Below are 69,125 nucleotides of genomic sequence, written 5' to 3'. Positions count from 1 at the left end.
ATAGATGATTTACACAAAGAGCTTGTGTCTTCGTGAACACATTTAGCCTGTGTCCACAGAGATTCGTGCAAACAGTGCAATACATATCCACCCGCCCACATCTCTAAACCCACAGATGGGCTTCGGGAGAGCTCTCAAACACTCACTTGTACCCACACTCACACACACACTTCAAATGAAAAGGCACATTAAGTATATCCTTTATAAGCTGGGATAACTTAGCTGAAATGTTGATTCACTGGAGGAAGCAGAGGGCAGAATAGAAAAGCATCCCGGAATCAGCTGGGTTTCCCGGTGAGGAAGAGGACCCTTTCTCATTTTCCTTCAATACACTTAAGTGATTCCATCTTTTTCTCCTACATCAGGAGCTTCACTTCTGGCTTGTTTGTTTGGTTTTCTCTAAACTTTATCCTGGGCTTCTCCCCATCCTTGAAGTGGGGAGATCGAGGTGTGGCAAAATGCTGTGGGGTGAGCGTTTCAAGGAGAGGTTGCAGAGCCGGGCTTGTAGAGCGCGAATCGCCTCCGAAATGAGATGTAATTACTATGTTTCCAGTGATGCGTATTCTCCTGGAGTGTTTAATTTGATTTTACTTGTATCTCAGCGAGATGCACATTTTTTCCCGGGGTACTGGAAAAAGCGACCCCACGCTTAAAGTTAATTAACCAGCAAGGTTTTACTTTCCACGATCCGCACACAGGCTCTTCTATGCGCCTCCTTCCGTGATCCCTGTGGGCAGAAGAGAGCAGGCACGAAAGGTCTTGGGGAATCAAGCTAAAGGGGGTGTGAAGATCTCGTATTCTGAACTCAGACTTTCCCCCTCATGGCCTCCCACTCCCCTACCCCGCGTTGCTTTGGGAGCCTACATCTTTCAGCTGGTCCTTTGCAAGAAAGAGACTTTATTTCCCACTATCTTCTTCCCGCTAAATTTTGGCAGAATACTGCCCCTAATAAATGGAATTGTAAAGTTGCCGGGTTAATCAAATCTATATCTCATTGCAATAGGAATAGTTAATGTCCTTATATAAACCTGAGAAAGAATATAGCATTAATTTTATTTATTGCGGGGCCTCTTTACACCTAGATCCATCCTTCTCACAGTTCTGGCCTCTACTCTCAAGGGCTGGGGGAAGTGCCATTGAGTATCAGACCGCGCCTGCCCGCCCGCTTGCCCGCCTGCCCGGCCACCGCCCCGTATTTAGGCCTCACTAGGAAGGGAGCCTTTGGAATGGGAAAGGCTCTCCAGGCCCTTTGTTTCTTCTAGCGGCCCCTCAGCTTGGCCTACTTCCCCCATTCTCAATAGGGGCGCAACACTTCACAAGAGGAGGAACAATCTCTTCGACCCACTGCTAAGAAAAACCACAGCCCTCCTAGCCACACAGTTCTCTCAGCCAGCCCTAGGCAAGGGGGCCAAGTTCACAGGACCCAGTCTAGGCTTGGCCAGACCTTGTTTGTTCTCCTTGGGTTTTGTTTGTTTGTTTTGTTTCGGGTTTTTTTTTTTTTTTTTTTTTTACCTTGACCTTGGACTCCAGCAGCAGGGTAGCCAGTCTCCCAGCCCAGAGGACTCTGAGAGTCCCCTCGGCTTACTCTCCCTGATGAGAGTAAGAGTAAGCCCTCAAACACTGATAAGCTGGCCTGCCTAGGTTTCAAGCTTCTTTCTTGCGTGTTTTTCTTCTTTGCCATCCCAGTACACAGCCTGCTTGCAGAACTCTGAGGAGACACTTCTGGAGGAAGACCATGCTGATAAAAATTCCACTTCTTCTCCTGACTCACCAATGCCTGGGGCTCTCAACCCTCAGAGACCACCTTCCTCATTCAGGTTTCTTGAGACAGACTCCAACATTTGCCTCCGGTTGAAGGGTCTCTAAGACTGATCTTGTCGGGTGTTCATGGCTGATTGCCTGTGCGAACACTCAGCATTTAAAACTTGTGGTAGAGGCAAGAAGGAGGGAGACACCCGTAGCCCCTCTCTCTCCCTCTTTATTATTTTTTCCTGCTCTCTCGCTCTTTATTACGTCTTGTCCTCAGGGAGGGGTATGTGTGAAAGGAGCTTGGCACAATTCCATGGAGATGCCCCCTCTGCAAAGGGGTGACTCTACGGAGGCCCTAACCAGTGGGGTAGGGGAAAGGAGAAAGAAAGAAAGTGAGTGTTATAAAAATCAGTAAGTTGGTGCTAATTTGTTCTTGAAATGGAAGACAGTTTGGGATCTAAATACCCTGCCTGAACAAGAGTGATCCTGAAAGGAAACCGTGGGAACAAGAATAAGGCAGCTTAAACTTAAGCCCTGACTGGCTCCTTAGTGCTTACCACCCCATCAGCCCTAGCCATCGAGTGTGGAGGGGCCTTGTGCTTGTATAGGGTGTTCAGGAGTTGCACCTGTCAGAAGTCCCTTTAAAGAGCAGCAGCTTCCTTCATTTCCTTGTTTACACCCAAAGAGACTCTTGCAAGCATCCTGGGCTTTCCCTCTGCTCAGTCAGAATTCGCTTCTGTTTCTTTGAGAGGTGGGGGACTCTCCAGTATTCCTTTTGCATGCTGAAATGGCAATCTGTCCTTCTGCCCCCTCCATTATCCTCTGCTTCTCGCTGAGCAGATTTCATCATTTCTCTCTCCACTTCGGGATGAAGTCTGCATTTGGGAAATCCTAACTCCCAATCCTGTCCGATAACAGGAAGAGCTCTTTTCCAGACAAACTGGGGCTTTGGGGAAAGCTATTGAGGTAGGAGTTTGAGATTCTGGTTTCGGAATCAAGGGCTGACTGAGAGATTCAGTGAGGTTCTTGCCCACCGTGAGCCGAAGCACAGCCTGCCACAGCTGGAGCCTTCCTGGCTAGGCCATTATTTTTATTATTATTATTATTATTATTATTATTATTATTATTATTATTATTATTATTATTATTATTACTAAAACTCCAGGATTGCCTCCATTCTCAGCTCCAAGCCCCAATTTAAGAGTCAAAACCATCTGCTTGAGAACCAGAGCCTCTCAGAAACGTCTCTCAGTCCAGAGTCTAGGAGGAGGAGCCATCCTCTTCTCCCTAGGTCCCTTTGCGTCGGCCAAATTAAGCCTCTCTGCCCCCCTCCCCTAACAAGGCTTGCCTAGGGGGCGTTGCCCCGTCCCTTTAAATCTCCCAACTCTCTCCTCCTTTTCCTTTCCAGAGAGCCAATCAACAAAGTCTGTATTTCTTTCCGCCCCGCCCCGTCTCCCGGGGAGGGAACCCCAGGAGACCCAGGCCTAGCATCACGTGCCGCGGCTCTGGTCACGTGGGAACCAGGGGCGTGCTGTGGAGAGGTGGGCGGGAGCCGCCGGATTTCTTAATGAAGTGTGTCCGCATGCGTAGTGGGAATGCGGCTAGGGAGGGGGAAGCACCGGGAGGGGGGAGGAGGAGGGGAGGGGTGGAGAGAGAAGGGAGGAGGAATGGGGGAGGGAAAAAGGGATCGAGGTGTCTCCCTAGCTCGCTGCCTCTGGCAAGTGGAGTTTTTAAAAAGCTGGAGCAGATCATGTCATGACGACTTCGCTGCTCCTGCACCCGCGCTGGCCGGAGAGCCTTATGTACGTCTATGAGGACAGCGCGGCGGAGAGCGGCAGCGGCGGCGGCGGCGGGGGAGGCGGCAGCGCGGGCGGCGCGGGGGGCGGCTGCAGCGGAGCGAGCCCCGGCAAAGCTCCGAGCATGGACGGGCTGGGCGGCAGCTGCCCGGCCAGCCACTGCCGCGACCTGCTCCCGCACCCCGTATTGGCCCGCCCGCCGGCTCCGCTGGGTGCTCCTCAGGGCGCCGTCTATACGGACATCCCAGCTCCGGAGGCGGCGCGCCAATGCGCCCCACCGCCGGCGCCCCCCACCTCGTCCAGCGCCACCCTGGGCTACGGTTACCCATTTGGGGGCAGCTACTACGGCTGCCGCCTGTCGCACAACGTGAACCTGCAGCAGAAGCCTTGCGCCTACCATCCGGGAGACAAGTACCCGGAGCCGTCGGGCGCCCTGCCTGGTGACGATCTGTCCTCCAGGGCTAAGGAGTTCGCCTTCTACCCCAGCTTCGCCAGCTCCTATCAGGCAATGCCCGGCTACCTGGACGTGTCGGTGGTGCCCGGGATCAGCGGGCACCCTGAGCCGCGTCACGACGCGCTCATCCCTGTTGAAGGCTACCAGCACTGGGCTCTTTCCAATGGCTGGGACAGTCAGGTGTACTGCTCCAAGGAGCAGTCACAGTCCGCCCACCTCTGGAAGTCTCCCTTCCCAGGTAAGGAAGGGGCTTGAGCGGCGCCGCCACCGCCGCCTCCAGGGACCCCTCCCCGCCCTGCCTGCCCCGCGGCTCCGCGCCTCAGCCACCCCCGCCGTCTGGCCCCGGCGCGCCGGCTCGGCTAGGCTGTCGATGGAGCCGGCCGGGCGAGCTGTGCTGAGGAATGCGCTGGGGAAGAAATCTGCTCCGACACGTTCCCCGGAGCTGCCGGGTCCAGAGTGAAGCAATCAGAGGCGCCCGAGCGCCGGCTCGGATCGGCTCCGGTTAGGAGCTCGCCTCCTCCTCCCTCAGCCCCTGCGAATTAGTTCAAAACCCTCAACCCAGTGGATAGTTGGGGTTTAGGGAGAGGATAAGAACCTTTACCTTGCCCGAGTTTTCAGGATCTGTCAACCACCAGATACTATAACATTAAAATGGGAATCTAATTCTCCAGAGCCTATAGAATTGCACAATATTTTTCTTTTCTTTTTAAATTTAGCCATGGATGTTTTATAAGAGCACAGAAGAGCTAAAAAGTCTTTGTAGAGGGAATGTGTGAGATTTGAATCCTCTCCTGGGATGCAAATTTTTCTTTCCTGCTCTGGTACAGTTTTAATCCTGTGAATTCTACTGCTAAGTCCTATAAGTCAGAATTAGTTACTGGCATTCCAGACAGAGAAAGGGGTTTCTAAAATGAGAGGTGGGAGAGGAAGGCCTGTGCTGTGGTCGGGGGTCCAGACCACTCTTGTCTGGCTGTGTATACAAGAAGAGAACACCCCTGTGTTGTTCCTCTGTGGATGTGAATAGGAAAGGATTCCATACAACCCCTCCCCTCCCCAGAGGAGAAAGACCAGCTCAGATTTCCCAAAACTGCATCAGGAGCTTTGTGTTCCACTCTGATCTGAGAAATAAGGATTTGTGGGTCTAGAGAAGCCAGCATTTGGGTCTACTCTCCCTGTACAGATCGCGGTGGGAGACAGCCCTCTCTGTCTTTGGGAGCCCAAAGAAACCTGAGATAGCTTTCTACTGTGCCCAGAAAGAGCCCCCTAACCTCCATGCCAGGCCTGGGCTATTTCATTGGAAAGGATCAACCCAAAGACCTCTTTAGAGTGGGCCTGAAATTCTTCCGCATCCGGGCTCATGTGGAGAGGTAGATGGAGAAGAATCACTGAATGATGTTACAGAATGTAGGGGGGGAGAAAGAAAGAAAGAAAAGAAAAAAGAAAAAAACCATTCTGATAACCAGCACAAGGTCCCTTGATATAACACACGTCAGTACCTGAGCTACACCCACATAAGGTGTCCCATTTCTCACTGCCAGAACCTAGGACATGGTTGTGGGACAATGGTGTCATACACCACCTTCTCTGCATCGTCTATAAGATTTTTTATACAATTTTATTTATGTGAAGCACAGACTGATGCATTTCTATAAGATAGGCTGTTCATATGTTGGCATTCTACAATGCACTTATAGAAGATAGGCTGCCCTTCACTTCTCTAGCTCATAAAACAGAAGGCTTCTTGAATGAAGGACCAGCAGAAATCCTTGTGGTAGTGGATCACTGAAAGAGGGCCGGTGGACTGGGAATCTGGTGCCCACCCTGCTTGCCGTAGGTAAGAACTCAGGCCTAGAGCAAAGAGCAACGTCTTTGGAATGAAGACTTTACCTAAAAGAGCTGCTATGGCTTTCCTGTATAGGCATGTGGGTTGTGTGGTGGGTTGGAGGGAAGCTCAGAATTATCTTTGAGCAAATAAACATCTTAAAGATTCCCAGAAACAACAACAACAACAACAACAACAACACACACACACACACACACATGCTCTGATAAAAATAAACACTTTTATGTCACAGCCTCCTAGAGAAAGATATCTTTGAAACAAAAGAAAACATACAACCCAATTGAGATTTAATACACTTGCAAATTACAATAGGAAAGTGGATATAAAAACCCAGTGTGCCTCCACTGCTCTGAGCTTATGCTCTCCGTGTAGAAATAGATTCCGGCTGGTGTATCTCAGTGCCTGAAAAGGTCCAGGAGGGAGGCAGATGAAAAAGAAATTATCTTCAGACACCCTCCATCTTTCTACCCACACAGGTCTTTTAGAAGTAGTGAGATTTTTCAGATAACTCTGTGTATGCAATTGTGGTTTGTTCGGCAACATCTAGCCATAAACACCACTGTCTCTCTTCACTGCCTCTGGCTCTGAGAAACCTCACCTAGGATAGTCTGGGCTGGTGTGGGAGATGGAGGCAATTGTTCAGAAAGATCTAGATAATTAGAGCCGTGAGGAGCTGTGGCTTCTTTCTCCCAATTATACAGACCCCTGCTTCACAGTTCTCTCCCCCCTTTCTCTCTGTCTCTCTCTCTCTGTCACACACACACACACACACACACACACACACACTGATGAGTATAGACACTTTTCTTTTTTCACCAAGATGGGCAGAAATCCCAGGAAAGAATTAGATGGAGGAAGAAACAGAAGACAGTTTTGAGATAGATAGATACATACATAGATACATAGATAGACAGATAGTTGATTGGTTGGATGATAGAACAAACCAAACAAAAACAGTGGGGTTTTGGATCCCATACTAAAAGCCTATATTGACAATCTTTGAATTTGGATTGGAAAGAGTCACTAGCTGAAGAGGATAGCCCTTAAGTTCCAGAGCCTACTAATGAGGTGGAAAGGCTTTGAAGCTCCCTGAACAGCCTCTACCCCAAAACAAAGACCTGAAGAGATTGTTTTCATTCTTAATTGCTTCTCATAGACAGTGATTAGATTCCCAGGTACAAATTGGTTAGTGTAGGTGATATGGGTGAGGGGGGAACTAGGGAAGGGAACATTGGGATACTACGGATACTAATAGCTAAGTCCACACCCTAGGCAGTGTAGATGCTGCTCAAAGTTTAAGCTACCAGCTGCTCTCACATCTGTGAAGACCACTTCCTTTCTGGCCAAAACAGCAGACAATGGAAGGTGCTTCTTTGAGAAAGAAGGATAGGAGCTGTTTCTCCAGGAGGTCAAAACAACCTGCTGTTCAGTTTGACTCAAGAAGACCTTGATGGAGTCAATCCTTAACATCCAATAGAGGGAGAGGAAGGAGAGAGAGAGAGAGAGAGAGAGAGAGAGAGAGAGAGAGAGAGAGAGAGAGAGACCAGTTTAAAGTAGTTATCTAACCAGATTTTTTTTTAGGGTTGTGTTGATTGAACTTCATTAGAAATTTAGAGTTTATGTTTAAGTAGCTACAGAAATGCATTCATACCTTCACTTTGCCTTTCAGCAACAGGGATGTACTAGGAGGTCCATTTCTCTTTTGACCCTTACTCTGACTTTATGTGAAGAGCCAGAGAGTCTGGGTTCCAGCTCTGTCATTTAAGCCACTTCCCTACTATGAGCCTCTGATTTCTAATCTTGTAAAATGTGTTTAATAAAATACATCTGAAGAAGTGTTCTGGGGAAGGGGGAAGTTTATGATATCACAGTTTATTCTCTTAATTTTTAATCTTGCCCCAGAATCATCAGTTTCTTAAATATAGTTCCATCTATAAGAGTAAAACAAATTGAAGATGAGTTATTTAAAACTTGGTCTTGGACCAAAAAAATTTTTTTAACTTGACAGATTATATATATTAAATTGAAGTGGCTGGCCTCCCGCCCCCCGGATTACAAATCTTGGGTGTCAGAGAAACATTGACAAGTTGGATAGATAATTTTTCTGCCTGAGAAATTGTCACCATGAAGGCAGCCTGAGCCACTGGAACCCTCTCCATTTTCTTTCTGGGTACTTTGTTTCTCTCTGCATTTTGCAATCTCCCTCCCACACCCCCTCCCTGTTTGGTGGACCATGAGTCTGGGGGGCGTGGAGGGAGAGCTTACTAGGCTCACTGGGAATGGCATTGTAGGGAAGATGCTTATAGGGTGGGGTGTAAAGAAACACTTCCGCAAATTCTCTGCTTTCATGCTGGGGCCATGTCTAATACTTCCAAAGGAAAATAAAAATGAGGAAGAAAACTCGGACACTCAATCCTTATTAGAATCTACGTGAAGTCCAGCAATGGCATAGAAAGCAATGAAGGCTGAGCTATTCACATAATCTCCCTCATCCTGTCACTTTGGCCTTTCACTGCCAAGAGTGCAGGTGAGGATTGCCATACTATTTTGAATTCCTTCGAAATGCTCTAAGTCTGAAGAAGCTGAACAAGTGGTAGCTGAAATTGCAAGGGCAGAGTTTAGGGTATCTGGGGGTATAGTCTTTCAGCTTTTGAAGAACAGAAATAGAATGTTGGAACAGAAGCTTTTTCCTTTTGGTGGAACGTAGGTATGAATCTCCTCTTATGGGAATTTGATTTCCTTACATTGAGCCAGAACCTTGGGTGGTGATAGATGATTCACAACACTGGGGCCCCTTTTGTAAGTGACTGATTTCCCCACCTCCAGGCAGTCTGGCTTCATCTGATAGTTTCTTCTCTATGTTGGTGAATCTGACCCATAGTGCAAGGCTAGACCCATTCATGTGCTTAGGCACCTTCAGGCTGAAGGACCCACTTCAGGGTCCATGCCACTGTAGCTGACACCCCATTGCCATGCACTCCTCAAACTTACCATGTAAGTCCTTCCCCTGACAAAGGGGAGATTGTAGGGTGTAGGAGCCCTGTTGTACTAACTGCAGAATGAAGGAGTTTTTCTAAATACCGGCACTCCAGCAAGCAGGAGGAGGACTAGGTCCAATGTTCCTAATAAAGGGTGTTGTGCAGAGCCATAGTGCACACTGAGGTAAAAGGGGGGGGGGAGCAATAATAGAGATCATCTGTTTAGTTTTTTTAATGATATTTTATCATGGATTTTCCCATTGTTTTGATTTTTTAAAAAAACAAGTGTCTTAAAATATTATCTTGATTACTGTGGTTTTTTAGCTCCTTCCCTTAAAGTTTGTACCCAAAAGGAAGCTGGCACCCCAATGGCCTCACCTTCTCTGTGGACTTAAAGGCTTACAGCAGGGAAGGGGGGTAGGGGGTGAGGTGGGGGTGGGGTGAGGAGGTAGGGGTGGGGGGTACTTAGAATCAGGGCACTCATCTAACAGTATAGTCTGGCGGCCCAGTTGAGACCCTACAGGACCTGCTGCCTCGCATCTCGCCTCACATCCCGCCTCGCATCCCGCCTCGCATGCATCCCGGTATCCCTTAGCCACCCAGCTCACTTGCTCCTGCACGTTTTCTCTCTCTCGCTGTAGATGTGGTTCCTCTACAGCCCGAAGTGAGCAGCTACCGGCGCGGGCGCAAGAAGCGCGTGCCCTACACCAAGGTGCAGCTGAAGGAGCTAGAGAAGGAGTACGCAGCCAGCAAATTCATCACCAAAGAGAAGCGCCGCCGCATATCAGCCACCACGAACCTCTCGGAGCGCCAGGTCACCATCTGGTTCCAGAACCGGCGAGTGAAAGAGAAGAAGGTGGTCAGCAAATCGAAAGCGCCTCATCTCCACTCCACCTGACCTTCCTTTCGCCCGCCTGCCCGCTCACCCGACTATTTATGTCACTGCTTTGTACAATAACGGAATCCACCCGAAGGACGCTGCACCGGCGCAGACCACTATTTAATCTTACCAAGAAAGAGGAATAGCTCTGCCTTACCCTAGCCCCATTCCACCCCTAATTTCCCCACGACCCCCTTCAGTTGGCCGCAGCTGTAGAGGTGGGTGCCAGAGGAAGACTGTCTGTCTCTACCCCCCTGGCCTTTGTGGCTAGAAAGCCAGAAGAGCCCAGTCATTCCTACCAAAGCAGGACTGGGGGATTCCAAGTCACTCAGTTCTTGCCTCTTTCTGTGCCTCCTGCCTCAGCTTGTAGAAAATCTTCCTTCTGGGGTGCATGGGCACAGAATGTGGGGAGCTCTTTCTTTTTTTCCTGTTCCCCCTTTTTACTCTCATTCCTGAACTCCGTAAACAAGGTTTTCCCAGTTAACGATTTTTCTGTGCATCTTTTAAAAGTCGTGTTGATATTGATGCTAATCCTTAGGGCCTGGCAGCGTAATGTAGTTCAAACTGATCCATTCTTGGAGCTTGTAGATTTTATTTTATTTTCTCTTTTTCTTCCTTCCTTCCTTCCTTCCTTCCTTTATTTCTTTCTTTCTTTCTTTCTTTCTTTCTTTCTTTCTTTCTTTCTTTCTTTCTTTTTCTTTCTCTGTCTGTCTCAACAAAAGCTGGAGTTGGTGCAGCCCCTAGCCACATTCTAACACAGAATAATTCCTGGGAGGTACCATCGGTTCCACTGCCTCCTCCGCTTTGCACTCTTAGTCCTGTGGAAAATCCAAGAAGGACAAAAAAAAAAAAAAAAAAAAAAAAAAAAAAAGAAAGAAAGAAAGAAAGAAAAAAGAAAAAGAAAAAGAAAAAAGAAAAGAAAAGAAAAGAAAAGAAACTTAAAACTTCAACCACAATGCTAAGTGTGGCTTCTGTCTCTTTTTCTCTCATGGTGAGGTTGGGAATTAGGCCAGGCTTAAAATCAGAACTTTTTATAATGTTATTTAAAGGAGACAGTGGGTGGGTTACTCAGAAGAACTTCAGTCATATCTCCACATAAGCAACAGCAAATAGTGGAGAGGACAGACCACACACTTTCAATGATTTCCTAACGGTAGCCTGAGGAGTTGATCAAGGAGGGGTGAAATCATTGGTCCTGGATAAACCAGCTAAATGTAGATGCTGCCTAATTTGTCCTGCCTCAAAAGCCAACTTGGTGCTGTGGGGGCCCCCCTCACCTCTTCCCTTCCCACTGGTTCATTACAAAACAGTGTTCTTTTGAAATGCCCGTCCGAAATAGGCTCTCTCTCTTTTTTTTTAATGTTGTGTATCTGTATATAGTATTGTGACGTCTGAATGACAATGTATTGAATGCAAAGAAGAAGAAAAAAACCCACAAACTCGTTTTTAAAATAAAATATCCTTTTTGTTTTTGCCCTTGATTTTATTGCTTGGGTTCCTTCTGAAGCCTTTTATTCCAGGCTCTTTGGGGCAGGCTACTATGGCCCAATCCAGTCAGACAGGGCCGGGGAAGAATACAAACATCACCTGCAACAGTAGGTTTGCAACTTCTATTTCTCTCCAGTAAAGTTTGGAGCCATTTGTGTTGTCTGTTCTATTTAGATGAATTCTCATCTTAATACCCAACTTAGATGAATTTAGTGTTGGGGAGGGAAAGGTGTGAACTGCTGAAAGAGCCGGACTGACGAACATGGGTAAGTGAGAAAAGTCCACTGCTTAGTGATTTGTAAGTAGGTTGGTGGCAGAGCTCTTATGTAGCATGTTCAAGAACCTCATTTGCTCTCTAACAATGGGGTGGGGGAGATCTGGTTCTAGGCATCAGGATGTAGCATCTTGGCTGAGAGATGACAGAACAATGACAGCAACAGTAGCTCACCTTAGGCTCCTGCAGTCCTACTTCCTCAGGGGTGCACAGCCTGTTCAGGCCTAGGGTTGGGGTTGGGTTGGTCTTAGTTCAGTTTGACAGAGGCGGCTTAGAGTTCATCTTTTCCAGGCTATACCCATTTCTCCATCCCATCAACAAAAACAGAGAGGTCTGAATGCCAGGATCCCTTGAGCCTCCAATCTGTCAGGCCAGTTTCATTTTTAATTCTCTAGAATTCCTAAGAACCCTTGTCTTCTAGGAGGTCTGGAGTCTGTGTAGATGGTGCCACTAATTTGTTTTCACTGTCGTTTCCGTGCCTATCTCCCTATCTGGTGGAGTTAATGAGATCGTTAAGTTGTCAGGTTAAGAGACTTTTAAAAAGCAATATAGCCTAAAACAATGTTATCTCGAATTAAATCTTTACTGCAGCAATTTTTATTTATATATGATTTTTTTCCCTTCTCCCGAGACACAGAAAGATTGGAGGCATCAGGTTGGAAATCGGAGTTTGTGTCTTTCTGGCTCCCTTTGCCTGATGGGTTCTGAAGCTTTTAAATTTAAATGTTAATAAACACACACACACACACACACACATACACACACACACACACACACACACACACACACACACACACACACGAGTCTGAGAGACAAAGAACCTGAAGAATTCACCCTCCATGGAGTCTATGCTATTGAAGCAACTGCTGGTCTCATTCTATACTAAACTCTGGGCTGACTATAAAGAACCACATACCCAGGCAAGGGAAATTTGAAAGGAAATAGGTGAACCCTTAGAAACAAGAGTACTATTAATTTTATCTTCCTTTCCTTCCCCACCAACAGACCTAATCTCTTTTAAAAGCCTCTAGACTCTCCTAAGGGGGAAATGTTGTTTAGCTAGAGAAAGGAAGCACATGGAGAAGGAACGTGGGAGTTTCCTAGTAGGTCTTCAGATCTCTTAGTCATTGCAGTTATTCTGGTCCTTCTATAACAAACACTTTGTAGACACAGTGAAAGCTACAGACTTCATGGGTAAAGATAACTTCATGTTCCAGAGAGCCCTTCCTCCACATGTGTACACAAACCTCCACTTAATCAAAGGGTCAAGTCTTAGCTTCTGAGGTGGCACACCTGAAGTTCAGTTCTACTATAACCCTGCCACTGATTGATTGATTGATTGATTGATTGACTGATAGAAGTTTAGGGTCCAGCTAGGCAACATAACCAGAGGACCCTTTCACTTGGGAAAATAGAGTCTTCCTAAAAGGAAGGAACCATCCTAAGCTCCTAGACAGGGATTTAAAGGAAAACAAAAACAAAAAACCCTTGTGCAGGCTCCTGAGGACACACTAGGGCACTGAGAAGACAAGCAAGAATTGCAGGCATTCTGTGTGTCTATGTGGCCAGTGTGCCTCAATGTGCCCAGAGTTCTTTGTATTTTCAAACATTCAACCAACTATATCAGATTGATTTTTGAGGATTATCACACCTAGGATATGCACCTCTAATCGGAGTAAATAAATATTGTATAACACTGTGTGGTCTTGTGTTCTAGGGAAGCAGCAGAAGAAAATGTATCCCCCCCCCATTGGCTCTTTCCTTCTTTAAAGAGATAACATGCCCTTGAGCAGTGGAGACTGTCCTCCTGCTGTGTGTGTGTGTGTGTGTGTGTGTGTGTGTGTGTGTGTTGTTAACTGTAGAAGCTGTAGAGTAATTTTGTCTTTATTTAGACCTAGTAAAGCAAAACTTCCTCTTCAAGGACAGTCTCCTAAGATTTTGGTTGGAGTAAGTTGGTATAGGCAAACATAAGGGCACCAGAGCGTGGTAGCAAAGGGCCATGAACACAGAAGTTTCCTCCTTGGGAAAAGAAGTTCCAGTCTTACAATTTCATGGTACTGTCAGCTTCTCCAAGCCCCAAGCACCTACTGAGGTTTCATAGTACTCTCCTTTGAGGGTCACTTTGTTGTGGTGCCAGGTACACTTGGGTTGAGTCTTTTGTTGTTAAAGGAGAAAGACTTCTGCCTTCATTAGTCCCATCTAGGGCTAGAACAATGGTTCTTTCCCTGCAAAAGTTTCAAGAGTCAGGAACCCACCTTAGAGAACAAGGCCAGCAACTCTCTCAGCAGATCCATCTATGACTGCTTGGAAGACCATCTTCTGAGTTTGATCCACTTGGGTAAGTCATCAGTGGGAACGGAGTGATGGGCTAAAACCCCCGTGTAGATGCTCTGTAAAAAGATCCTTTTATTGGATCTGGGATCCTTGTAGCAGCCCTTCTGCGCATCCATCACGTTCAAATGAGAATTCTCCCACTCAGAGCTCGCCTGAGCCCTGACATGGTATTAGAGCCCACCTTCAAGAAAACTCCAAGAGCAGATGTGTATTTATCAGACGCACGATAGTGTGGAGTCGAGGGGCCCTGGGGACCGAAGAGCTTCTGGGAGGGGGAGGAGAAAGAGGAGGGGGCCAGAGCTTTTTCACAACCAACCAGACTCTACCTCTTTTAGCCTTGACCGTGACTAGGTCTTTCTGACCTTGACATCACAGGATTACCGGGAAAGGGGGGAGGGTGGAAAAGGCCTTGATCTTCCGGTGGCCAGAAAAAGGGAGGGCCGCTTGCTCCCTAGACACGCCATCCCTCTTCCCGCCGGAGCCCTCCGCCTCTGTTTACACACAGAGGAGGTGTCGTCTCCAGTCTAGACAGGGGCGCTAATAACGCCCATAAAAGGCGGCCTCTCCAGAGAGGCTCTGGTAACTCAGCTCCTGCTCGCCTGCCGCTGACTTGCTCCCTCCGCCTCTTGCGCCCCGCCCCTCAGATACCTTGGCGGAGCCCCTGGGAAGCCTTGAGGTGGGGGGGGGCATTCAGAAGGTTTCTAGAAGCTGATAACCTCTACCCCTCGCCCTTCTGAGCCTCTTCAGTCTCCAAAGGTAAGTGGATCCCTGTGCACCCAACCCAGAGTGGGAGGTTGGGGGAGGCGGAACAACATTTTCTCACCCCCAACAATCTCCTGGGCTTACTGCTCCAAACTGAAACGTACCCCATTCTCGGAACTGGTACGCTGGGTTTTTGGAAACAGCTGCGTTTGGCAGAACCTAAGGATATCTCTGTCCTCTGCAGGCTGGGCCTAGCCAGTGGATACTATCATGGACAAAGGGCCAACCTAAGCAAAGAGGATACTCGGAGTAGTACTCCCACCCTCTCCCCAACCCAGCTTTGAGGTGTATGAAAGCAAGCCTGCGGTTCCCGCCTCCCCCCCCCCCCCCCGTGCTCTTACAGTAGCAGTGGGTGTGGCATTTATAAGCATTTTTTCCCCTAAACTGGTCCCTACACCTTTCCTGACACTCAGTAATTCACTAGGCGAGGAGATCCTCTGCTGGTGGAGGGGGAAAATGTCAGAGGTGGCAGTCTATTTAACTGTTAGCACTACAGGAAAACCTTGGAGAAAATAAGAGACTGTCTCTCTCATAGAGGTGCTTGCTCATGATGGCAAGTCTTCCAAATGTTCACTCTTGGGGACTTACCACCTCACTATTTTCTGAGTGAAAAGTGAGCTAGGACCTTTTTGCTGGAGAAACCTAAAAGCCTGTTTGAGCTTCTAGGGTTAGTTCAAGTCTCCACTTCCAAGCTGCTGACCCCTAGAAAGCAGCACAGAGCAGACAATCTCCCAACTTGATGCTTTGGTTTGGGGTACTTGCAGGAATGGTGGTGGTCAGATGGGGTCTGTCCCCTAGAGGAACCAGTAAAGAGTCCAATGAGGGGAGAAAGAACCCTCTCTCTACCCCATCCTGTAGCCTGGTCTGAATGTGAAAAGGGTCCAGGTTCGTCTCAAACCTGAATGGTCCCAAAAGGACCACACTTGGCGGGGGGCGAGGGGTGGACAGTACATGGAGAGAAACCCTCCACGCCATGGTTTTTCTTCCCCTTAGCAGAGCTGTGCTTACTGACAGCCCCGGCCCTGCCTCATTTGCATATGCAGTGAGCCCCTTTCTAAAAACTACTAGCCAGTGACCTTGAACGGGATCTCAAGGCCTCAGCTCACCAAATAGAAGGCAAAATCGAACCAAATAATTCTCAGTTTAGGATTAGCAGTGGAATCCAAATGCAGCCGCACCACAGCCACTTTGCCCGGGCCACTAGAGCCTGTGGAGATTTTATAATTAACTTAAGTCGGACCCTGCTGTTGTAGAGGCCGAAGACGATAGAGGAATGGAGGCACAGAGAAGGTGTGGGGAAGTAGAGGGACATCCTGCAGGTACTTGACCCTGAAGGAGGCTAGCTGAATTTCTTGGGTGTTCATAGGAAACCTTGGACTATATTCTTGCCTTCAGCTTTAATTAACCCCTGAGTTAATGAACATGGCTGAGTCTGCCCAGCTGTGGCAGAAGCCAGTGGCCTAGCAGATATACCACCCCTTCGAGCCTCATGATTTGATGAATGTGCGGGAGAGTTCCGAAGCATCACGTGTTCGCCGTCGGCCGATAATGATGATGATTTTTTTTTTTTTTTTTTTTTTTTTTTTTGCGATGATAGAGCGCCGGTGGATTGAACCAGACTAAAGGCAGCTATCTAAAGCTTTGGGCTGGCAGAATCCCCCTGGTTCCCTCACTCAGCCTGAACCGGCACTTGGGGTACAGCTCTTAATGAGCTGGATTTAAAGTCGAAGCTTTGCACCCTAGCCTCCCGCTGGTCCCGGGCATCCAGGTTGGGAGTGGAGGGTTTTTGGGGGTTTTTTTGTTTTGTTTTGTTTTGTTTTTTGTTTTTTGTTTTTGTTTTTTGTCCTGAAACCCAGCGGCTACTCTGCTTTGTGCTACCGGCTACCTAGAGGCATACAGAGCTATCGCAACGCTCCGGGGAAACTGGACCCTTAGGTTGCCCAAGTCCTCAGAGGATCTCTGAAAACCCCTAAATTTACAATGAGTCTTGGAGAGCAGGACTCTGGGGACAGGGATTTTGCTAAGGGTGGTGGGCGGTTCTCCTTGACAGAAATTAGCATGTGTTGTACAGAAGAAAGAGAGGGGTTTGTGCGTGGGTCTGTAAGCCAAGGCTGAAACCTAAAGATAATGGTTTTGTCAGCGTCAAAGCAAGCTGAGAAAAATCCACGTCTGAAGAAGGAAGCCCTCTCAAGCCATTCTCAGCAACACTACCGCCCCCCCAACCAACCCCCATCCCTACGACCCGGCGTTGCATCTGCCACCCTGTGGCCGCGGCTCAGCGGTCTGACCCAGGAGAGCAGGGAGAAAAAAGCCCAGGGCCCTGAGATTTTTGAGCTACAGAAAGATGGGGAGAAGCTAAGACCTTCCTCTTGGGGTCTCTTTTCATGGAGATTAGCATTGTAGGAAGGGAGATTAAAATGGGGAGAAGACTCTACTCAACAAAGGCCAGTGGCTGACGGCAAAGCCAGCTCGCATCCCTCACACCAACAATAGCGGCAGAGCGCCGAGGCCTGGAGAGCCTGGGCGTAGACCTCGCTGCCAAGCTTAGTGTGCTGATTGAAATCTGTAATATTGAGATCACATCGTCTTTATCTTTATGACCAAAATGACCCCCAAAAAATTTAACTAAATGTTTATGTGCAATCAATGAGTCCTGAAAAATGGGGAAATAAATGAAATACAGAGATGTTATGACATGCTATCACTAGCCGAGGGATAGATTCTCAGCAGCCTTACAGCCCCTTAATCAATTACGCACAAAGTGGGGAGGGGGGAACTGTAGACCCGGTCTTCTGGTTCTGAGTGAAGGTTGACTGCAGAGGCTGGCATCCCACTAGCAGGACCTCCGTCCGTTCCAGAGTGGGCCAGACGCTGGGCGGGCTCCTGGGGGCGGGTGGGGCCAAACACGCTGCCAGGAAGGCTCGGGCTGAGAAAGGAGAACCGGCCAAGCGGGGCAAGGGGCGGGCGCCAAGCTGCGGGCTGCTAGCTGCGCGGGGCAGGGCGGCGCCCGCGGGGACACATTTCTGTCGGAGTGAGCAGCTATGGTTTGGGATATGAAATCGCTCCGGGAGCGGTGGAATTCGAAGAATCTGCTTTTCTTTTCCGCCGCGTCCTGTAGAGGAGAGAGGGGCGGGAGAGAGAAGAGGGGAATGAGAATCTCCTGCGATTTTGTCTGCGTTTTGTAGCATCGGCTGTTTTCCAGAATTTGTTCATATTCTCTCTCTCTCTCTCTCTCTCTCTCTCTCTCTCTCTCTCTCTCTCTCTCTCTCTCTCTCCCTCCCTCCCTCCCTCTCCCTCTCCCTCTCTCTCTCTCTCTCTCTCTCTCTCTCTCTCTCTCTCTGTGTGTGTGTGTGTGTGGACGCGCGCGCGGCACACGATCTTTTAAACATGTATATAATGTCAAACTGATTATTCCAATTTGGGCAGCTAACGCTCAAAATAATCAGACGGTGAGTGTCTCTCTACTACAACCCTAATAAAATGTATTTGAGCTGGTTCTTCTCTTGAGCCGTTCCACCGGTGCCCCGTTAAGACCCCAATGTTGACTTGCAGATGTTCATTATAGTCAACAGCCAGCGCTAGATTCCCAGCCTTCTATGGAAGGAGCATCAATCAATAAAAATTTGAGTCTCAACAGAATACTTCTCCGGGTTTTTCCCTCATTCTTGTCCCACCTCAGAAGTCAACTCACCCTTGGACTCTGCGCTGCTCCACAATGGCCCCAAAAACCAGCCTGCAGATTGTGGGGTATCCCCTGTAGAATATATAATCTTTCAAGCCAGCCAGTTTCTACCGGGGCTGACAGCCTCCTGTCATAAAAACCAAGAGATTCTTAGAAGCTCTCAGTACCAGAAGCCACAGCAGAAAAGTAGTTGAAGCCACTCCTAGATTTTCTAGAGCAGGCAAACAGGTCTGCACTGAACCCAGCATCTTCATTTGCTCTTCTCTTTGCCTTTGGTTCTTCTACCGATGAGTGGAGGCCAAGGTGTTAGGGGTACAGAAGAGATAGAATTATCAATCCCCCCTAAACCTTTCTTCAGTGAAAGGACCTCAAGCATCTTTTCATATCCCAAGAAGAAAATGCAATGGAGACAACGCAGCGGCACTGGCAGTGCTGAGAGATAGCTGCAGGGAAACCTGTTCTCACCCCCACTTCGCCTGTACTGTAAATAAACCCTGAGCCAAAGGGCTCATCCGTCTCCTTAAACAGCCAGTAAACTTTATATGACACAATATCTAATAGTAATTTATTGGGGAGATATTGTAAATTCCAACGGTTTTAGTTAATAAAGGAGCTAATTAAAGAGGGACGGGCTGTACTCGGCCAGCTGTTGGTGATAAGATAATACATCTGGGGAGGGGTGCTGGGTGCAGAGGTGTGTATGTGCGGATATTTTTGTTGTCGCTTTTTTTTTTTTTTTTTTTTTTTTTTTTTTTTTTTTTGGTTTCGCCCCGCGTCGAGCGATCGCTTCCCCGTCTGCGTTAAGGTTTTATATGATTTTTTAAAAACCAGAATCCAACGAATAAATCTGCTCCTGCCTTTTGCTCCCCCATCCCCACCCTGGATTGGGGAAGGGGGAAGTTAGAGTTGGTGCGGGGAATGTGGGTGGGGGGTTCGGTTGTCCCCACCCCTCCCCCTGGCGGTAGTGCCCACGTGAGTAGGGCGGCCAATGGGTGGCTGGTGCAGGTTTAACTATGTTTAATGTCAGATAGCAATAAAGTAGAAGCTGCCGGTCGGGCCCCGCGGAAATGGGCGAGCATAATCTCCTGAATCCTGGGTTTGTGGGGCCGCTGGTGAATATCCACACGGGAGACACCTTCTACTTCCCCAACTTCCGCGCGTCAGGAGCGCAACTCCCGGGGCTGCCTTCGCTGTCCTACCCACGCCGTGACAACGTGTGCTCGCTGCCCTGGCCGTCCGCCGAGCCGTGCAATGGCTACCCGCAGCCCTATCTCGGCAGTCCGGTGTCTCTCAACCCGCCTTTTGGCCGCACGTGCGAGTTGGCTCGCGTGGAGGATAGCAAGGGTTACTACCGAGAGCCCTGCGCTGAGGGCGGCGGCGGGGGCCTAAAGCGGGAGGAACGCGGGCGCGAACCCGGAGCTGGACCCGGGGCAGCGCTGCTGCAGCTGGAGCCGTCGGGGCCACCTGCGCTCGGCTTCAAGTACGACTACACGGCGGGCGGCGGCGGTGGCGACGGCAGCACTGGACCCCCCCATGACCCACCCTCGTGCCAGTCACTAGAATCCGACTCCAGTTCGTCCTTGCTCAACGAGGGCAATAAGGGCGCCAGCGCTGGCGACCCTGGCTCTCTGGTATCGCCGTTGAACCCAGGCGGCGGGCTCTCAGCCAGCGGTAAGGACCCCAGCCCACTTGTGTGGCTTACTCTGACAGGACGTCTTGCTAGTTTGGGCAGGGGAGGCCTGAGCTGGAACTGCCTAGGGTGACAGAATGTGTGGTGAGCTAGGGCTTCTTTTAAAAAGAAGTGGGGGGGGGAACCCTATAAACATGTAAATATCCTCATAAAAGACCTGGAGAGATTTCCCTTTTCGCTCCTAGTGGCTGTAGGAGGCAGGGAGCTCCAGGGAACCGGGATCCTGATGGGGACTTCCCCAAGCCTAAGGGTAAAGAGGTGGTGGAGATTCCATTCCTATTTTTGGGGTGTCTTTCCTTCTGCTTAGCCATAGGCCTCCGTTACTCACAGTTCTTACTTTAAAAAACACAATCAACATGATTTACTTTTCACTGCCCGCCCACATCTTTTCTAACTTATGGAATCCTTAGTTCCAGAAGTTGTAAGGGTCAGGACAATTTAAGAATAATAATGATAATGATGGTGGTGGTGATAATAATAATAGAGAAGATCGTTTGGAAGAATTGAGGAGATAGGGATATAAAAAGTTGTGTATACTATATTATGTTGAGGTATAGAGTAAAAGCGGGAGAACTTGAAGTGATGGTTTGGTGAGAATCGTCGGGGTAAAGGCTATCAGAATGAGAAGGGAAAGGAATGAATGACCTAGTCTGGGTGTGGGGCTAGGGTGAAAGGTCTGGGAAAGGGCCCAGGGCACTGAGCTAGTCACCCCCTGATCCTCTAGCCAACGCTGCGGTTCATCTCCACCCAGGCGCGCCCTGGTACCCGATCCACAGCCGCTCGCGAAAGAAGCGCAAGCCGTATTCGAAGTTGCAGTTGGCTGAGCTGGAGGGCGAGTTTCTGGTCAACGAGTTCATCACACGCCAGCGTCGGAGGGAACTCTCGGACCGCTTGAATCTTAGTGATCAGCAGGTCAAGATTTGGTTCCAGAACCGGAGAATGAAAAAGAAAAGACTTCTGCTGAGGGAGCAAGCTCTCTCCTTCTTCTAGGGAGCAGGACATGCGTGCTAGCCCCAGACTGAGCTTGCCTTGGTGGAGCAAGAGGGGGCGCAGCCTGGAACACAGTCCCGCTTACAACGCCAGGCCTTCTGGCAGGCCCTCCCCAGACGTCTCTTGTCTGTTTTGTTCGTGGTTCCCTCCCACACACACACACCCCCAGCAGGCCCTGCGGGTCCCTGAGTAAAGGGAATAAACCTAGCCGGAGAAGGCAAAAGCCCTGGAGAGACAAGGGCAGCTAAGACACTAGGCCGGGGTGGTTTATTTCAGGCAGGATTGGAGCTACTGTGCCTCCCGCTGAGGTTATGGGAAAGCAGCGGCCCAGACACTTATTCGCACCCATCCACTACTTCCCTTTCTGGTCTTAAGTCTCTATACTTGGAGGAGCAGACAAGGCTGATGATAGTGGAATCAAGGTGCCCAAACTCATAACTGATGGAGTTGAGAGGTGGAAGCTACAACAGAAAGGATCCGTGGACAGAGTTAAGGGCGAGGGTAGAGAGCTGTGACAGGCTTCGAGGAACCTAGGGACCATGAGAGCATGATTGGTAAGGCCTGGATCCTACCCACATCTGAGTCTTCCAGCCTGAGCACTGGGTTGGGCTAAAGTGCCTGCTTTTGGCAGACTACTGTGCAGGAAAATAGACTAAACAGCTTTGGATCCTCTCCAGGACAGATCTAGAAAAGTTTCAAGGTCTTCAGTCCGCTGCTAAGTCCCCAGCTTGTCCCAGGCAAACAATTCACAGGTGTGCTAGCTACTTTTCCCATCACTTACGGCCACTGTAGACTGGAAGCGGTAAACAGGGGGGACTGAGAACCAAACCAACACCGGTTCATTAGCCACCCCCCCAAAGACCCCCACCTGGCCCTCCCGGACGCCCAAAGAGATGGTGGAAGGGATTGCGGAGAGAGGTATTGATTGGCAGGGAGCGTTTCCGGCACCTACAGCAGCGGGCCCGCTGATTCTCTCTTCCTGCTGGCGTTCACGGTCACGGCCGGCCGGAGGCTGGACCGGCGTAATTTACGAGGCGGGAGGAGAATCTACCCTTAAAGGGGCTACGGGCAGCAGAGGCCCAGCTCAACCCGTTTCCCAGGCTGGTGACAATGAAGGAGGGGGCGCTTCAGTCCCCCACCCAACTCCTTTCTCTCTATCCCCTACCCGCCCCCCAACATCGCCCTTTGTCTCAGGATCCGCTGCCTCCGCCTCCGGGCCAGCTAGCCACGGAGTACGGGGCCAGAGCTGAAGAGGGAGGGGCTCATCCCCAGACTCAGTTGGAGGCCAAAGACAAGGCTTTTTATTCACAAATGCTTTTAGCCTTCAGCCCTAGACCCAACGTTCTGAGGCTGGCTGGCTCTGGAAAGAACAGTCCAGATAACCCACCAGCCCTCCTACACCCTGTTTTTACTCTTTCCACACAAGTCCACCAGCTTCCCCTCTGCTGCCTCACTTCTGTGGAAACACAGGGTTGAGACGAGATGGGCAGAGCTAAGTGCAGCTTGGGCAGTGTGAAACTGCCCACTGAGGTGAAGAGAGTCTTCTCACTCTCCAAGGGCAAGCCACAGAATACTGTGTTCTCCCAATAGCACATGGTTTCAAGTTTGTTTACAGGGTTGTGCAGAGACACAAGCAAACTGTTGGGTCCAAACCTCTCTTCCCCACTAAACTTGCAAGCAGGCAGCTTCCTGGTCTCTCGAGTTGGCTCAATAGAGAGGAAATGCAATCACATTCCTCGATCCTCCATTGGGCACCTGACACATCTTGCCACCCACTACACGTTTAACCATGTTCAAGTTCCCACAAAGCACCTCCACTCCAGCTGTCCATACAGTGTCCTGTGACCTGGCCATGGGAATGGAGTGCTGCTCTTCTCCCTGTTTGTACTCCCTTGTGCAGCTCTTCCAGTGACCGGTGGGCTCTAGATTCAAGCTCCACCACTCTGGTTTGATTCCTGAAGCCTGTTAGGAAAGAGACTAGAACACTCCAAAAGGAAGGAGGCAAAGTTATGCAATATTCTCTTTCCTTTGCTTTAAACTTGACTTCTGTGAGCTTCTTTGTCAATATCTGTCTTGTTGATTGTGTCTGTCTCTGGTACTTACTCTGTAGTTCCTGTGGTAGTCAATATTCCTTACCCCCCTTCCCAGATCTGTGTAGTGCAACTCCCCTATTCAAGCATCTGTCTTTAGCACGTTTTCCCTTTATATAGTCCTTGTACAGAGCTGCTTCATCATGTTAATATTAATAATTAAAACATGGATGTATGATGATGTGATGTTTGGAGAACCATTTCTAAAACTGGGTCCCCCCACATACAGTCTCCTCTACCCAGAAAGAACAGAAGCCCTCGTCCCTTAGCTATTTATTTTATTTTTCTCCATCTCAGGTGAATGATAAAAATAATAAATGTGTAATAATAAAAAAAAGAGCAGTTGCATGGGTAACAAAAATATATGACCAACTAAGATCTGTTGATGAGCTGCCATATCTAGTCCCAAGCAATTACTGGCAGAGAGAAAATTGGGGGGCGGTAGACTGGCAAAGGAGAGGGAGCTCTGAAGAGTCACTGGGCTGTAAAAAATAATGTGGACAGCCTCACAGCCTCAGGGAGGAAAACTGGTCTCAGAAAAGAGGTCTGTATAACAGGAAAGATTCAGAGCTGTGACTAGGGGGCCCTGAGACTGTTATGAGGGGACTGATGACTGGTGTGCTAGAGAGGTAACTCTCTGGTTCAAATCTGGTAGCTTCACTCTGAGAAGATGTTTTGTGTAGGCAGGGGACAAAAGACTCCTAGAGCTGGTGAAATGGTCTTCAATTCTTGAAGCCAGCAACCCTCTCAGGGCCTCCCCAGGGCTGGACTCAAAGCTGGGGTGGTATGCATTGTTTCCCTGAAGCAGCAGCACCTCCACCCAATTCTTCTTTAAGAAATGCCTTCCCTCTGCCTGGACACTTGACTCTGCCTCTTGCCTGCCCATCAATTACCCTTTCTCAGTTGTCTGACTCCAGTCTTGGGGGTGTCCTCTCCAAATTCTTCCTTCTCTTTTGGCCTGCAATAGCAGGGTGTCTCTGTGGAGCCAAGCATGCCTTCAGCCCTGGATTCTCTCTCCTCTTTTCTTATGACCCAACCAGAAAGAGTAGCAAATTCAAACCAAATCCCATTCTCCCTTCACTCCTAATTCCCAACTCCCTTGTAGAACCTGGGTACAGGCAGAAAAGGGAACCAAAGAAAGCCCCGAGGAGGTGGCCATATAAAATTTCCCCCAGAATGCAGGTGAACCTGGAGGTAGTGAGAGCTTCTGGCAGGGAACTGCTGGGGAAAGGACTGGTGGGTGCTTTTGTATTTGAATATAGGAGAGTGGATCTGAAGTTCACTGAATCCAAGCAAATGACTATTTCTTAGGATATATCTACACAGGATTTATCTACAGTGGAAGAATGACCTAAAATAGGAGGTGGGGTTGTTAAGCAGACTATGAGTAGTAAGTGGTCTTTAATTTATTCCCTTGACATATTTCCAGACATTTCCAATATGAAATAGATGGCACTTTTGTGGGATGGTGTCTATACAGGCTTCCAAATTCAATAAACTGAGAACGTTAATGAAGGGGAAACACTACAGCTCTCTTTCCAAACTAAGACAACACCTGGGTCTCTGTCTAGGCGGTGGCGATTTCATCACTGTTAAAACTGTCTTTCTAGTTTAAGTTTCAAAGTCTAACTTACTCCAATTTTCATCTTGTGCTTGTAACTAGGCCTTAAAAGAGCAAGGAAATGGAGTTGTTTGAATAATCTAGGTAAGAAAATAATTGGTCTGCTGCGTGTGTGTAAGTTTCTACCATCCTAAATCAAGTCCGTATTGGACCCGATTATGATTATTCAGAGTCCTGCACGCTGATCTGCGCTGCCTACGCCATTACCTAACTGACAGGAGATGAGCTTGGCAGTCCGGGCTCCGTGAATGCTAATGCAGCCGGAAACCCAGTTCCTTGGATCGATGGCTCAAACTCCAAGTGAAGCAAGGACCACCGGCCCAGATACGCAAACAAAGCAAACCCCGGAGACCTAGTTTTCCAGCCAGGCCGAGCCCCCCCAAACCCCGCCCCGCTCGCCCTCCGCGTGTAGGGGAAGCGGGGAAGGGCTTGCAGGGCCCAGGCTGCTGTAGAAATGCACCCTGGAGCCGCCAGAACTCTGTGCGTCTGTGGACGCGGAAGATGGTGCAGAGCGTGAGGCTGGTCACCAGCCCGCGGGCCGCAGCCCGGCACACGTTCCTCCTCGGTTTATAGCGGACGGACGCCTCTTCATGGCAGCGGACGTCCGAACAGTTACCGATTTTCAGCGCAAAGGTCTATGGCCCTCGCTTCTCCCGCTAGATTGCGGCCTCTGGGGGTGACTGAGTGCTGCTGGCCGCTCTGGTGGAAGCGTCTCCCGAGGAGGCCCGAGACAAAGGCGCATCGCCGCTGATGGATGACGCGGCCGCCTAGACTGCTCCCGGACTCAGTCCTCCTCAGGGCCCGGCCTTGAGGCAAGGAGCTGGGGGGCGTGGGAGGAAAGGGTTCTGAGATCTCCGACTAATCTTGTCCCCAGTTCACTTCAGGGAACCTAGTGCGCCCAAAGAAAGTACTGGCTGATCCCGGTAGCTCTGATCCCAACAGTGCCAGCAGCTATGGGGTTGTATCCCAGGGTTGCCAGGCCCCCAGGAAGGACGGGATGACCCCTGCTGGCCAGAGCGGTGGAGACTGTGTCTCTGGGACCTGGTGCCGCCCAGTCTCTAGTCCCCTGAGTTTGCAGAGGACCTTGAACTGTATGTTTCTGAGGTACTAACTAGGCTGCTGAGACTGAGGTTAAGAAGATTCCTTAACCAAACTCGGCAAGGGAGTCAATAAATTGGGCCTCAAGTAGACCCAACCATTAGCCTTTGAGAACTAACCCCTTGCCAATGTGTGGCTTCCCCTTTTCAAGTCAAAGCCTTTTTACTGAGGAATTGGAGACCAGTCGCCCCCCCCCCCCCCGCGCGCGCGAATGCCTGTTCTGTTATCCAGTGAAGAGTAGAGAACTTTCTTCAAAGACCTGTCTGTATGGATGGAACCTTGTCTGGAAAACCATCTGTGGGAGTCTTATGGTCCACTCGGAAGAAAGGAAAGATGGCCGGAACTGATGGATGAAAAGAGGCTAAAATGTACAAACAAGGTGTTTCCTTATACAATATACACATTGGGACTTTGGTCTGCTGCATGACAGAGAGACACTGAAAGATAGAAGAACTACAATCCTTAGATTCTCAAGCAAAGATTTAATGGCATATGTAAACAAAGCCTTCATATATACTACATAAAGAGTGTACGTTTCTGAACTCACTTAGCCCCATATTTCTACATTCTGTAACATGTAGAACTATTGCATGGAACACACCCAACTATTAATACATCAGTAAAAACTCAGTGAAAATTGTATCACTTTCTTACATACATACGAAGTGCTTATCAACCAGTATATGGGGGAAAAATCTGTAAATTACATTGGCATGTTCTTTGGACTCAAATATTTTTTGACATACATTTCTTGGGAGATTTTTAAAAATAAATGTTAGAATCAGAACTGAGGGTCTGGGAAGGCAGGAAACCTCTCCACCATGCGGAATGTAGGCAACACAGCCAGATTTAAGAGAGTCACCAGGCCAAAAAGTAGTGATGGCATTTGGTAATGACAATCTACACTGGCTTTTTTTTTTTTTCTGCTTGCATTTCTGCCTAGTAGCTCTGTCTTTGAAACAGCCATGTATGCCAACAAGCATTATTGTATAAATGGCGACTTTTACTTCCCTGTTGTGTCTTTTGTCTGAAGCTGGTATCTACTGAGAACATATTAGCTCCTATTGCATCAGGGTTCAGTATGGAACCGTGCTTATACAGAACTGTTAGAGCTATCTAATCACGTCACATCCTGCGTCGCAAGACACACTCTCCTAAGACTAATGTGAGTATGACATAGCCATGTTCTATGCAGACAGGAAAGGGGTGGACAGTGATCTGGAGAGCTAAGTAAGGGTGCAATTAGGCTCCTTTAGGTTGTAAATTTTAAAAAATATTTTATAATCTCAAGCCTAGGCAGCATCAAAAAGCAAGGCCTTAACCTGGGCTCATTGCCCTGCCCCCAGGAAGGGCAGAGGCTTCAGGCCTTCTCATCTGGGCTTTGATTTTGATCCTAACACTTAGCCAGTCAGAAGCTAATCTCTGTGTCTACACTAGCAGCAGAGAAGGCCTATTCCATAACCCAAGTTTTTGCAGAAGCATTTTCTGGCATGGTACTGTGTTGTGGCTTATGAAAAGACAATCGTATTCGAATCTTTCAAACCCGGGATTCTAATACACATACCTATAGAAAAATTCTTTAAAAGACAGTGCACTCACATCTGCAGACATATTGTTTATGAGTCCACAGGTTCCGTGTAGACGCGGCCATATTTTACAGTCCAAGGAATCAATTAATTAGTGCCTCCCAGTCCCCCCACCGGCCGCTGCTCGGCTGAGCGCGTGTGCGGTGGAGATAGATGTGCGTGGTCAGATTGCTGGTCATGTTAACAAGCCTCGTCATAAAGATGGGGATGATAAGGAGAACAAAAAAAGCTCAGGCGGCCGCGAGAAGGGTTTCAAGGGCCCGGTCCCCAGCCTTCAGGTGCCCTGGCGCCCACTCGGGGTTTGTCCGGAGTTCCTTCCTTCTGGGCTCGGGCACACTGTGAGCCAAGGCCCATTCTCTTCCCATCCTCTGGTCCTCTGGCCTACATTTTGCCTTTTCTTCATTGAGCTCCAAATCAAAATTTAAAAGACAATAAAGCAAAACAAACATTTCTCCATTTCTTCGTGAGTGTCTTCTGTCCTCTCGATGTTGGGGACCTCTGCCGGCTCCTTTTCCTATATTTCTGGGTGGTTCCCTTTGGTGCTGACTTCCTTCCGCTCTTACTCTCTTTGCCTTGACAGTTGCTTTTCTATTGTGCTCCGATGAACTTGTAAAATAAATAAATAAACAAACAACTATGCCCAGGTTATTCTGCACCAAAATGAACACCCCAAGATAAGCCAGACCCATGAAAGGAAAAAAAAATCACCCTGGGTATAATTGCTGGTTTGGGTTGTAGCACTTAATTCTGTTTATACTCGTTGATGTGCATACTTAACAGACAGATATTGATATTAAAGGGCAAGGGGGAATTAATTTTACTTTTATAGTCATCTATTAAGAGCAGAAGATAATCTGCCTCTCCTTTAAAGGGACCAAAAAAAAAAAAAAAAAGAGGGGGGAGGGAGAGAGAAAAGGAGGGGGAAGGGAGAAATATGACTGAAAGGGAACAAAGATCTTTGCCTGAAGAAACAATGTAACACTAGACAGAACTATAAAGTCTGGGAATGTAAGAACTCCGGACTCTCTCAGCTCTCCCCTCCTTGTGTGGAATCCTGTCCCCTCCACTTCCGGCTGAAACCCCTACCCTGACTACACAGTGGTATTCAAGGAAGAATTCATGCAATTATCCGGATAATTGTAGGAGAGAGAAGAGAGAGAGAGAGAGAGAGAGAGAGAGAGAGAGAGAGAGAGAGAGAGAGAGAGAGAGAAGAGAGGGGGAGGGAGGGAGGAATTTCCTTATTATTGTCTTTACAGAGAGAAGGGAAAGGGGATAAGTGGTGTGTGAGATATAGAAGAAAAACAGTTGCTCTTAAATCAAGGCAGTCGGGTTGAAGGCTTACAGATTTGAAACACCGCTGAGAAATGAGATTTGTTGAAGTACTCTGATCTCTGATCCAGTTTCATTTTCATTTTGGATACTAGCTTGGATTGGCTTTGTCTGCATAGACCTGCCTCCTCTAATATTGTAATTATCACAAGTAAGTAGATAATAGATAATTATAGGGTGTCAATAATATTATTTTATAACCACACAAGATATGATTAGAGTTAATGTTGGAGGCTTTGTTGGAAGCTGGAGGCAAAGTAGAGGGGCCCCAGGAATCTTTCTCTTTCCTATTTTTACCTGTGTGGGAATATCCAGAGATTCCTAAGACTCTAAATTTATCCCCTGAATGTTTTAAGGGAAAGCTCTAAGATTTTAGGGTATATAAAGTTCAAAGACCAAGATGAGGGAACACTAATTTGATATTCAGTCCCTCTTAGCCTAGGGGGTAATGGGTACTGCTCTTGCCTCAGTAGGAAACTTAGTTCTTAGTATAAGGCTACTAGGTTTCTGGAGACTTGATTGGTGTGGTCCATGAGAGCAAGACGGGAGCTTATCAAAATCAAGTTCATTGTCAGCCCCAAATAGGAACTAGGCCCAGAGTGAAGCCCTCTTTTATCCCCAGTTTGTCTTTCTTGGAGTCCACACCTTAACAACACCGGGAGTCAAGACAAATGCCCAGATGGAGCTACGGAGGTCGATTTAAAACAGGGATCAGGGAAAGATTTAAAATTTTGTTGTTGTTTTGGAGGGTTGAGAAACCAGAAGACTGTAGGAGGGAGAGAGGAAGAGATTACCACAGAAGCAGAGAGTGAGGCAGAAGAGAGTAAAGAGAAAGTGAGATCATGAGCAAGGTAGGCATGAACCAAAAGGGAGTAGCAAAAAGAACCAGGAAATAAAATACAAGGAAAAGAAATACAAGAAAAAGATACAAACAGGTAAGGGAAGAAAAGACAGAAAAAGAAAGAGGCAGGAGGAAGATAGAGAATGAGTAGTTGGGCTGCTTTGCCTGGCCGGTTTGCAGCAGTCTGGGTGGGCGGGGGCACCATGACAAAGTGAAGGTCAAGTTAGCATCGTACCTTATAAGGAAGGCGTCGGTCCTCCATTTCAGCCTTTCTCTCTGGAAGGACTTAGCGCTGGCATTTCTGGTCTTGTAAACACAGGACTTTTTTTTTTTTTTTTTTTTAAGCCTCCTTTCTTTATTGGGAGTGAATTCAGCAGCTCTGGAAGCTGTGGCTGTGGACCCGGGAAGTCAACTAATGAGGACTCCAGGAAACTTTTCTCTCCTTTTCTGCCTCTGGCTCCACTCCCTGCCAGCTGGGGCGGCCCCCATCTCTTCTGTCTTCTGTATCTTTCACCATTGTCTCTAACTCTGGGCACGATTTCTTCACTCCCCATCTCCCCTGCAGACTTGTAAAACCCTTCCCTTCCACAGCAGCAAAGTGGAGAAGGACTTTAAGAATTGGAGAGAGAATTAAGCATCATAAAGAAAACTTCATTTACAGCTTAAGTGTCTGTCTGAGTATTACAGTTCTCTTCTGAAAAAACAAAGCGATACATTCGGTAAGGAGGAGTGAGGTCACAGGGATGGGGAGGGCTGGTGTAGCGGTAGGCTTGGATTTATTTATTTCTCAGATCCTGAGGAGGAAAGAAAGGGACAGAGGAGAGGACTGTCTCCTGGTACTTACCCGAACCTGGGCCTTGGGTGTGTAAAAGCTAGTATATTGGGTCTTTCTTGGTTTCAGAGAGCTAGGAAGCAGAAATGGAGGAAGGCCGGGCTCCGGAGAATAAGGCAGGGCAGAGACAGGCCTTGAGATACTGAAGAGCGAGCGGAGCGGCAGTCGGCTGGCAGAGGTTACAGCTAAGAGGGAGGGAGGGAGGGAGGGAGGAAAGGGAAGAAAGAGCCTAAGCCTAGACGCTTGATTCTTTCCTTCCTTCTAGGGTAGGGGAGATTAGGGGTGTAGTGAAGTTAAGAGGGGGTTTATTGGTATGGGGTTATCAATGGAGAATTCACTTCCTTCTCCCTGAATCTCACCACTTGTTTTTGGCTCCTCTGCGCTCATGAAGTCATCTTAAGGCCTAATTATTTATTTCCAAATGGAAATTCTGAAACAAGGAGTTGGGGACATATGGATGCTTCAAGAGTGATAATGGGTGATTCTAGCTAAACCAATGCTCTAAAACTCCAAGTTTGTTGTTACCTCTGCCTTACCTACTGGAAAAGTGCCCCCTAGGACCAGCTCCATCCCACTCTACCTACCTGGTTGGAAATATCTCCAATTTATGAGATACCTGAAGTGGGGTGAGGCAGTCAGGAGTGGCAGACAGGGTCAGTTGATAGAGCAATTGGACTTCCTATCTTGATCAAGTATCTCATGGAAAACAAAGGGGCTCAATCTCATTATTTCTGGCGGTGTTAAAGGATCCTGTTTTCTCCAGAGAATGTCTAACCCTAAGATCTGAAGAGATTTAATCTGAACAAAGTGCCACTGTGCCTCAAAGTGCCTGGGTTCTTTGTGTAGAAGATGAGGGCAGCCAAGGTGAGGACATCTGCTGTCAGGAATCCCCATGAAGGATTGGAATCTTTGGCATGGCCTAAAATCCTGCTCACAGAGTTTCAAATGGTTGAAATGACCTATGGAGGTCCCTTCTGATGGTCCTTTAGTTTGTGAAGGGGGACCACAGAGAGTCAAAACGGGTTGCTAGCTGGGATGCTTCTCCAGAGCGTAGGAGAGACCCCATACTCAGACCTCACCCTGTAGCAGTGTTTTCCTATGATGGAAAACTGCAGGGCTCTTTGGAGCTTTAGGGAGCTTGAAAAGAGTGAGGCACCAGACACCCTGTGAAGGACAAGGCTGTGACTATGATAGGGAGGAGAACCTGAGGATGCAAGAGGTTGAGAAGGTATCACTCCAAGCCATTTCCCCCAGAGAAGCCAAATACACACACACAATGGGCTCTCTCTGATACTGAAAAACACCAGATGATCTGCTTGGAAGGAACATAAACCGGCCAAGCGGATGCAGGTTAATAAAACCCGAAAAACCCCAGACAGGAACACTTAAAATTCCCAGAACAAAGAACACCGTGACAAATTCTCCTCCAACACACTAGTACACGCACCAGAATTTTTCCAGGCAGAGAGAGAAAGAGACCTTTCCTACCTCAGGCCATAGGTATACCTGCACAGCTCCAAGAACAAATTTGTTCATGCTTCTAAACTGACCCAAACAAACCCCCAGTGATCGCCGACAGGCACCGGCTGCACTGCACACACCACCATGGAGACAGTCCGTATCCCCTGAGCCTCACTAATGCAAGATCCAGATCCATACCCGGAGATAAAAGTCTAGACAATAGACGGCTGTTTATGACAACGAGGCTCTCCAAGTTTGGGGCCAGGCGATAAATCTCTGGCGAATCTTCCTGTAACTCAACTTCTGGCTGTAGTGAAGAGAGGACCACGGAGACCCGAGGAGGGGGGAGAGACTTAAAGCGGGAGCTGAAATGCTTTTCCTTGTGCAGCTCTAGACTGGCCATAAGGCCTGTCCATGCAAGGCAGTCCACTGTGGAAGCTTCGTGTGAAGTTTCCTAGCACAGGAGACTCAGGGCTCCTCTCTGCCCACCCTGATATTATAGCTCAGAAGTCAATATGCAGACAGAAGGCAAGGCCTGAAAGCTGGGACAGAACCACAAACCAGTGTTGCTGGGGAAAAGAAGTCTTTTCTCTGGGTGATTGGGATCTTCTGAGTTACCTTAATTTTACTCTTTACTCCCTCTCCCCCCCCCCTCTCCATTCATCCCTCCCTTCCTCCCTTCCTCCCTCCTTTTCCATTTTGGATTGACAAGCTGCTCCCTTTTGCATTTTCGACCCAGGCATCTGATTACAAGTAAGGAGCCACTGAAGTTGATCTCATAAAAATGCCGTGAGCTCACTTTGATCAGCGGGGACTGGGTCCGAGCCTAAGTAGTCACTAGAGCCAGGGAATGGCGGTACTGGCCTACCCAGCCTCTGCTTTGCAGCGAGTTGGGAGATCCTGGTGGCCTAAGAGGGCAATCTCCCCCAGAAAAGGCATTTTCTATGGAGGTGAAACTAGCTTTGGAAATTAAGGCCCAATGGCAGCGACTCCGGCTCCATCTTCAGACTGCTCTTAAGACAAGTCCTTCATTTTAGAGTGGTGAGGGGGTAAAACTAGCTCATAAAATGGGGCTTTTATGGGAGAAATGGGGTCTCATTGCTAGCCTTCTGGGACAACCCCTCTGCAGAGGAAGCTGGGTGGAGCGGCGGGCGGATGAGCTGCCGACTTTGCTCTTTGCACCCCTTACCTTGTCCAGAGGCCTGATGTTACACCAGTAGGTCCACCCGCTGCTTTGGTGGCCTAACCTGAAGTCTTGGGCTTGCAGGGATGACCTAGGCTGAGGAGAAAATAGGCGTTTTGGATCTCCGAGAACAGGGTGAGGTGTGAGTGTCCCGGATTCAAAATCCCAAAGCACAGTAAAGAACTTATTCCGTATTGCTGCTAAGAGAAAGAAAAATGTGCAAGAAGATGCAAGCTGCTCTAATTGATATCTCTTCTTTCCCAGTCCAGCCTGGGAACATGTGTAAGACTTCCTTCTTTTACAAGAGGCAGAATTTAAGTCCTCCTTTTTCCTCCCAGTGTTTTCTTCTAGCTTGTGGTCTGTAGGGTGGTCTCTTTTCCTTATCATAAACTGCTCTCTAGATTTCATGGAAGAGTGAGGAGGAAAAAGAGACCACAAGGCTGCCAAGAGCTGTTTTGGGGAGGCTGCTGTAGGAACTGCCCATGACAGAATTCGGCAGACAGTGCCCCCTTCTGAATCAGGCCCTGTTGTCCTTGTGTGGGAGGAAAGGCCGCTGGAGTATGTCCTAGTTCTAGCCAGACCACCGAGGCAGCACAGCTTAGACTGCAGAGGCCTGCTATCTAGCAGGAAATAAGGCCACCAAAAAGTCAAGTCTGTATAATGGTTATCACACAAAACATTTAGGTGAAAGCTGGGGCTGTAGGCAGATGGAGGGATGGCTGGTGTAAAGCACGTGAGAAATAATAATAATAATAATAATAATAATAATAATAACTAATAATAAATAACAATAATCAGTTGCCTTCAGTCGTGCCTGCAGGTGATAGGACTGAGGGGCCCCACAGATGTGTCCCTCCATCCAAATGTAAAAGAATGCTGTGAGCAGAAGCTCCAGAGTGTGAGAGTCTGAACCTAGTGAAGGCTTCCAGGTGGTCTGGACCCAAAGCCAGGCAGGCAAGCCAATACCCCACACCCTAAGCATTTTGCTAATCAACAGCTAAGTCACCTAAAAGACCAGAGCCGTCTCTCCTCAACCCAGTCCTGAGGATTTTTTAAAAGGTTATTTTAAATTTTTTGAAATATCAATGCCAGAAAAAAATTAAACTTCATGCTTTGATTTTATGGAGAAGAATATTTTTTCCTACATGTCTCTTGGAGGATCCTAAAGTTTCCTAGACATCATCTTATTGACACTCTTCTTTGATTCCTTCTTTTGGTTTCAAGAAAATCAGACTGTTCTTTGTAGCCGCCTGTCTCACTTTTATGGTGGCCCAGGAATAAACTTTGGTGGTCAAATTCAAGTGCTCAGGCCTACAGCTGTCCTCTCACAGGAAGCAGACACCCCCACCCCCACCTCCTTCCCAGGCTGTGCAAAACAGGACTTAGGGGACTGAGCCCCACACTGCCCAGAAGAGCAAGAGGAAAAAAGAAGAAAAACCTAAAGGGAACATGAGGAAAGCAGGAGCCAAGACCACCCTCATCTCTGCTGCAAGAAATGGGGTACCTCTACGCTTCTTCTTGCTGGCTTCTATCACTGTTTGGGGAGCATTTTGCCTCCTGTAAACGCAAGTTTAATGAGGTCAATGCAAACCCCATAAAAGCCCCAGTCCGTCGTTCACCACCATTATAATTAAAAATGTTGCCCCCAGCTTCTCCTATTAAAAAAAAAAAAAAAAGACTAAAAGAACGGGGAACTGCAACAGATTCTTCTGTTTCTGGTTCCTTCTCTACAGAATTTCCCCAATCTAGCCTTCAGTTACAATCTGGTCAGGACTAAAAAGCACAAGAAGCAATGCCTATCACTAAGTGCAAACATAGAGAGACACTGGAAGTCTCTCTATTTCACACGCGCGCTCACAAACACACACACACACACACAACCCCCACACACAGAGGAGACTATGGTGGAGGCAGATTTCACCAGCATGTTTTTGTAAATTTGGGCAGGTAGAAGAGTTGAGGAGTAATGGATTTGGGGGGGTATATTTGGAAATAAGCTAGCCATTTCTGTCTTTCCTGTCTGATAGAGGGTTTCGGTGCTTTCATCCTTCAACAAAGGAAATCAAATCAAATACATTTTAAAGAGGAAAACCAATTTGAAGGCAGCCCTAAGGGTGGGGGAACAATTTAGACTACCTTTGGTTTTGTCTAAGACTACAAGGCTAGGTGGTTGGAGGCTTCACCCTTTTCTAACACATTATGTCCTGACAGCTCCTTCTTAGGACCAACGTTACTGTTGCTTTCAGCTTTTGCCGGTTGTTCTACACTATGTATTTAGCCCAGAATATGTCCATAAAGTTATATTCAGATACCCAGATGTATGCTGTGGTGGCCAAAGAGATTGGAGACTTAAGGAATCATTGAGTATTTCCCTCTGGACACAGAGTTCCAGGAAGATGGCTTAAAGACATGGAGTAGGGCAGGGTTGGACTGAGACATAGAGAGGAAGCAGGAAAAGGAGTAAAAGGGGTTGGGGACTTCAGGCCCTACCCTGCCTACTTTTTGATTGATACTAGAGATAGACACCTAGCCTCTCTACCTACCTAAGCTCCCCAAATCATTGAAAAAATAATAGAACCTCACCAAATGTAGTTCCCTTAGCATACATCCTGCCTGGACAGCGTTTCCAGGCTTCTTTTCAGCCTATTAGCTGAAGCTGAGCTCCCAACCTGAAGGGCCCCAGATAGAGAAGATAGATGACTCTCATTCTAAATCTTTTTTTCTTTGGGGTTTGAGATTTTAAAATCCACAGTGAATGTAGCTTTCTGCACATTGATTGACAATAAAGGCAGGCATGAAATATTCACCCAGGGCCACTCTCTCATACTAAATATTTAACACAACATTAGAGAAGGTTTTTCCCAGACTTCACCAGGCACCGGCTGGGCGGCTGGCGCACTGCTCACCACTGGTTTATGACTAATAGGAGTCCTTAGCCAGCGGCAGCACAGCAAGCTAGACAAAGTTGGGACACTGGTTCATAGCTGGGCTGCCTCACCTTTGGGAAACTTCAGATACTCTTGCTGGGAACCTGTCCTATAAGGGAGCTCACCCGATTCTGGAAAATAATGTAAAGGACTTCTTGTGAACATGCTCTTATTCTTCAGGTAGAGGGGTAAGACTTGAGGGGAAGCATCCAATATTTCAGGGGAAATCAGGTAGGAAAAGGCCCTTCCTCTTACCCTCAATCTCTCATAAGGAAGGGGCCAAGACCCCTAAATGGAAAACTCTTCTTCTTCCCCCAATCCTAGGGGGGAAAGAGCAGCAGCTTAAAAAAAAAATACAATTACCCCCTCCCAGCCACCGCCCCCGCCCATCCCACCGCCCACCCCACCCCAGCCCTCTCTCCTCCTTTGCTCGCTCTGTGGAATGGAGAGGAGGGGAGTGACGAGAGAAAAACGAATACAAATCTGCAATTGATTTTCATAATGTTTCTGCGGTGTTTGCAAACCAATCGCCTGAACGTCCCCGATCTTACCTAAGAGAGAACCCCTCCTACGTCTGCGAAGTGCTCCGAACTGATATATGACAATATCTACTTTGGATCACGTGCTCGGGGAGAGAGACTAAGACGGATAACGCGTCATCTCGCCTTCCCAAAATTTCCCCCCTCGCTAGATCGGGTCCAAAACCTCAAGCCGGAGGAGGCAGGAGAAGAGAACGATGTTTAACTCGGTCAACCTGGGCAACTTCTGCTCGCCTTCGCGCAAGGAGAGGGGCGCTGACTTCGGCGAGCGGGGGAGCTGCACCTCCAACCTCTATCTACCCAGTTGCACTTACTACGTGCCCGAGTTCTCCACCGTCTCCTCCTTCCTGCCCCAGGCCCCCTCTCGACAGATTTCTTATCCCTACTCAGCCCAAGTGCCCCCGGTCCGTGAGGTCTCCTACGGCCTGGAACCGTCCGGGAAGTGGCACCATCGGAACAGCTACTCGTCTTGTTATGCGGCGGCCGACGAGCTTATGCACCGGGAGTGCCTGCCTCCTTCCACAGTCACTGAGATCCTCATGAAAAATGAAGGCTCCTACGGCGGCCACCACCACCCCAGCGCCCCGCACGCGGCCCCTGCCGGCTTCTACTCCTCAGTCAACAAGAACAGCGTCTTGCCCCAAGCTTTCGACCGCTTCTTCGACAACGCCTACTGCGGTGGCGGAGATGCACCCCCCGAGCCCCCCTGCTCCGGCAAGGGCGAGGCCAAGGGGGAGCCTGAAGCGCCCCCCGCCTCGGGACTTGCGTCCCGGGCAGAGGCCGGTGCTGAAGCCGAGGCCGAGGAGGAGAACACGAATCCCAGCTCGTCCGGTTCTTCCCTTTCGGCGACCAAGGAGCCGGCCAAGGGAGCCGCCCCCAGTAGGTAGCAGCGGCCGGGAACCCGAGGGCAGCGAGGGAGGGAGCTGAGAGAGAGGGCTGGAGTGGGGGGGGGGGGCGCGGACAGCCTCGTGTTTTGGGTCAGTCCGATTTTATGTGGAGTTTTATAAGCATTCAAAGGATTTTATTATAACCTACAAAGCCCTCTCTCCCAACGACTCGACTTTTTACGATGGAGAAGGGGTGGGGAGGGAGGGAAAGGGGCTCTTTGGAAAAGCCGGGTGAGCCCCCCTCCTCCGTTATCTCCCTCGGTCTGTGAAATTTTTAAAAGTGCCACCATTGCGGGCGATATTAACTTTGATCGTGAACTTAGAGGAGCGTTTAAGAAAGAATGGGGATTCGGGCTGCTGGGGGGTTGGGAGGGAGGGGAGGGGTGGAGGGGGAGAAAGGGGAGGGCGAGGGACAGACTGGGAGAAATCCAGAGAAGGGGAGAGGTAAGGGACAGACGCGACGGGGCAGAACTGGAATCCAGAGAAGCTCTCCAAGGCCGCTTCGCTTCTTTTTAAAAACAACTTTTAAAAAATGTTCAAATTATGTGTTCGCGGGCCTTTGAGAAGAAACCCGGGCAAGCCGAGGTTTGGCGGTGACAGGGGAGTTGGAAAAGGATCGGAGCTCCCCTGCGCTGCAGGCCAGGTTGGCGATGGCTCTCCCGGGTCTGAGGCCTCTGGGTAGGCCCAGCCTGGCTGTGTGCAAGGCAGGGCAGGCAGGCGGCGGGGTGTCCCGGGGCGCCAGGGCACCGCAGGAGGCTCGTGGGTGTCAGCTACCTCTACTGGCTAGTTTCCTCCCAGATTTCTCACTGCTCTCGCCTGATCTCACTCCTTCGCGCCGATTTTCCGCGGTTCCCTCCCATTTCTGGAGGAAGGGATCCTGGATTTGCAGAAACATTAGGAGGGCGGCTTGGAAAGGGTAAGGGTAGGAGCAGATAGGGCGCCCCAGGAAAAGCACGTGGCGCTGGCAAGTTTTCCTCCACCCGCGGACCCTGTCAGCTAGGGCTCTGGCCTGAGGGGCAGGGGGAACTAGATTCTCAGTGAACCTGGCAGTGGGGTCCAGGCTTGCCCCAACACAGCGGAGACGGAAGAAGAGCCACCGGCCTAAAGGGAGGGCTGCCCGGCGGCGGGACTGGGAGCTGTGGCGCTGAGCTTTCAGCGGTCGGGGTTGGCTGGGGTCGCCCGGGGTCTCACGTGTCTCTCTCCCCTCTCCTCGCACTTGCCCCTTCCCCTCCCTCCAGACGCCCCCCGCACCCGCAAGAAGCGCTGCCCTTATTCGAAATTCCAGATCCGCGAACTGGAGCGAGAGTTTTTCTTCAACGTGTACATCAACAAAGAGAAGCGGCTGCAGCTGTCCCGGATGCTGAACCTGACAGACCGACAAGTGAAAATTTGGTTTCAGAACAGAAGAATGAAAGAAAAAAAACTGAGCAGAGACCGGCTGCAGTATTTTTCAGGAAATCCGCTGCTGTAACTGCAGACCTGACCCTTTGGGGTGGGAGGGAGGGAAAGCGGGAAATTTATTTTATTTTATTTTATTTTTTATTTTCTAACTCGTCTTTTTTTTTCCGCGGGTGGAAAACTGGACTGTGGCCAGGGCTGGCCCCCCACTGCCGTTACTGGCACTTCCTTCTAGGACCTCCTTGGCCTCGGGTCTAATTCACTGTAGGGGACAGAGACCCGGTCTGGAAAGGAGTGAGGGAAGTATCTGACCCGCGGTTAGTGGACCCCGTTGGCGCCAAGGCCCCAAGACTGTTTATTTAAAAGAAAATACACCTTGCAACAAAGTCTTGCTGCTCGGATTCGGTGAGAGGAGGGGCGGGCACAGTGGGCGCCAGAGCTGAACAATCCTTGAACTCAAGCTTTCCCTTAGCCCAAGTGAAAAGATCCACTGAGCCACCTTGTCTGCGCGACCTCCCAAGCTCCCTGCCCCCACTCCACCTTGCCCCTCAGTTAGGGGGCAGCTAAATGTGATCCTGCCTTGCTGTGAAATTCCTGTACGTTTGACCTGGTGTTAGGTGTGCAAAGTCCAAATCCTACCTCCGTCTGCGCCTGGCCCCGCCTGAGCCTAGTTGTTCTCGCCCTAAATGTGTAGACTTCTCTTTAGAAAACTCCTACCTGGTGCATTGAGTTGTCCTAACCTTTTCCCAGGAAGTGCCCCACCCCCACCCCTGAGGATTTATTGCTAGTCTATGCAGGTCGTACCTCTTTTTAAAGAAACCAGATTGAGGTGGAAGGGGCATAGGAAGATGGGGTTGGGCACCTCCCTCTAGCTGGGGTCTGCATTTATGTAAATATTTTTCATAACCCTCTCTACCTGGAGAGGAAGGGGGAGGCTGAGCCGGAGTGAGATTCTAATCACCCATCTCTATCCGTGTGTGTGAGTGCGTGTGTATGTGTGCAATCCCCACCCTACTTCTGTCTTAAAGGGATTGCTGTGAATTTTTTTTGTGGTAAATAAAGATATTTCATTCTGTTCAATATTATGATTTTATTTGACCTTTTTATTAACCCCTCTCCTTTTAAAACTCCCTGTGCTCCCAAGACAGCAGAGGTGGTGGTGATGGTGGTGGTGGTGGTGGTGGTGGTGGTGGTGGAGGAGGAGGAGGAGAAGGAGGAGGAGGAAGAGGAGGAGGAGACATCAACAATTGGAGTGAGAGAGCCTGCTGCTGAAGGGGGAAAAAAAAAAAACAGCCTTCTGAGGTGAGGCAGGCCGGTATGGTGTAGGGCCACTGGTGCTCAGCTCCAAATGCAGGGGGCAAGAGGCATCCAAGGGTTGCTCCAGATCTGAAGCAGAGGACATTCTATGGTTAGTCCTAAACTTTTTTTTTTTCTCACATGCAACTCAAGCTGCATCCAAATGGCCAGCAACACTTCCTGTTTAAGTACACGTTTGCTGTGGAGTTAATTGTAACCATCATCAAATTTAAATTTATAGGAATTTTCTTGGCTCCACTACTCTCTTGCCAGATGTCTCCCTCTGGTCTCAGTCAGATATGTAGGGTAGGTCTCCCTCTCCCTCTCCCTCTCCCCCTCTCTCTTTCTCTCCTTCCCTCCCTCCCTCCCTCCCTTCCTCCCTTCCTCTTTCTCCTCTCAGGTGTATTGGAATTTCAATATACAATTTTAAAGCAAAGAGGGTAGAAGAGGCCAAACCGACCCCCTCCAGTCTTCTTCACAGCCTCTAGGGGTGGGAAAATGGAGCCCATCCCCTTTCCCTGTGGCCCAAATGGTCAGACTCCTCCAGACAGAGCCAGACACCTAGGCTGGGACCACCCTGACTTTTCTATGTTGGCTGTCCCAGAATAAAAAGCTCCAGAGATGTGTTTTGTAGGGATTAGCAAAGAGGGCATTAGGGAAAGAGGTGACCTACAGAACAGTCTTCACACCAGTCTATATTTGCTGCATGTGTTTCTTCAGTGTGCAGTGACTAATCCTTTCAGTTCTGTCAATAAGAACACTCATCTATCTTTTTGTTGTTGTTGTTGTTACTTAAGGTAAGAGGTTTAGCACCAATTCTCTCATTTCCCTTCTGTCTTTTTGACCTTATGGAATTCCAAGATAACATTTCTCATCCTTACTTCTTTGTTGAATGAAGGGAGAAAAGTGCCCTGGGTCTCAAGTATAGCTATTACTCTTTTGATGACAGAGATCTCTGAAGCTTAGGTATCTGAATCTCTAATTTGTAAGGGCAATGTGACTCTTTGAGATTTGCCAACTTGGGAGTATTGTGGTTCACAAGCTTCTCTGTGCTTGCAAAGATTTTATTCTTCAAGGCGACCTCCTTGTGTGTGCTCATGAGGCAGAGTATAGTTTGTGTATATTTGTCTGCATGGGAAAAAATGTGACCTGATATATGCCCAGTTTATGTCCTCCTCCCCTGGTGGGTGAACAGTCAGTGTTTAATGAATGTAAACAGAATTACAACCAAGTGTCCTCTGTGTATTTGTGTATGGGGAGGGGGAATTTCTTGAGATATGATATTTATCTACTAATAGCTACACCAGGGACTGTTATGCTGGGCATATTTTCTATATAAAAATAGACAAGCATAGAACAAACTAAAAAGGAGACTATTAGACTCCATAGGACTGCCAATTTTGGAGAAAAATATTCAGGACATACAGTTACCTCTTTTCTACAAATATACAGCTCAGAAAAGAATCTTCCAGAAGATATTTCTGATGAATGAGAGGAGAGTTATCATGAAAGAAAATCAAATGGTTGTGTGACTTGAGTCCAAGATCCTGCCAGGGTGTGGTGACCCAGAGAGAGAAAGAGAGAGAGAGAGAGAGAGAGAGAGAGAGAGAGAGAGAGAGAAACAGACAGACATACAGAGAGACACAGAAAGAGAGACAGAGAGAAAGAGGGAGGAAGAAAGAGAGACAGAGAGAGAGAGAGAGAAGAAGAAGAAGGAGGAGGAGGAGGTGGTGGTGGAAGGGAGAGAAAAAGAGAGAGGGAGGTGTCTTTAGTCCCCAAGCAAACCCACCTTCATGCTCCTGGGATGTCCAACCCCCCTTGCTAGCAGGGGCGCTCTGGGCTCAACCCCTTGGGGTAATCCCCTCCAGCCGCAACGCTGCCCTGGAACAAAAGATCGCAGTCTAGACGCCGCCATAAAGCGTCCCCGAGCCTCTAAACCCAGTTTCATTTCACCCTTAACGACCCAGTCTGGCCTGTGTTAGAAAATGCTTCCGTCCTAAACAGTAAACAAACAGTGGATGGTCTTGGCTCTTCCAACACACCCCAGGCGCCCCCACCCCATCATCCCTTTGCCCCACATTTTCCCTCCTTTCCTCCGGCCTTTCTCAGTTCCCCACCCCCCAAGTAAATAAACCAGAGGCCGAGTTCAAAGTTTCCTGGAGCTAAGGAGGAATGTTGGTTGTAAAAATCCAAGTTTATAGCGCACGTGGGAGTTTACAAGGGTATTAAGTGGTGTGGGCTGAGAGAGCTCTCTGGGCCCCACCCCCTTTCCACTATGGGCTTTGGGGGTGCAGGGGGAGTCAGGGGCCCTTGAAATGAGAAATGGGCTGGAAGTAGGCTTGGATTTGGAGTTTCTTTGTCACTCAGACCCTAGGTGGCTTGGGAAATGCAAAGCAAAGGTGCCCTGAAGGTGGGTCTTCCACCCAACTCTGAGGGAAAGCCTCTGGGTTCAGGTCTCAATGAAAGACTGAATAGCTTTTCTGAGAGGACGGTGGGTTGGGAAGAAAGCGTGGCGCAGCCCAGGTGCCAGAGAGTGAAGAGCGCTGAAGTTACCCCATAACCAGTTAACCAGAAGAGAAGAAAACTACCTTGAGCTCTTTTCTGGAGAAGCTGACAGAAGAAGGGCCTTTGCTCAAGAAGGCGAAGAAAAACTTTGAACTTCAAGGGAGTCAAGGGCACTGCCTCTTTCTCCCTCACCCCAACCCTCCCTCCCCTCTTAGGAATCTGCAAAGCAATTTCTCTTCAGGCCAATCCAGGCCAATATTCTCTCAAGTGGGTAGCCCTGGGATTTTCCTGGTGCCCTAGGGATGGATAACGCTATTTACTAAACCCTTCCTGCTCTAAGCTGGCCAGTATAGTGTACACGCGACTACACTCTTTATTATTCATATAAACCTTTAGAAAAGGCAACGCCCTGGAAACGCCCTGGAAGTTTTTATAACTTCGTTTGGCATAAAATTTTTACAAGATCCACCCCCCACACCCCCACCCGCTCCTTGGGGGGGGGGGAGTTTAGTTTAGGTCTTGCCACAGGATAGAATTCTAGAGAAGGAGAGAAGGATGAGCCCTGAGGCTTCATCATATGTGTAAGGGGTACTTTTTTTCCCTGAAGGTAGAAAAGGCTTGAAAGTCAAACCAATCTATCTTGATGTCTACCCAGGACCTAGCTTTGGGGACAGCCAGCTAACAGAAGTCAAAGGCATCCAGGAGAGCCCTATCCACTATGCATTTGAGATGTAGTCTTTCTAGGTCCACAAAATGTGTAAAATGTATGCAGTATAACAAACCTTCCCCCATCACATTATGTTTTGTTATAGGCTCCATTTCTCTGTCTCTCTCTGTCTCTCTCTGTCTCTCTCTGTCTCTCTCTCTCTCTCTCTCTCTCTCTCTCTCTCTCATATTTCCCTCCCTCCTTCCCTCCCCTCTCCATCCATTTTTTGGAGTAGTGAAGTTCTGTAATCCTGGCTCAAACTTTTAATTTGGAGGTGGGGGCTTCTGCATATACCGTCCTATCCCTGTTGCCTGTAGTATTTAAGGAAAAAAATTCAATTGCCAGAATATTCTTGCCTAGAGGCTGCAGTTGCTGCAGAACCAAAGGAGATGGGGGCCAACAGGGCTACAGTCCTCTTGAGACCTTTATAGAGAACAAAAGTACTTATGTGGGAACATGGACTTGAAATGCCAACTTCCATATGACCCTTTGGACCTGCCCTCTACTCTCTGTCAGAGCCTCACTCTCTCACTTTCCTATCTTAAGTGCTGAAAACACAAATGAGCTAAACTTTAGTCTATGTAGTTCAGTTCCGGCAGAACAAAGATGAGGGAAGTTCTCTCTAAATGTGGGTCTGGTGGACCAAGTTCCTTTACTGTGATGAAATGAGGGCATGGAGCCAGGCATTTCAAGGATCAGGGAGCCTTTGGCACTGACTGGGGGGAGGGGGAGGTGTGCTTTTGAGTTGCATGGCATTCCCATCCCTCTAATGGCGACTCTGAGGCCTGACCACCTTTGCAGGCTGACTGTTCTACACTTAGCCTTGTGAGGGGCTGAGCTGAGCCTGAAGGCAGAAGGTCAACTCCAAGCCTGAGCAACTGGAATAAGAAGGATTCAACCTCTCATTTTTATTTTCTTCTCACATAACCCAGCACAACGGAGAAAAATAAAAGTAAGCCTTGGGGAAGAGGAAGCAAAAAATTGAAGAAAGCAAAGAATAAAATTTATAATAAAAAAGAAGAAAATGGGGAAACAATAAATTAAAATCTTGAGGGGGAAATTACAAAGAAAAAGAAAGGAAAATACAGAAAAAGAAAGGAAAGCTGAAAATAAAAAAGAAAGAAAAGGAAGAAGAAAAAGAAAAGCGAAGAAAAATAACAGCAAAACCAAAACAAAGCTTCAAAAAGAAATTTAGCTAGTGAAGCAGGATTCTGTTTTTTACCCTCAGGAGTAATAGAGCCCAACCACAGTCGACACTGACTGGAAATCTGACCTATTGGGGCAACTCAGAAACAAACCATTAAAGTGGGGACCAGGGTCTTCCCCCCCAAGTCACCCTCCCTTTGGGCTCCTCCTCCCAACGCTTCTCTCCGGGGTGTGTGTGGTCTGGTTTCGATTCCATAGGCAAAGTTAAATAAACTGGTCGTTTTCCGAAGCAGTCAGACTGGCATGGGATAGCGAACTTCGGAATTCAAGGACCACAGCCTGCGCTTTGGATAGAAGTGGATATTTGAGGCTGTGTACATGGAATTAAACGCAAGCCGGACATGTGGATAGACGCTATAATCCACAGCCTCTGGGTGCAAGTGTGTACGACGTCTAGATTGAGAACGAGCTGACGAGTCCCTGCCTGCCTGGGTGGCTGCAGAATCCGAAGTAGACCAGAAGCCCTTTATCCATCCTCAGCCTCACACCTCTTTACCTGTTTGAACCTTTCTCCCCTGGACCTCGAGAATTCCACATTTTGCTTGGAGTTTCCCTGCTCTCAATTCAAGTGGGGCAGAGCTTGGTGCTCTAGAAGAAAAGAGAATTGTCCCTTCAAGATTTGAGAAAAGAACGACTAATCTCGGCCTCCAGAACAAGGAGAAAAATCCCAAAAGTCAGTGATGTAATTTTGCTTTTGCTTTCCTTTTTTTTTTTTTTTTTTTTTTTTTTTTTTTTTTTTTTGCTTGAAGAGGTTTCAGCATGCACGTTTTAAAACTGTATTTAGTTATTTTTATTCCACAAGGAGAGACACTACTTCCTCGTTCTCTTCATCCTCAGATGTTCCCAGATCATCTTTAACCTCTCAGGGAAACTCCGACAATTTTCAGAGGAGAAAAGAGGTTGCTTCTGGACGATTTGAGGGCTTCAGCCGAAAAGAGCCCACCTTCATTCTTAACCATTCACGGGAATCCTTAGGGCTTCTGCCCCTGAGAACTGTAGGGCCCTTTTGGGGCCAGACAGGAACTCCTGAACCCTCTTCTGCTCCCTTGCTTACAGACCCAAAAATATCAGGAGGGCCAGGCCCCAGTTCAGCTCAGCCCGGCTCCCCTTCAGTGTCTGGACGCAGGGCGGGAAACGCGTGAAAGAGCTCTAGGTTTTCTCTTAGGGAGGGTAGGATTTATTGAGTCGTGGGCACAGCCTGAGCCCCACTTTGGCTTGCAGTCCCCGGAATTTTCACTCCCTCGAGTTGAGGTAAGAAGGAGGACCCCGGGAGTAAAGCTTAAGTGCAAGGTTGTTTGCATTGAGGGAAGTTGAGGAGATACCTAAAAAGCAAAAACAAATAAACAAAAAATAAAACAAAACAAAAACCCCCGGGGTGACTTTCACTACACTGACTTTCAACTGGGCCCCAATCCAGTTGACAAGGGTACCCTTTGGGTAAGGCCAGCGGGCGCCTGGCTGTGGCGGCAGACCGGGTGACTGAGGCGGCACGCATGCCTTTGAACGCCAGGCCCGGACAATAGGACGGAAGCTGCCTTTGCTCGTGGCCTCGGGAAAGGCGAGCTCAAGGGGGCAGGGCTAGAGACCCAGGCTAGACAGGACTTTCTTAGACCCACACAAATGCTCTCTGTCTGTGCCCTCACTTTCATTTCTTCTTTCTTTTTACCTCCATTAATATAGATCCCAAAGTCCTGAAAAAGCCAACAAGTTAGTCGGTCGCGTCCGAGCAAGCCTAACAGCTCTGGGTTTTCGTTTATCTTGAGTAATTAGAGGCAAACATTTGTCCCAACGGGGGTCCCACTTAGGCTGATGAATTTGATTTCTTGTTTCATTAATGGGCCGTGTTTATCATACTTCTAATTATTTCAACTTTAAACACTATTCGTTCTTGTGAGGAAGTGGGGAGTTGAAACAGGAAGCATTTCTCCTGAGGGTGTTATTTCCACTAATAATGGTAAGAATCCTAAAGCAACCCCATTGCCTCCTGCAGCTGAGGTTGAAGGTGGGCTTGGAATAGGGGTCTGGTTTGTAGGGGAGACAGGCCCAGAAACTGAGTAATTTTGCTTCTCTCTTGATAGCTAGCCATTTTCTGTCTAAGAGCATGTTGTTTTTGAGAACTATTCTAGGTTTTCTGATTCTCACCACCTTCTCTCAGTCTGAATTCCAATCCTACTGTCCTCTGCAGATCTCTTCCCTCAAGGACTCCTACTTGGCCCGAACAGCATGGCCTAGATGGAGATATTGTTCTTTCCCGGCTTCTAAGACTTCTGTCTCTGAGAAAGTGCTGAGGTAGTTCAGCACCTGGTTATTGTAGAAAGGACCCCAAGACCAGACTTGGGCAGGATTTTGGGAGGACGGACTCCAGGGACAGGCACACCATGGAGGAAAATAAAAAGAGATGTGAAAGAAGGGGAGGGAGCCCCCCAAAGCCATATAATTCTCAATTGCTTTGGTCTTTAATTTCATTGTCCCATAAATGAGGAAATATCAGTTCCCATACTAAATTTTTATCCTCAGCTGATAAATATGACGGGAAATTTTCTTTGGGTCCTCGTAAAAGAGAACGGTTTCGATCAAACTCGTGGGGAAAGACTTATGCAGATAATACAAACAGAGTGGTCATAAAGTCTCGGCTGTTTCCCGCGGGATGGGCAGGGGGACAAATGGCTCCCTAGACTGACTGCTGCTGAGGTCCCAAGTCTGGTCTGGGGCCTAAACAGCCTAACCTTGCCCTGAGTAGCATCCAGGCTGAAGCCAGGGCGACCTCTGCAAATGAAAACACAAAACTATTTCAAATCTCCCCTGCCGGCCACACAATCCACTGATTCCTTAACCCACCCCCCACCCCCGGAATTAAGGCACCCTGGGTCTTCTTCTCCAGCCCTGGTTGGGAAGGAATAGGGGGGCAATTCTTTCCTTAGTTATCTTCCATCCTAGCTGGCTAGGGTCTCCAGGAATCGGTCCAACTTCTTCACTCGGCCCTGGAGTCCTTTCCCAGACAGGCTCTGGCCTTTCGGAAAATGGAAAGCCCACAGCCCCTGCCCAGGGAAAAATGCGGGGTTACCGGAAAGACAAGTTATTCTCGGATTCCGTTTCCTGAGGAAGGGGTGGAGAGTTTAGTTCGCGTTGGAAGAAAAGTGATGGAGAAACCTAATGAACTAGTTTAAACACACATCTCTCCTAACTCCCCCCCCCCCCCGTATTTCTCCTTTTTGGTAAGCACACAAAAAGTAGACCGCCTCTCTTCTTAAAAAAAAAAAGAAAAAGAAAAAAGAAAAGAAAAACAACTCCCAGCCCAATCGCTTAAAAAGAACCCTTCTCAGATGGAGTTTAATTGTTTCTTGTGATCCCTTCCCCGTGTGGATACGCCATTCCTCCAACCTACCCAAGGCATGGAGGTTCGAGCTTTCTCTTTGGGAATATTCCTCTTTTTAAGTAGAGACAAGGTCAACCGGAGAAAGAGGGTCGCCAGGGCGTGGAGCAAAGCAGCCTACCGAACCCGCTCTAAGGGCAAAGCCGAGAGGACGGAGCTGCTCACCCCAGTAAGGCCCAGACTGCAACTCCAGGGTTGGGGAGAGGGTCCCTCTAATCTCCAGCTTCCTCCTGCACTGATCCTTAGGCTCGCTGGGATCCTTCTTTGCCCAGAATCCCTTAAGGGGCTGTCACCAGAGCCCGGGCCCACTCCAGACACTGGAGACTCCCAGTTAGTACCCAAAAGGAACTTGCAACTCAACAAACCTCCAAGAACTACGGTCGGGAGCGCCCAGACCCAAGGCCAAGCCGAAGGAACCAGGGATCAGGAGAACAGAAACTTCAGCTTGCTTTTGATTCTTTAACTTTCTCTTCTACCCTAAGCCCACTGGAGATCCCTTCCATCTCCCCCAAAGCATTACCCGGCTGCCAACCCAAGAGAAAAAACGGGAGTATGGGGGTGAAGAAAGTGGAAGGTGAAGAGAGGGAAAAAGAGTACCTGAATCTTGTCTTGACCTTTTACTTTGAATTTGACTGTTTTGAGCCCGGGTTGCCTTACTCTGTCCCGCTTTTCCCCCCTCTCCACCCCTTCTCCCCAGGAGCTACAGGCTGATTCTCTAGTAAACAAGTCCCACTTTTCCCAGAACAGCCCCATGTCCCTCCACCCACCCTACCACCACCCCACCACTACCCCACCGCCCTTGCAGCCCGGGGGGCGCTTCCTTTGTTTGCCAGGAAGGGCTCCGGTGCCCCTACCCCGAGGCAGCTGCTAGGTGGCGCTGTTACTCCACGCTGAGCGCTCTGCCTGCCGACAACTTGACCCCGCTGACGTCACGGCCGTCTGAATCATCAAGGCCATTTTCAAATCCCATTGGTCTAGCCGTCACATGGTGAGGACCGAATGCGCGGATAATTATGGAGCTGATATTTCCCCCTCCCCTTCTTTTTCCTCCCGCCCCTCCAACCGCCCCCCCCTTCCCGGATGGGGGAAAAAAAGATGTCAGCTCCTCCGCTGTAGTATTGCTCCTTAAAAACCCCTCTCTCTGAAAATGACATGCCCTCGCAATGTAACTCCGAACTCGTACGCGGAGCCCTTGGCTGCGCCCGGAGGAGGAGAGCGCTATAACCGTAGCGCAGGAATGTATATGCAATCTGGGAGTGACTTCAACTGCGGGGTGATGAGGGGCTGCGGGCTTGCGCCCTCTCTTTCCAAGAGGGACGAGGGAGGCAGCCCAAATCTGGCCCTCAACACCTACCCGTCCTACCTCTCGCAGCTGGACTCCTGGGGCGACCCCAAAGCCGCCTACCGCCTGGAACAACCTGTTGGCAGGCCTCTGTCCTCCTGTTCCTACCCACCTAGTGTCAAGGAGGAGAATGTCTGCTGCATGTACAGTGCAGAGAAGCGGGCGAAAAGTGGCCCTGAGGCAGCTCTCTACTCCCACCCCCTGCCGGAGTCTTGCCTTGGGGAGCACGAGGTACCTGTACCCAGCTACTACCGCGCCAGCCCGAGCTACTCAGCGCTGGACAAAACGCCCCACTGTGCTGGGGCCAACGAGTTCGAAGCCCCTTTTGAACAGCGGGCCAGTCTCAACCCGCGTACCGAACATCTGGAATCGCCTCAGCTTGGGGGCAAAGTGAGTTTTCCTGAGACCCCCAAGTCCGACAACCAGACCCCCAGTCCCAACGAGATCAAGACAGAGCAAAGCCTGGCGGGCCCAAAAGCCAGCCCCTCGGAGAGCGAAAAGGAACGGGCCAAGACCGCAGACTCCAGCCCAGACACCTCGGATAATGAAGCTAAAGGTAAGGCCGCCTGGGCCGCGGGCGGGATGGAATGTTAGGGGTGCTGGTCTTCGTGGTCAGGATTTGGGGCAGGAAGATAAGGGAGAGTTGAGCAGAGGCCTAAGGAACTGAATTGACCCTGGCTTGAGTCTCCTGTTTGCTGAGCTCCAGGCTGGTGGCGTGTCATTTAGCAGTGGAAGGTAAACGGAAGCATGGAGGTGCCAGGCCAGCCCGGCCCTTGGGTGCATAGGCGGAGGAGGGTGCACTACAGGCAGCCTGCGGGAACCCTGTGCTGCACCGCACCGATCGGTGGCCATTCCTAGGCGCGTGATGGATTTGGTTTACTGTTTCAGTGAGGATGTCCTGGGGGCTCATGTCCCCAGCTCAGGTCAAAGCTCACAAAAACCTTAAAATGGCGATCCTTAGGCCAGGGACCAGAGATGGGTTAGAGATGAATAATATGTCTTAAGTGCATTTTCCTAGTTGGAAAAATGTTTACTACGAAGCACAATTTGTTGTTTATGGGTCGGGTTTGTGCGTGCAGGCTGTGTCCCTGTGATTTCTGTCTCGGCAGCAAGGCTGAGGCCGGAAGAGGTGGAGGTGAAGGGCTGCCCGCCACATCCCTCCCTCTCCAAATGCTTGGCTTGAGGATGGTTTTGGAATAAGGCGTTGGAAATGGTTTTTCTTATTCCGGCTTTTCTTCTTCTCCTTTTCTTCTTTTCCTTTTCTTCTTCTTCTTCTTCTTCTTCTTCTTCTTCTTCTTCTTCTTCTTCTTCTTCTTCTTCTTCTTCTTCTTCTTCTTCTTCTTCTTCTTCTCTCTCTCTCTTTCTAGACTCATAATTTTTTCACTTTCTATATTTTTTCTGCTTGTGTTTTTTCCCCAGTGGTTTTCAAAAGCAGCTTATAAATGAGTGACTGGAAATTTTCTGTGTGCGTGGCAAGCAGTTTACTCCTGAAAAGGAGTGAGGCATTGGTTGGATTTCTTTGTGATTTTTGGTTCAATGCTCAGCCAAGGTTCAAGCTCAGGGTTCAAGATTCATTTCTTCTGTAACTGAGGGCTTTCAGGACTCTTTGATGTAATCTGGGGTGAGGGGAATCAGAGATTGAAACGGAAGCAGGATTGTGGTGCAGAGGGGAACGACTTTCCCTAAAAAGTTGGAGCAAAACGTACCAGAAAAGGCTAAATGGGTAGGAATGAATCCGCTCCCCAAGGAACTAGTTGCTGGTGATGCTGATGGAAGTTAGGTCAGCTCATTGGTATAGAAGTAGATGAAATATTGAGAGCGAATGAGGCTGAGGTGGCCTGAACCTTGTGTGTGGTGCTTTGTATATGGTTTACATATGGGTGCAACTGCTCACACATGCCTAATGGCAACCTGTATCACACACACACACACACACACACACACACACACACACACACCTTGTGTTCCTCCTTATACATACACACTCACACATGCACATGCACTCTTTTGGCTCACAAGGACAGATCCTTACCCTCTTGGGTCTACTCTGCAAAGATAGCCTTGGTAAGTCAGTCCTTAGAGACTTTGACCAGAAGATGGCCGTGGCTGTGCTTGTGAAGATGGATGAGTAAGGCATCCATATAACACACATGTTGTTATGGCTCATGTGTCATACAAAGGTTTAATTTTATTCCCTCACCATAACCCTTCAGCTGGATTGGGGTGGAAGGTAGGAAAAACTCTGTCCTAGCCATACCAAAAAGCAAAGTCAAGGTTAACAAGTCTACCTTCTAAACCCAAACTACACCCACTTTGACAGACTCCCCCTTCTTTCCGTGTTGTCCCCCCAATATTCCACATCTTCATATCCCAAACTAACACTGAGAGACTATACTTTGTGTTCTCCTTTTCCTCCGCCCCCTTTTTGGGTGTTTTCATCAGGCCAGAGGCAATGAGCTTTTGGCTAAGGTTCACTTTGTAATTCTTTTCCTCCTCTTAAAACCCAACAACCCCAATAAAAAACAAATAGGATAGAGTTAGATGTTGAGAGCCTTAAACAATTTGTAAGGAGCTTCAGGTGCAGAGATTTGAGAATAATTAAAGACATTGATATTTTCTAGACTATAGCCTCAAGTTTGCAGTTTTTCTCCCCCCCCCCTGCTGTTTCCTGGTGCCCTAGGGAGCTATCCTCACCACTAATTCAGACAAAATCCAGGACCCAGAAGGCCCACTTGGCATAAGGAAGAGGGAAAGCAGGGTGCACACAGGTCTGTCAGCAAAGTTATTTGCTAGGTACCCACTCCTTAGTCTTTGAACTCTCTATTTCACCCTTCAAAGGGTGACTGTGTTCTATACTGTTACCTGAAGGGCAAGGCTGGTCCATTTCAGCAAGAATACATATTAGAAAGAGAAGCTTATTAGAAAGAGAAGCTAACAATAAGACAATAGAAACACGTATATCATGGTATCTTCTCATATATGTAGATATTTATCCCCATTTCTCCTGTGCAAACAGATGTATAGGTGTGTGTATTTGAAAACATACATACCTACCTACACACAGACTCTAGAGAAGGACAATAACTCGGTATGTCTGCCTTCCTTAACCTTAAGTTCTCTGGTTAGAGGAAGTTGTCTGAGCATCCCTTAGCACGCCTCAGAGCTGTTGCTCCTGACCCCTGCTGCTCAGACAGGTTTCCTTGACTCAGTTATATCTGAAGCATGTGACCAGGAAAGGAGATGGCAAAGGGACGCTCTAACAAGGCAGCAGTCCTGTGGAAATTCAGGTGTGAATAATAGTTGGAGTGCAGAAATTCCAGAGAGAGGGACAGACTCTCTCCACAAAGATGAAAGGAATTTAAGCTGTCTGGGAAATGACTCTGAGCTGTGGGGCAGCCTCTGCACTGAAGATGCTTTTTCTGGCTGGCTGCATTTTTCCAGAGCTGGAGCAAAACAGAGTTGAGAGGAAGCCTAGGAAGGTTTAAGGCAACCACTAGGATCAGGGAAGGCTTTCAGAATCTGCTAGGATGAGGTGGGCTTGACTAATTTAAATTTAGCAAACATGTTGAACATAAAAGCCTCTTCTATTTTCTTCCCTGTAAGTATGGACTCCCCAAAAAATTTCAAAAGCCCTAGAGAACCAGCCCCCAGGCCTGTGAGGCTAAAGCAGTTCCCTTCTGCTTCTTCAGCCACTGCCCAAGCAGGCTTCCAAAAGCTGCACCAAGGTCTTGCTTCTTCCAGGGTTACTTATGTAAATAATGTTATTTTTAACAGAGGAGATAAAGGCAGAAAACACCACAGGAAATTGGCTGACAGCAAAGAGCGGAAGGAAGAAGAGGTGCCCCTATACTAAACACCAGACGCTGGAATTGGAGAAAGAATTTCTGTTCAATATGTATTTGACGCGAGAGCGCCGCCTGGAGATTAGCAAGACCATTAACCTTACAGACAGACAAGTCAAAATCTGGTTTCAAAATCGCAGAATGAAACTCAAGAAAATGAACCGAGAGAATCGGATCCGGGAACTGACCTCCAATTTTAATTTCACCTGAGCCAGCGTCATCTCCTCCCCCTCCCCTTCTTTCCTTTCCCCGCCCCTCCTCCCTTTGTGCCTGGTGATATATTTTTTTTCCCTCCCTGAGTATAAATGCAACACGCCTGCAAAAGAAAAAAAAGAGGAAAGACCTCAGACTCTCCTTCCAAGGGACCTATGGTTTGTGCTTCTTCGAGGATGCTTCCATCTAAAGCATGAAAATGGGGTGCTGGGTTTTGGGGTGTTGTGTGTGCCCTTGTAGATGGGGTGGTAGTGTGGCTGGTGTGTGTGTCAATTCCTCAGTCACCCGTGCACTCACATGCAGCATTCAGCTCTCTATTCAAAGTTGAGGTCAAATCCACCCAATTATAGGGAAAGAAAGGGGAGAAATTAAAGAGAGGGTCTGTAACCTCGTAGAGCACAGTTAGAATTGCTCCCTTCTTGCTGCATTTCCCCCTTAGAATAATAGATAGTACTGAAAGTTCGGCTAGTATTTGTGTGTTTGTCATAGCACTCAGTGTCTAGACTAAATCTCCCCTGTGTCTTTCCCTCCCAATGGCTCTGAGAATATGCTTGAAGTATTTGTGCTGCTTTCTGCTTTTCTCCCACCCTTCCCAACACACTGTATCTCTCTCATCCTAACATCTCTGAAATTCCATCCAGAAAAACAACAACAAAAAAATTAAAAATAGAGCATAGCAAAGTAAAAACAAATCCCACCCCCCCCCCCAAGTTGTCCTGCTCCTGTCTGGGAGTTGTGTTATTTAAAGATATTCTGTATGTTGTATCTTTTGCATGTAGCTTCCTTAATGGAGAAAAAAATCCTAATAAATTTCCGGAATCTTAATCCTCAAATGGATGGGTTTTTTGTTTTGTTTTGTTTTTAGTGGCTTTTTTTTAGCGACACCCCCTCCCCCCAAACACGGAGTGTGTGGATATGTATGTGTTTTGTGTTTGACTCATCTCCTAAAGCCTTTCCAGAATGTCTCTTGGCGGGTTTAATGTAAGTGAGAGACCATAACGTTGATTTAAATATTATCCAGGTGACCACAATAAGTCAAGGTCATAAAACAGTAATGTCAGGACGGTCTTGGTGCGCGCGAGAGGTGGATTTTATGATCTGCAAATATAATGTGGTACTGCAGTAAAAGATGCATTTAAAGGTGACTGGAGGAGGGAAGAGGCAGAGAGCAAACTGCAATCTTGAGGAGCAGACGGATCTGAGTGCCTTCGGTACTGAGGCTGGATGCACCCCACCACTGCTGGGGGGGTACCTCAGGAACCCCCACCCATCTAAACAGAGGAATAAACTTAACTGCCTGAGGGGCACGAGGAGTTAAGCCCCCGCCCTCGACAGAAGCTTACAGAAGCGCCCGCGGCTGCAAGAGAAGGAGGAGGCAGCGACAAGGTAAGAGAATCGGTTTCTTGTTCTTCTCTTGGCCGTCGACTGAGGACTAGCAGCGTCCCCAGGTGCCCGGAGAGCAGCGCTAGAGCACGGAGGAAGGTGTTTCGGACATCTGTGTTTTCTGAGAGCCCCGGATTTTCCTTGTGGCCGCCGGCAGTGGGGGCAGCGGCTATGAGCTCCCTCTCCTCCCCTCCCTGGCCCACTGCCGCCGTGGGGTTCAGTGGTTAAAGGGGTGAATTGGTGGTTTTGGCTTCTTTATCTTTGAAGGCACTTAAGGGGTTCTGGAGATCCACCCATCAGCTTTGGTGCCTCTGTCTGGTTGTAAGGTAGACGGGTTGGAGTTTGAAGCTTGGGTTTTCTTGCGTTTTGCTGGTGTGGGTGTGAACCTTGTTCATGTTCTTGGTCTTAGTGTTCCCAAGCTGTAGGGATTTGCCAGATAAGTGGCCTGACTGGAAGTGGCTCCAGAGCACAGGCGCTATGGTCTAGACACCCATGTTTGTTGAGAAGCCTGAGACAGAGTCTGAGAGAAGAGTATAGAAGAGCCAGATGGACAAGACGGGGGACCCAGCTCTAGAGTGGAAGAATGATCCAGCTCCCCCCAGGGCTAGGGCCAGATGCAGGGGTATAGCTCTACTGCAGTGCTGGGGGTGGGGCAGGGATTTGGCGGCTAGAGGTTCCATTTCACCAGACCTTCCCAATGTAACTTGCTTATACCAGAAACTAATGGAGACTATCAGACCCTCAATCCACCTAGCCACTCAAAATCCACTCTGTAGTCCTTAGGGAGGCTGTAAGGAAAGGAGATCGGGCTGAATTTCTTCCTTCCCCAAGCCCCTTCCCTTCTCCTTTGGATAGATGCAAAGCCTAAACTCCGGCCCTGCTTGCTCAGCTGATCTGTGGCTTAGGTAGTTTCATGTTGTTGGGATTGAGTTTTGAACTCGGCAACAAGAAACTGCCTGAGTTACATCAGTCGGTTTTCGTCGAGGGCCCCAATCCACCTCCCCTAACCCTTCCCTCCCCTGTGGGGCTGACCCCACCACCCATCCCAGGTAGGGCAAAATGGGTGCAGACTGAGGAGGTCAGGCTGTGAGTGGGGCCATGGGACAAACTCTGGACAGCCCTGCTTTACAACCATCTCCCCCTCAGCCTGTCCCAATCTGTGGAACTAAGGGAAGAGAGCCCCCCCCCCCATAGCTATTGTCTCCTATGCCCAGCTGATAGAGGCAGACAAAGGAAGTCCAGCCAATTCCAAGGAAATGCAGGAGTTTGAGTTTGGTCTGGTGGGCCAGCCTTAGGGGACCAGGGTGGGGCAGAGTCATTAAAGGACAGAAAAGCTCCCAGAAAGAGGAGGAAATCTCTGAAGTCTTTCCCTGCTACCTCTAAGGAGAGAGCAGTGCTCCTTTGGAAAGTGAGGGTGTTGATGTTCAAAGAGTTAGGGAACTCTAAGAACAGTAGCCTCTTCTTCCCTCCATAGCTCCATCTCCAGGGAAAGGATGGATATGGGAAGTGAGTAGGTTAGTGGAGAAATACCAAGTCCAAGTAGAAACCTTCCTCAGCACACCCTGTTGAGTGTAAAAGCTCAGCTCTGGTCTGTCTGTTTGTTACCGGTAGGCCTTGGTCTGTACTTGCCTATCTGAGGCTGCTAGGCATTTGCCTGTCCTTGTGTTCTGTGGAAATGTCTGGGTAAACAGAAGCTGCCAGCGCCCACTATTACCATATTGTTGAGAAGTCTGTTGGCTGATGTGGGGGGGGCGGAGGGGAGAAGAATGGAACAGAGGAGGATCTGAGCAATGAGAAACTTTACAGACCCCTCTACTCTGTTCCCTTCGGCTTTCTTAATTCTGGACTTGGTTCCGACAAGTGAGGGTCTCAATAAAGATTCCCCAGTCTTCAGAGGAAAACACTGGCACTTGGGGTGGGGAGTGGGGGTGATCTGGGAAAGGGGGAGACAGGCGGCTCTGTTCTCAGAGACTCTGAAAAGGAGAAACCCAAAGGAGGCCAGATTCTTGGTTAATTATGATTATGAAAGCAGGAAATACATCCATGACTCTAACAAACTATCATGGAGAATTCTGTATTCTCAACATGGTGTCCTGGAAGAAAACAATGTGACTTTAACATGTGTATAGGTCTCTTATTCTATCGGTCCCTTTCTATGAGGCTTTCTCAAATCTCTCTCTCTCTCTCTCTCTCTCTCTCTCTCTCTCTCTCTCTCTCTCTGTGTGTGTGTGTGTGTGTGTGTGTGTGTGTGTGTGTATGTGTGTGTAAAATTCATTTTTACTTCTATGGACATTGGAGACGAAGATAGGAGTAGACTCCCCCTTCCCAGCTGAATTGTCGGTCCTATCTGTTCTCCATCTCTTTGTGTGAGGAAAAGTATTCAAATCTCTATAGCTCCCAGGGAAATGGGGAGGTTACCAGAAAGACAGGCCAGTTGGTGATGGAAAATATGTAAGGGAATTCCCTGGTTTAAGAGACCATATAGTCTCTAACTTCAGAGTCTCTGAGACACACAGCCAGTCTGAGTAAGGAAAGCCTCAGGCTGGAGCAAGGTGCTTAAGAGCTCTTGGCTTAGAGAAATCTCCCTGATGGGCCGAAATTTATCAATACAGGGTTTCTGTGCCTTGAATACTTTGCCCCTATTTCCATTTCAAAGATGGTGGGTTTAAAGGAGGTGGCCACAGAGTCAGGGGTCAGGGCAGTCTCCTCCCAAATCTGGAGAAATGGAGCCAGGTCTCATAGGGCCAAGGTGAGGGCCAGTCTGATGGTCAGAGCCCACCCTGGGGGCCCTGAGGCTGTGGATCATGGCTAAGGCGATGGTAATTATTTATTCGCTTCGCTGGAAGGGAGTCTTCAGAAGGAACAGCGTGAAAAAAGGAGGGAAAAATTATCTCTCTCGTCTGAGGATATTAAGATGGATTTTTATTTCTTAAAGGACCCTCCCCGCCGAGAGCACATAAGCGTAAACTTAATATATGCTCCGCAGCCCAACTCTAGAAATCGCAATAAAAGTTAAAACCTCCCCTACTGGTTTTTTTTAATTATGATATGGGAAAGGGGAACAGGATTTATAGAGCTGAACTCTCGGCGTGTGTTTGAGACTTGCGGGAGAAGGAGGAAAAGGCAAGAGCTCGCCAAGGAGAGCCTTGATCTCTGAGATGTCTCGCCGGCAGCGGGGGCTTAAGCTCAGCCCAGCTAATCTGCTGTGGTCTCCCTGGGACCTCACCCAGCAGTCGGCCTTGCCTTGCTTCTGCTCACTCGCTGGAGATGCAACCCTTCTTGAGAACAGGTGACGTGAAGGCGGCAAGCGGGGATAGGGGAAGTATAAATGGGAAGACTAGCGGACAGAGCTTTGTGTGGGTCCTTGTTGCGGACGAGGTTTGCCCAAATGTAGCCCAGCGGATGGCTGGACTCTAAAGAGTGTCCGGGGAAAGGCACAAGAAGAACAGGGACAAGGTGGACTGTGTGTGGACATCACAACGAGCACAGATTGAGCAGAACGGACTCCTGGTCTGTGGTCAGCGGCGAGCCAGGCAACCGGATGTTGAGTCTGTAGGAAGGACCTTGAGGTCTGTTGGGTGTTTGGGTTGCCGGGGGCGCGGCAACCAGGAGTATTGAGGGAGTGTGCAGTGCGCGGTGCGTGGCGGTCAGTTTGGGCGAGGCTGTAGGCCCCCCGCAAATCTCTGTGGCTGATGGGTTGTGTCCTGGACGACTAAACTAGGATCGAACCAATGATCAGAGCATAAAAATAAATACAGTTGCGGGTCTCTCCCCCCACCACCATATACGCAGTTCTCTCTTTCTTTTCTTTCTTTCTTTTCTTTTCCTTTCGGAGATACCTGGATTTGGTCCAGAGCAGGTTGTCCGCGGGAGGGCCCCGCGAGCGGCGGCGTGCGAGGGAGGGAGGGAGGGTGAAAGAGGGAGGGAGGGAAGGAGGGCGGGTGGCGGCGGTTGCGGTGGCCAGGGCTTCCCTCCCTGGGCGGGAGGCCTCTGTGACCGTGGGGAGCCAAGAAGCAGGTAACGGAGGCTTTCTGAGGCGGGATTGGACCAAGCCCAAGGTACCAAGTCTTCCGGGCCTCTGCTTAAGGCCCTGGCGGAAGAGAAGGTAGGGAGATCGGCGCCCACCAGGTCTGGCAAGGAGGCCTCGGGATGTTCAACCTGTGTATGATTTCAGCCTCACACTCATGTTGTGAGTCTGCATTGGGAGACGCCGCTTGCCTGTCTGTCTGAGACTTCCCAAACACGGGCACTCCTTCCAAACGCTCAGAAAAATTCGTCGTCGGAATGTGTACTTTCATTCATTGGATTCTCTGAAACTCGGCAGGGCTGCCTACGACAACCCCAGGTTGGGAGGGAGCGTTCTCCCTCTCTTCTGGATGCGGTAGTCCTTTGGCTCCTTGGTCACAGGCTGAGTTTTCCGATTCTAGGTTGCCGGTCGCCCTGATGTTTGAAGCTAGACAGCTCCAGTCCGTTAGGGAGGGCAGGGAGGAACCCGCGGCTGTGGCTCCTTAATTGTACTTCGAGCCTGTATTGTCTCTCCTTTCGCCACCTCCGCTTCCTCAGTCTGGGCTCCAAAGTCACTGCAAATTTCCTTGCGACACATATATCACACAAAAGATCAGGTAACAACGCGCTCAAAGCCATTGAGTCAGAGCACAGGGCAGCTCTGGTTCTGGGGCGGCTCCCTCTCCAGTCACTCCCCAGGCTGGGAAAACAGACTGTGTTGGGGGAGCCGGAAATAACCCCGTTTGCTGCGGAGGCAGGGCGGGGGCGCCGGAGCAAAGGCAGGCCCGGCAGGCCGTGGCGTTGAGAGGGCCACGTTCACAGGCCCTGGGGGTTTCATGCTTGCTGAGCTTGGGGGCCTGGCTCTTGGTGTGATGGTAGGGATCCCAGATACCCACCTTGGGTGGGGGTAGCACGCGGGTCTCCTCACAGCAAGCCGGAGAGCTCAGTTTCTGCTTCCAGCTCAGGCCTTAGCTAGGAGGAGTTGTGTGTGGGTGTGTTTTTTTCCCAACAAAGAGGGATCAGGAGAGATGGGGGGGAACTAGAAGAGAACCAGGGAGGGGGCGGGGAAGGGGAGAGGGCAGAGAAGGGACAAAATGAGCCCATTTCAGGGGGAGAAGGAAAATGAAAGCAAACGGAGTAGAGCCTTCTCGGTTCAGGGCGGATACTGAGGAGCAGAGCGGGCTCCCTGCCGGAGGCAGCAGAGCTGGCCCGCTGGGGGTACAGGAGAAAGCCTGTTTTAAATTTAATCCGAACTTGACGGTGTGGATTGAACCGGAGGGAATTTAAATCATTAAATGGAAGACACCCGGTAGGGGGAGGGAGGAGGATGACTCTAACCTGACTGTCTGTCCTTCCCACGGTGCTAGCTTGACTGTGTTCTCTGCAGCCCAGGTTTGAGGTGATAGAGGTTTGCCCCTCCCCCCTCAGGGGACTCCTCTCCTGTGCCCACTGAAATCTGTTGGGGTGCAAGATGAATACAAAACAGTCAGCTAGAAGTGGGTTTTCTTCCCAGTCTCCATCAGTGATTCCTAGCTTCCATAAGTCTCTCAGGTTGCCCCAGTGATGCTAAGAACAATTGGAAGGAGTTGTGTAGATGAAAGTCTTAGAATAGAATAGGAGGTTCAGTGGGAGTAACTGAACCCCAAGATGAGACCTTGTTTCTTGGCATCCCCACTTCTTCACTTCCCCATATTTCTAGATTTAAGGAAAACCTGAGAGCCCACTTCACAGCCCTGACCTGCTAGCTTTTAAATGTGGAACATGACAGTCACAGCCCTCATGAAGGACCTGGGACTAGTGGCCTCTGGACTCCCAATCTCTTAGCAGACCCCTTCTTTTAAGCTACCTCTTTCTAGGAGGCATAACAGAATGGGACATTGGTAAGGAGGGGCCGGTGGGCAAGGCCTGCTTCCTGGTTCGCAGCTGTGCCTGCTTCTGAGTGGGGAGGGTCTGGAGTTCTTGCTCCCAAAAGGAAGGAAAGGCAACAATCTCTCTTCTGCTTCCTGGGGTATTTAAGGGCAGCAGGGATCCCTGTATAGTACTCCTGGCTGCCCAGTTGCCACAGAATCTGCAGGGTAGGAAGGCTGGAAGTGCAGGCTGCTCAGGAGTTGAAAAGAAGGCAGGGTTCAAAAGGAAGAGATGAGAACACAGCCTCATTACAGTCAAGATATTTATATGAGGGGCTGAATAGAAGAGGCTCAGGGAAGGTCCTTAAGGAAGTCTGCTTTAGAACGTTGAGGTAAAGGGAGACAGGCCTAGTGAGGATGCAAAGAAAGAGCAGGCATGATGTCTCTTCTCTCTTCTGTTTCTTCCTCTTTCACCAGACTGTAGCTCAACCCCCAGCAGCCAGAGTGACTGCTGGGCTAATATCAGACTCGTTGTCCCAGAGGCCTAGTATACCCACCGGAGCAGGTCTCCCAGAGGGGATAGAAAGGAGGCCTCTTACTCCTTTGTGTCCAGACAGAAGTGGCCGCCGCGCCGGGAGCGTCCCGCGGCAAAGCCCCGGCAAGCAAGAGAACTGCACAATGCCATGGCTGCTCCGTCAGCCTGCGCCCTGCCCCATCCTGCCTGTACCTCATTGCCCTACTCTCTCTTGCTTTTTGAAAGCCTTCCTTCCCTTGCTCTTAGGTCTCTTTATCTTGCCTGCTTTCTTTCCTTTAATTTTTTTATCTTCTTCCTCTTTATCCTAACCCTTCCTTTCTATTTTTCCTTCCTCCAGCCTGGTGATCTGTTTAAATTGGTCTCAGGCTCTGTCCCTTGATGTCCTCTTGGTCTCAGTCTGGCCCCGGGGACCCCAATGAAGACTAAATGTGCTCCTTGCTGGCAGCAACTGCCTATGAGCCAGGCTGGGTCCTCAGGCACTCATGTTTGGGGGAGGTGTTGACTATGCTAGAGGTTTGAAGAAGAAAGCCTCTGAAGAGGGACTGAAACCTCCTATCTGTTCCTTGAACTAGTGAGGAAGATTTTTTTGATTGACAGCTAACATGACTATATCAAGGGCAAAGAAATGTTGTTTCTTATTGTAATTTGGATTTTCCAGCCAGTTCAGCCCTAAGGAGAAGACAGTGAGAACTGAGGTGAATTAATCTGAGGCTCCAAATGCCTCTTCTTAACCAGACACTTCATACACACACACACACACACACACACACACACACACACACCTCAAAAACCTCAGCCCTCATATACATATACCAAAAAGAGAAGAACCAGAGGAGGGAGCCCATAGGGACTGGGGAGGGCTCTGGTGGTACTTGAGTCTCTACTAAATACTGCAATTGTACCCTCTCTCCAACATTTATTGCCCCCAACACACATACAAAATCCTCTCTACCACTTCCCCATCATGGAGGAAATAGAAAGAGAAACATGGGAGAAGACCAGTTTCTACTCCCACACTTAGAGTTTGGTCTGGTTTCTAGAGACTGGAGAGAGAAATAAAGGCAGACTTGGCTGGGTCTGAGAAGCCCTTTCACCAGCTGCTTTTAGAGACTGCACCCTAGCCTCAGTTCTTGCCTATTTCCCCCTCATTTAAATAGGGGGAAAGGTTCCACATTTAAATAGACTCTTCTCTCTAACTCTGGGATTACCCTTCCTTCAGACTCATTCTGCTCTGCCTAGGTGCACCAAGTCTCTAAGGATATCACCTGTCCCTTCAGTCCCTTCATTCCCACAACCAACCTCTTTGCCCCTTCTTCTGCACCCATTCTTAGGATTTTTCTGCATGCCCAAAGCCCTCTATTTGCTGTACCATCATGGGAGCTCTGCTGAAAACCTAGGCTGTGTACAACAAACCCCAAATTCAAGGGGGTGAGGATAGCAGTCAACTTATTTGGAGGGTGGAATCCAAGTTGTCTGATATTTCCTTTCAATCACACTGCCACCTTCTGAATTCTTCCATCCGACCCCAAAGAAATTGCCTTCTTCCATCCCTCCGTTGCTTTTTTTTCCGTTCCAAAAACAGCCTACAATTTTATTTAATGAAAGACACATTTATGAACAATCAAATGATCCTCATAAAAATTTTATTGAAGGACGTAAAAACAAGCTACTTGCCCACGACCGAGGTCGCTCTCTCGATTTGCCCGTTCTCACCCTGGCTCTCTGCAGACAGAACCTCCGAATGACTTCCTTGGGGGTGAGGAGGGTGTTGCAGAGGTGGACCTGGGGGCAAAGGAGAGTGACCAGGCAGCTGGGATGGGGATGCCCCACTTAAGTTGTGTAGCTCTCTCCTCCACTTCTTCAGGCTGGCAAAGAAACAGAGACAATAAATTTTAAATAAAGGCTTGTATGTCTGTGCCAAAGCAAGAGGAGGCTTGTGAGACTGATGATAAAGGTGTGTGAGATTCCCAAGCTTTACTCCTCCCACCCCACAGACCACCTTTCCCAGGCTTCCCATACCCTAGATTTGGGAAACTGAGCTGACCAGGGGCAGAAGAACTCTCCCCTTCCCCTCCTTCCCTCCCTCCATCCCAGCTTGTTCAGTCCCCTCCCATCCTCCCTCGCTTCTGGTGCTGCTGTTCCTGAAAGAAATACATACATACACAGTATTTAAAAACGCATTTTTAAAAGCCACGTTCCGAACTGACAATCGCTGATCTCTGCTCACTCAGAGACTGCAGGAGCGTCGGAGCCGACAGAGACAGATTACGTCAAGAAATAGTTCCTCCACCTACCTCGTCCGGCCTCCCCGCCCCTGTGGGGCTCCCCGAGCCCATCTCAGCTCTGGGGGTCCAGGAACCCTGGCTTCTGGGACTGGCATTTTCATCTTTTTTTTTTTTTTTTTGAAGCCTCATGGTAGGGGGAGCCATCTGCTTTTGGCTGCACATGGTGGGGGGGGTGTCCCTGATGAGATATGATTCGTCCGGGGAGGGGGGGGCTGTCTGGCGCCTTGGGTCCAGAGTTGCAAATCGCCAGGAAAACGCAGGTCGCGGGGATCAGCGGAGAGAAGGGGGTGGTAAAGGGGGGAAAAAGCAAGGGGGAAAAAAAGCCCCTGCGCATTGATCCGCGCCGTATTTTTGGGTAAATACGATCACGTGGGGGCTGGGGAACCAATGAGCTGCCGGGAAAAGGCTGGAAAAATAATTACCTGCCTTGATTGTTCTGTGAGCAGATAAAAAGTACATATACAGTTCATACAATAATCTTATGTATGTAAAACCCTGTTACGATGTCGGCGACGGGGCCCATCAGTAACTATTACGTGGACTCGCTCATCTCTCACGACAATGAAGACCTCCTAGCGTCCAGGTTTCCGGCCACCGGGGCTCACCCTGCTGCCGCCAGACCCAGCGGCTTGGTGCCGGACTGTAGCGATTTTCCGTCCTGTAGCTTCGCGCCCAAGCCGGCTGTATTCAGCACGTCGTGGGCGCCCGTGCCCTCGCAGTCGTCCGTGGTCTATCACCCTTACGGCCCCCAGCCCCACCTCGGCGCCGACACGCGCTACATGCGGACTTGGCTCGAGCCGCTGTCCGGCGCCGTCTCCTTCCCCAGCTTCCCGGCCGGGGGCCGTCACTACGCCCTCAAGCCCGACGCCTACCCCGGGCGCCGCGCCGACTGCGGCCCGGGCGACGGCCGCAGCTACCCGGACTACATGTACGGCTCGCCCGGGGAACTGCGCGACCGCGCCCCGCAGACTCTGCCCTCGCCCGAGGCGGACGCGCTGGCGGGCAGCAAGCACAAAGAGGAGAAGGCCGACCTGGACCCCAGTAAGTTGGGAGCAATTTTCCTTTACAACCGGCTCGGGAGGGGAGGGGAGGCCAGGCGGGGACAGCTAGATTACAGCCCCTCTGAGCGGCGCGGGCAGCGCGGGAGAGGAGCGAGGGCGAGGGGGTGAGGACTCAATAAAAGCGAATTACCTTGGGGAGCTCTCAGGAGCAGGAAGGTCTGAGAAGGGGGCCCAGGCAGCCAGGTTGAGTGGAGTGAGGGCCGGCCAGAGGGGCTTCTTTCCTAGAGGTTGGATTTGAAGGAAAACTCCTGAGTCCCCCTTTTAGCTCAGTCTTTTTTTTTTCTTTTTTTTCTTTCTTTTTTTTTTTTTTTTTTTTTTTTGGCTCAGTGGTCACTTTGGGGGGTGTGTGATGCAAACAGGAACAGAGGCTGGGCTAGAGGGCTGAGAATCATTTTGTGGTTTGAGAAAGGACAGGGCAGAGGTAAGAAAGACACTTGGAGCAAAGGGAAAGAGATATTATCCCTACTTCTCACAACCAGAGTGGGAAGTCTTCATCCCACTCTCCCACTCGGGGGTTATTAAAACTGAAGATCTATTGACTTTTTCCCCAGGAGAAGAATCTGGGGGTGCACAGCTTAGGAACTTAGGTTAGGACTTTTAGATATAAGTGGAGGAGAAGTAAGGTCCGAGTTTCCTTAAACTTAAAACCCCACTTTTAAGTGTTCACAGGAAAGAAAGAGTTGTGAATGGGGATCAGGAATATATAACAAGGAAAGAATCTTCAGATTAAACACACACACACACACACACACACACACACACACACACAGGAGAGACAGAGAGAGACAGAGAGGCTCCATTCAGAGAGACAGGAGCACTCTGAGTATTGCATAGAAGGGGGGTGCTGATTAGGGTAGGTAAAGAGGTGGGGGCAGGTGTAAGCTGCAGGGTCAAAGAAAGGAGGAGAGAAAGAAGGAGAAACAGCAGGGGAGGGGTGCAGTCCCCTAGATGAGAGGAAGTGTCTGGGGGATCCCCAGGAGGAGACTTCAGGAAATCTTTTCCTTTAGCTCTATAAGGGGCCAGGGCCTAATTATACCCCTCAGAAGACTTCCCTCCCTGCTCTCTGCTACTCCCATAAACCTGAAATTGGAGGGTTGTCTCCTGCAGAGCTGTCCTGGGGCTGGCTGGAGAAGGGGGGTTACTAGAGTCCAACATAAGAGGGAGCCTTTCTCCAAGGCCAGCAGCTCTGTGAGGAGAGAGGAAAAATTTCTCCATCCTGATAACTTCACCCTGATCATTCGCCTCAGCAGGGTTGAATTCTGAGCGGGAGATGGGTATTGAAAAGAAGTGAGGATTTAGGGACTTTCAGGACTTGGTCGTGGGCTGTGAGGATGGGAGGGGGCAGAGGAGGGGGGAGGTGAGGAGGAGAGGGACCTTGCTATAAAAATAAAAAACAAGAGAGAGAAGCGTTTATGGGCCTATGAAATGGTTGGGAATTTGGACTTTTTATGAGGATATTCTCGAATTACTACTCTTGAAGCTGAGGACCAGACTGTGGGGCCTTTAGTAGCTTAAATTTTACTACAGTTTTAGGTGCTGGAAACTGAACAGGGAGGGTACAGAGGGAGGGGGCTGAATGCAAAAGAGAAAGGAGGAAATGCCTAAAGCAAAATGTGTCCAAATTCAGGTTCAATTGTTGAATTTGGGGAGCTTGACTAAACCTAGGGGTGGGGTGACAGAGGTCCTAAGCTGGAAGGGAATTCTACTGACCCTTGCCTGTGTTTGGCCCTTCAGGCAACCCCGTGGCCAACTGGATCCATGCCCGTTCCACAAGGAAGAAGCGCTGCCCCTACACCAAGTACCAGACGCTGGAACTGGAGAAGGAGTTTCTCTTCAATATGTATTTAACCAGGGACCGTCGGTACGAGGTGGCCCGTGTTCTCAATCTCACTGAGCGGCAGGTCAAAATCTGGTTTCAGAACCGGAGGATGAAGATGAAAAAGATGAATAAAGAGAAAACCGACAAGGAACAATCCTAAACCCTGCCCCAGCCTGCTTCCTCGGCACAGCCAAGGGAAACACAAAAACCCCCACAAAAATGCCCCAACTCAGGCGGGAGAAAGCACGAAAAGAAAAGGAAAGAACAAGATAGAGAAAAGCCCACCATCTCAAAAAGAAAAAAAAGGAAGGGGAAAATGCAAACTCTTGCGATGTGGGAGGGTTAAGTGTTGAGAAATTGGTGTTTAGAGTTAGTTCCATCCATCGAGAAGGAGGCAGAAGAGAAACTGCATTCTCTTCTTCCAGCGCAACCGAAATAAATGACACACACAAATGTGAATTTTTTCCTTCTTTCTTCAGAGAAGCCAGTATTTGAAAATCTCTCTCTCTCTCTCTCTCTCTCTCTCTCTCTCTCTCTCTCTCTCTCTCTCTCTCTCTCCCTCCCTCCCTCCCTCCCTCCCTCCCTCTCTCAATAGTATTTGGTATGGTGGTATGGGCCATTCCTTCCTGGGCCTTGGGCGCTCTGCGGGCAGATTTCGTACAAAAAGACACATAATGATGATGATGATTCCCAGTCCAGAGCTGAGGGCCGGACTGCGCTGCTGGCTGGGTCAGGCTGCAAATGCAGGCTGGTGCCTCAGGCGTGTACAGAGCAGTGCTCTTCTTAATCCAGTGTCCCTCCCCATCGTCCGTCATCCTGTAATGTTATTCTGTTTGTTACAGTGAAACTCTGTTAATATATCTAAGTCACTTGAAAAAAAAAAAACAAAAACAAAAACCCAATGGCATCTATTTCTCATTATTTTATTCCTTAAGGTTCTGTCGAAGAGGCAAGTGCTTAAATCCTCTAAGGGAAACTGGAACCTGAGAAGGGGCTCCCTCTACCTTGGAAGGGCAGATGCCTGCGGCTTCTCTTCAGGCAGGGCAGAATGGGGGTGGGAGTTTCAGGGGAGGGGTGGAGGCTGCTGAGGCAGAGGCCTAGCTCGTGCCTGGTGCCTGCCCCGGCTGGCTGCCTATGAGTTTTCTAGTGGCTTGATGGAGCGTGTGAGGAGCACTGCTTGAATGGTTTTGCTGACTGTAATTAATTGTAATAATTTATGAGTACATGAGATGAGAGAAAAGAGATAGGTGAAGATGAAAGTTGGGTGCTGCTGGGTGAGGGCCCAGACTGGCTTCTTGCCTGGTTGTTTTGGTGCTGTGGTGCTTTCAGGGTTGACTGAGAAAGAAAGGTAGTGGAATGGTCAGCTGAGAGGAAAGACCATACAGACCTCGAGAAACACTGAGGGTGGGTGACAGGCATTAAGTACTGAATGAGAAGAGGGGGAAGGAAGAGGAAGAACTAAAAATACAAGAAAAATACAGAAGGGTGGAGAAGAAGGAAAAGAAGGCAGGAGAAAATAATGGAAAAGGGAGGAAAAACATTCAGAATTAGTTTCTTCTTAATGAATTCAGCCCTGGCTCTTCTCTCTTCTCTCCCCTTCTATTCCCTCCTCCAAAGTTTGAATGTTGATCAGGGTGAGTAAGGTCACCTAAGCAGTACTCTTGGGAATGGTGAAGCCAGGCTCCAAGGAGCCTGCTAGGGACTGGCCAGGAGTGGGGTGCTCTCTGGTGGCTGTGGGGCAAGCACAGAGGTGTTGGTTTGTATCTAACTGACTGGTAGGGCTGGGTGACTGCACTGCAGCCTTCTCTAGAACCTTCCCTCTGTGGAGCTAACAATCTTCATGGACTAATCAGAAGCAGACAGAGTTGCTGGGTCTGCCTCAGCCCAGCACCCCCTTTCTCAGAAATCCCCCAATCTGGAAACTATTAAAATTAGACTGTTTGAAATATCGCCCTTTAATATCTTGGGCTGTCCACTCTTCCAAGGACACAGGGTGTCGCTCTGAATACCTGGAGGACACCACCTAAAAGAATGTAACTTGTGGGGGTTCCTCTGTGTTGTTCCCTCCAACTCATCTCATCAGGATGGTTGGACACTTGTATGGGCAGCCCCATTATTTGAGTCTCCTAACCTCTTCTTCCAACTAGGAGGATTATAAGAAGATGAGAAGAATTGGAATTTTTGTTTCTTTAATATTGGATGATCTGGCAACCAAGTGGCATCAACTTTAATGTATTCACTCTTTCCTGCTTGGTAGACTCCCCCCACTCCCCACTCCTAGCTCTTTTTGGAAAGGTACTTCATCTATATTTTCTCACTACCTCATTCTTCCTTTTTGTCATTTTTACTGTTCTGTAACCCTGGCCTAAGTTCTGTACTTGATGAGAGAGCCAAGACACCCTTCTCTCCCACAATCTGAACCATCAGAATGCAGCCTTCTTTCTCTGTTTGAGCTCAGCGCTGTTTCCGGGCTTCCATTCCCGCCCCTGCTCCAAAGCCCTGAAGCCTCTTCTTCGAATCCACTAGCGTGGTGGCCTGCTTTCTGAAATCTACCCTTCGGAGCCAGCCTTGCTGCTACAGAAAGGAAAGAGGAAGGACCTCAGAGTTTGTAGGGTCCCAGGAAACGCTGGGATTTAAAGTATGTCCACTATTTAATTCCGGTTTTCAGCCTCTAGGTCGATTTTATTAGATTCTATTTTATTCATTACCATTTATGAATTAAAACAACATGACACACAGCTGGGGAGAGAAATGAAAGCAGGCTAGGAGAGGGGCTAGCAAACGCCCTCCTCCCCTCATCTTCCCTCCCACTTCTCTGCTCCTTTGTCGGAATCACAAAACCCTAAAGGTTGTCTCACTTGGGAAGGCAGCAGATAGGTACATTTCCGTAGCCCAGAAATGCCACTTTTATGGCCCTGTTTGTCTCCCTGCTCTGGGTTCTGAATGGGGCCGAACAAAACAGCAGTGCAGAGCTGGCTAGACGTCTGGGCTTAAT

The 69,125-nt window shown here is 49.0% G+C and overlaps 5 protein-coding genes and 1 long non-coding RNA gene across 6 annotated transcripts; 5 read left to right on the top strand and 1 right to left on the bottom strand.

Moving 5' to 3' along the window:
• Nucleotides 1-3,504: 3,504 nt before the first annotated feature.
• HOXC13 (homeobox C13) lies at nucleotides 3,505-9,718 on the top strand (the record flags this gene model as incomplete). Its single annotated transcript, XM_080939497.1, has 2 exons — nucleotides 3,505-4,237; nucleotides 9,462-9,718. 2 exons carry the CDS (start codon nucleotides 3,505-3,507, stop codon nucleotides 9,716-9,718), a joined length of 990 nt encoding a protein of 329 aa, XP_080795623.1.
• Nucleotides 9,719-19,307: 9,589 nt separating this feature from the next.
• HOXC12 (homeobox C12) lies at nucleotides 19,308-20,920 on the top strand (the record flags this gene model as incomplete). The annotated part of the gene is made up of 2 exons (XM_080939854.1): nucleotides 19,308-19,911; nucleotides 20,682-20,920. 2 exons carry the CDS (start codon nucleotides 19,308-19,310, stop codon nucleotides 20,918-20,920), a joined length of 843 nt encoding a protein of 280 aa, XP_080795980.1.
• A 15,704-nt stretch (nucleotides 20,921-36,624) lies between these two features.
• Nucleotides 36,625-38,792, top strand: HOXC11 (homeobox C11; the record flags this gene model as incomplete). The annotated part of the gene is made up of 2 exons (XM_080939058.1): nucleotides 36,625-37,306; nucleotides 38,553-38,792. The coding sequence occupies 2 exons, from the start codon at nucleotides 36,625-36,627 to the stop codon at nucleotides 38,783-38,785; spliced, it is 915 nt and encodes a 304-aa protein (XP_080795184.1). The 3' UTR covers nucleotides 38,786-38,792.
• A 996-nt stretch (nucleotides 38,793-39,788) lies between these two features.
• On the bottom strand, nucleotides 39,789-45,085 carry LOC308437852. The gene is made up of 3 exons (XR_013975570.1): nucleotides 44,922-45,085; nucleotides 41,798-41,889; nucleotides 39,789-40,098 (listed from the first exon to the last, which is right to left on the bottom strand). It is a non-coding gene; the product is annotated as an uncharacterized lncRNA (long non-coding RNA).
• A 3,770-nt stretch (nucleotides 45,086-48,855) lies between these two features.
• HOXC10 (homeobox C10) lies at nucleotides 48,856-54,028 on the top strand. The gene is made up of 2 exons (XM_080938903.1): nucleotides 48,856-49,696; nucleotides 52,915-54,028. Exons 1-2 carry the CDS (start codon nucleotides 48,946-48,948, stop codon nucleotides 53,190-53,192), a joined length of 1,029 nt encoding a protein of 342 aa, XP_080795029.1. The 5' UTR covers nucleotides 48,856-48,945; the 3' UTR covers nucleotides 53,193-54,028.
• A 9,544-nt stretch (nucleotides 54,029-63,572) lies between these two features.
• HOXC9 (homeobox C9) lies at nucleotides 63,573-66,935 on the top strand. The gene is made up of 2 exons (XM_080939274.1): nucleotides 63,573-64,291; nucleotides 66,046-66,935. Exons 1-2 carry the CDS (start codon nucleotides 63,754-63,756, stop codon nucleotides 66,288-66,290), a joined length of 783 nt encoding a protein of 260 aa, XP_080795400.1. The 5' UTR covers nucleotides 63,573-63,753; the 3' UTR covers nucleotides 66,291-66,935.
• The last annotated feature ends 2,190 nt before the right edge of the window (nucleotides 66,936-69,125 follow it).

This window comes from Micromys minutus (genome assembly GCF_963924665.1).
Source record: "Micromys minutus genome assembly, chromosome: 27".
NCBI classification, from domain to species: domain Eukaryota; kingdom Metazoa; phylum Chordata; class Mammalia; order Rodentia; family Muridae; genus Micromys; species Micromys minutus.
The sequence above is the reverse complement of the archived record's forward strand: the minus strand, read 5'-3'. Positions and strand labels throughout refer to the sequence as shown.

Coding starts and splice junctions, on each gene's coding strand:
- HOXC10 (XM_080938903.1), top strand. CDS start 48,946: ATGACATGCCCTCGCAATGTAACTCCGAACTCGTACGCGGAGCCCTTG. Junction 49,697..52,914: donor CTCGGATAATGAAGCTAAAG/GTAAGGCCGCCT, acceptor TATTTTTAACAG/AGGAGATAAAGGCAGAAAAC.
- HOXC9 (XM_080939274.1), top strand. CDS start 63,754: ATGTCGGCGACGGGGCCCATCAGTAACTATTACGTGGACTCGCTCATC. Junction 64,292..66,045: donor GAAGGCCGACCTGGACCCCA/GTAAGTTGGGAG, acceptor TTGGCCCTTCAG/GCAACCCCGTGGCCAACTGG.